General features: G+C 40.0%; 1 protein-coding gene across 1 annotated transcript; it reads left to right on the top strand.

Annotated features, from left to right (window-relative positions):
- Positions 1–15,497: 15,497 nt before the first annotated feature.
- Positions 15,498–47,372, top strand: lrrc38b (leucine rich repeat containing 38b). Its single transcript, XM_074677523.1, has 2 exons — positions 15,498–17,034; positions 42,473–47,372. The coding sequence occupies exons 1-2, from the start codon at positions 16,407–16,409 to the stop codon at positions 42,718–42,720; spliced, it is 876 nt and encodes a 291-aa protein (XP_074533624.1). The 5' UTR covers positions 15,498–16,406; the 3' UTR covers positions 42,721–47,372.
- The last annotated feature ends 24,717 nt before the right edge of the window (positions 47,373–72,089 follow it).

The raw sequence follows: 72,089 nt of genomic DNA, 5'->3' as shown, positions 1-72,089 counted from the left end.
TGCTGTGTCATAACATCCCTGTGGACCATGGAAAATTGCTGGTTCTCAGTGTATGGGCAGGAGAGCCACAAAGGTCACTGAAAGGCATTTGAGCCTCAAAATAAAGGACTTGGATTTATAAGAAAGTTTTTAGTCCATTTAAAACACCTTGAATGTGCCCTTATAAGTTTTAAGATGAATTTTTTTTATTTCTATGTGGAGCCATTTTATATGCTTCATTATATAACCTATTGAGTGCTGTTAACTATTAGCAAGCTGCCTTTAATGCTGTCCAAATAGCTAGCTAAAACTGATTGAATAGGTGAGCTAAAACTGATTCTTGATTCCAACAAGGTGATGTGATTCCTTTTGTCTCAAATAGCATTTAAAGATGACTTGAAAGATGAATATGTACCAACTTTTAAATACCTGGGTTTTCTCCTGGATGATTCTTTTAGCTATCATGTCAAGAATCTAACAGAAAAAATAAATAAATAAATAAATAAAAAAAGATTGGTTTTAACTTTCCTTTACACAAACAAAGGCTGTTTTTCATTTTTTGCTTGAAAAAAAATAAAAATAAAATAAAATAAAAAAAAGATTTAATAAATCAATAAATACATCTTTTAACCTGTGCTTGTTTATGGTGATTTTCTTTATGTGCATGCTACCCCAGATGGACTCAGTATCCCATGCAGCATTTTGTTTCTGGTTTAGGGTCCTGCACATGTCACTGTGTCATATATGAAAAAGTAGGTTTGCCTTTATTACCCAGGAGAAGAATGGAGCAGTGGTATACACTCACAGGCCACTTTATGAGGAACACCTGTCCAACTGCTTGGTAATGCAAATTTCCAATCAGCCAATCACACGGCAGCAACTCAATGCATTTAGGCATGTAGACATGGTAAGGACAATCTGCTGCAGTTCAAACCGTGCATCAGAATGGGGAAGAAAGGTGATTTAAAGGACTTTGAACGTGGCATGGTTGTTGGTGCCAGACAAGCTGGTATGAGTAATTCAGAAACTGATGATGTACTGGGATGTTCACGCACAACCATTCCTAGGGTTTACAGAGAATGGTCCCAAAAAGAGAAAATATCCATTGAGCGGCAGTTTTGTGGACCAAAATGCCTTGTTGATGCCAGAGGTCAGAGGTGAATGGCTAGACTGGTCAAGCTGGTAGAAAGGCAACAGTAACTCAAATAACCACTGGTTATAACTGAGGTCTGCAGAAGAGCATCTCTGAACGCACAACACGTCCAACCTGAGGCAGATGGGCTTCAGCAGCAGAAGACCACACCGGTTGACCCTCCTGTCAGCTAAGAACAGGAAACTGAGGCTACAATTCACACAGCAACACCAAAACTGGACAATAGAAGATTGGAAAAACGTTGCCTGGTCTGATGAGTCTGGATTTCTGCTCCACATTCAGATGGTAGGGTCAGAATTTGGTGTCAACAACATGAAAGCATGGATCCAGCCTGCCTTGCAACAATGTTTCAGGCTGCTGCTGGTGGTGTAATGGTGTGGGGGATATTTTCTTGGCTCACTTGGGCCCCTTAGTACCAATTGAGCATGATTTTAAGTCCACAGCCTACCTGAGTATTGTTGCTGACCATGTCCATCCCTTTATGAACACAGTGTACCCATCTTCTGATGGCTACTTCCAGCAGGATAACGCTCCATGTCATAAAGCTGGAATCATCTCAGACAAATTTCTTCAACATGACAATGAGTTCCCTGTACTCAAATGGCCTCCACAGTCCCCAGATCTCAATCCAACAGAGCACCTTTGGGATGTGGTGGAACGGGAGATTCTCATCATGGATGTTCAGCAAATCTGCAGCAACTGCGTGATGCTATCATGTCAATATGGACCAAACTCTCTGAGGAACGTTTACAGTACCTTGTTGAATCTATGCCACGAAGGATTAAAGCAGTTCTGAAGGCAGAAGGGGGTCCAACCCGGCACTAGCAAGGTCTACCTAATAAAGTGGGTGTATCTCTCTACTTAACATGCCACAAAAAAAAAAAATCGCAACAGTGAAATCACAAATTACAACACAAGCAAAATAGAGGCAAATGAGAAAACAACATATAGTCAGTTAGAAAAATTATTTTAATATCCAAGAGAAAAGACAGGCAGTGCTTTCCTCCATTTGTGTTTTCTTCTTTGTTGTGTTTTGCACTTCAGGTCCGTCACCTGGCAACATTATACAGTCTGTGACAGTCAGTCCGGGAAATAGCTCGAAAACAACACTGAAATTACACAAAGCATTGCACACATGAGACACATGATGTTCCACCACAGTAATTGTTACCAGAATCTCATAAAATAAGTTTGTAATTCAGCAGAAAATCAAATTATAAACTGAAGAACTGGCACAAAAATTAATACAAACACAAGCTTGTGTTTAGAATTTGAATATTTACTACTCCAATAAATTCTTGCAAATAGAATAGTTACCCAAGGAACAAGCCATTCAGGCAAACAGCACAACATGAAATATAGATTTGTTTTAGTCTAATATGAATATTTCATATTAAAACCGCTTTGTGCTGCCAAGTCCTAATGATGAATGTTGTGTTTTATGTATGACCACCAGCTCTATTTTTGATGCTTTGATGGTCAAAGATGGCAATGTTTAGATGTTTTGGCTCTATTGCACTGCAGACGTTGATGTTTTTTACTTCAGAGGTTGGGCCAAACAGAGTGACTTTAGACATGATTTAAAGTGAAGGGTACATTGTCTCTGAACCTGACCTGTGTTTGTAGCTCCGTTAAAGCTGTTCAAGAGTGACTGCTGAGAGATTTAGTCTCCTATTAGGTGCAAGGTTTTATTTAACAGGTTGTAAAACTGCTTGGACTGATAATTATGAGATTGAAAATGGATTAGAAACACCAGAGGGAAAGTTTTACTGAGTCATTTTTTTTTGTCAGAGGGGTGTCTGCTGCTTCATCGTGCTGAGATGGATAATAGCTTCTATCTGGACGGGGGAATCAGTTGACTCTGATGGATGTCACTCATATCATGTGCAGTGGGCCATTATGAACTGAAGCCTAATTCCTTTCCTGAAGGGAAATAAGATCATGTCAGTCATAAGTTTAAAATATTATGAGACATCAGGAAGCAATAAAGTAGAAGTTTAGCCTTCGGTCATTTGAAGTCTCTGTGGTGCTTCAACTTTGGAGGGGGTGCATGAAAGTGAAGAAGATAAGAGTGTCTGTGCATATACTATATGCACTATATACATCTAAAAACAGAGAAACAACTGATACAATTTCCTAACACTCTGTTTGCAGTTCAACTTACTTCATACAAGCAACAGTTTACAGAAATCAGTGATTGAAAATGCAAGAACAGCAGCCTGTTGCACATACAACATGTCAGCTCCAGTTTGCCTCCAAAACCATATCCACAGAAGTTTAAGGATTCAGTTCTGTAGAGTAACAAGTAAAACTGGACCTCTTTGGGCCACTGCAACAGTGGTGTTCCTGAAAAAAGAAGGATGAAGTGCATGTTGAAAATGTTACCGGGCCTACAGTGAAGCATGGCGGTGCCCTGGTGATGCTCTGGGGCTGCTTTGCTTCTTCCAACACTAGAAACCTGCAATATGTTGAGTTCAAGATGGATTTAATCAAGTAACATGAAATTCAAGGAGAAAAAGCCATGTAATCTAGAGCTTCCAACTGGATGAGGATCCAAATCAAACCTTAAAGTTTTCCGAGGTTCAGTTAAAGAAGAAATAGTGGAATATTCTAGAGTGGCCTTCAGACACTTGACTTGAACCCATAGAAATCTCTAATTGGTTCAAAATCAAGCGTAGCGTTAGTTCAGGCAGGCCACAACGTCAAGCTCTAACAGCATAGCTGTCATCATTGGTGCAGATCAGTGAATTGCTGGGGTGACTCTCTTGTCCACGTCCTTGTCATTGTATTCATGTCAATTGCTCTGCTCTGGCTGGTTTTTATTTTGCTGCTGCGCTCCCTGCTTATACCATTCATGATAGCTCGTGATGGGTAGGAAGATGTGCTCTTCCTGCCTCAGGCTTTCCATGCAAGCGCGTGGAAGGGCAGGGAGTCCCAGAACCGAACCATACTGCCAAAAGATGTGCAAGTTAATAAAGATTAACGAAAGACTGACAAAGTGGTCCTGACTGAATTAGTTCTTTTTTAAAGAAGGTGGTAACAGCATACCACCCCAAGAGTATTTGTCAACTGGAGTCCATTGGCCATAAGGAATGGCCGAAGATTTCTAAGGAACTTTGTCAGAAGTTTTTCATGAAGGGGCTGACTAACATCGAAACCAAAATAGTTGGTCAAAGACTCATTTTTTTTCTTGAAATTTGAGGAAGCACTTGCAAACAAGCCGCTAAATTGTTCTTGTTTTGTTTACCGTAAACAGCTGAAATGCCTTACATTTAGCAAACAAACCTTCATGTTGTGGATAATGTTGATCTAATTTAAACTTTAGCAGTGTAGTGTAGTGTGGTTAATTTTTTGGAAAAATCTTGAAGACTACACCAAAAGCACCTTGGAATCACCAGACTACACCTAAAGCAACAGCTTTTTTCTTTAACCACCAATCCAGCCAGGGTGAAGTTGCATTATTCAACATCTTAACTTCATATATGACAATTAAGCAATAATGATGGTTTAATTGATTGGTTAAAAATAAATAATTAATGAATTGACTATAGACCTGAAAGGATGACTCTTGGCAAACTCTTGATGCACATGCCAGCCCATTCCACCTCCTGGTGAACCATGCGAGATAGGTGAGGCGTTCAGACCTAATAACTGGTGATCAAACAATACCTGCTCCATTATTGGTGCCCCATGTGGAGCTATTAAGAAATCACAGCAAATTACTGACCAATTTCCAATTTATGCTACATATTTGCTTCCATGTGTGAAGGGTTCAAGCAGTGCTTATAAATTTAAAATCTATTCAAACTACGGCAGAAACACTGGTAATCTGTGGGATTTTATTAAGTTTTCAAAATGCTAACATGATATGAAAATACAAAATTTTGCCACAGTTAAAGGAACGTTTTGCAAAACAGTAGCAATCTTGGTTTGAATTTATTTCAAACACTGAAAAAAAAATCATATTTGTTTATGCATTCTGTCTTTCAGGTTAAGTATGTGCCTTAAAATACCAACTCTTTAGGAAATGGAAGAGGCAAGGGCTCTTTGGCGTCTTTGCTCTGATTTTAACAGGATTTAATTTGACACCAAAGTCAGGACATTTTAAAGTCTTTTGCAGAGAAGCAAAAAACAAAATGTTCATACAGTTTCACTTGAGGTCAAAAGACAGCAGAAAATGTTTCTATAATGATCTCCTACACCCCCACTTCCTCTTCTTGTGGCTGGAGGCTCAGAAAGTTTAGAAATCTGATATGAAAGACTGCATGTCAGCAGTGTTTTGCTCAGAGACTGTGTGATCTAAGTGGACAGAATGTTTTTATTGTCGATCTGAGCAGGAAGTAATGCTACCCAGTGAGTGAGGGCCATCGTGGGCTTTGACTACACTCTGAGAGCTCCTAAAACAATAATAACTGTGACTCACGCTCACTCTCCTCCAGCTGGTAAAATTGGCAAAACAAGAAACCCTTCCCACAATTTTTAGAAGGCCTGTTAGTCATGCAATAGTGAGACCAGTATTGCAGATTTTGGCAGATAGTAAACAGAGCTCAGACACAGTTATGGGGCCACATGCCATCTGTGGACATGAAATATAAGATGCTGCTAAGTGGCAACCTCCTGTGCTGAGAAATTAGGCCAGAGCTGAGGTGAGGCTGGCTCAGAAACGGACCAGTTCCTTGCAAAATAAAATGTCTTTGATACAAATAAACCCTTTAACTGTCTGTTTCTGTTACCTGCTCATTCTTTTATCCATAAACACATGAGGAGTTAGATTTTATGCTTCATCTTATTCCACACTATTCAAAAGTCTTTGAACGTTCCTACACTCAGACGTTAATTTGGGGGAGACTATCACACTGCTACGTTAGCTGAAGACTGACAACTGTAAGTACTTCAACCTAGAAACTGTACATATATAACACTAAAAATGCAACAGTAACTTTACAAAACGTTTTATAATACTATCAATATAGTATCTACTTTGTAATAAGATGTACAGGAGCTAATCTAAACGAACAAAAGATGCCATGATAGCTGGTGCCATCTTGGCTCGCACGCGGTAACCTTACTATGGAATTTACTCATTCACGAACACATAAAGCTGATCTACTTTTACCAGTGGGATATTTAACGTTTCTTTTGCGTTAATCAAAATTTGTACACACTTAAACGTGTGCTCTGACAATACCAACCTGTATTAACAGAAGAAAATAATGAGGCCAGCAACTGAGCTTCTAAACAGTTCAGCTTCATTCAGCAGAATGAAAGAGAAAGGCTAGTTCTGCTTCCAAACAGAGTCAATATGGGGGGAGCCCAGCACCGCACTGCCTCCTGCTGGTGACACTGAAATGTCCAAGTATTTGGCTATTACATCCAAATTAAAACATAAACATATTATATAAATTGTGACGACACATTTTGTGGACGTCACAAACGCAACACAGTAAACAAAGAGCAACTATGGGTAACATCCAGCGATTCTCCGTCTTTGTGGTTGGCATGTGACTCTTTGTTACTAAGCGCCATCAAGTTTTGTTTCAGAGAAGAATGCGTGTCACAAGGAGAAAAACAGCTTCTGTTGCACGGAAAGTGACCATTAGACCAAGGGACTGCAGTGTTGCAGTTCCACCTTCCGGGATGGAATTGGTTAAGTCTGGCACAGGTCCCAAAAAGTGGGATGGCTCATCTCGATTATTTGAGGATCTGTCCTGAGATTAGTCCGTGGAAGCGCCATAAAATGCGTGCCATGCTGAGATGAACTAAATTGAACCGGTAGAAACGGGGCTAAACCTATGTGTGTTACTGGTGCTTTTTGGCAACATATTCAAGTAACACTTGGTTATTTAGCAAGGGGAAAAGACACATTTATAGGCATCTGAGAGATTTATCAGACATTACCCAAGTTGAGAAACAAGGAAGCAGTGTAGCCAACTCCTCATTAAGGAGAGTAGCTCTTGACTGTCCTCGAAGATGCTAAACTACGTTACCATCTAATTTGCATGTAATCATCATGGACGTTGTACAAGTCCTTGGACATGATAACACATAATTAATGAACAGCTACTGCTCTCCACTTACAATGAGTGCATTTCCTGACCAACTCACTGTCTACCATCTCAATTAGAATGGCATGCAGTAAACTTGGGGTATGTCGTACATTAAGCTTCTTGGATATGTGGAGTGTATTCTTCATGAACGTTGGAAAAGTAGGATGTATTTGTTGGCAGAATTTGAAAAAGCCTTTAGATTGCTTCTGTGACCCAAGTGCTCTTTAGATCCACCCTTGGAAGGATGCGCCCCATGAACTGGGACACGAATTATGAGGCTTCGTGCTTACAAACCTCTTGCCCATCTTTAGCTCTACCCTGCAGTCAACCAAAATGCCAAAATTAGGGCTTCAAAATGGCAGCCAACAAACTGTAAAGTCACACGTCAATTATTCATACACTTCATGGGTGCTAGTCCGTCAAATCATTCTCAGGTGCTTTGCCCTTTCCTTTAGTATTTGTAACCTGAAGTCATGGGAGGGTAGTGTGAGTTCAAGTCCCACTTAAAGTGGAAAACACTGTGTTAAGTTACAGTAATACTGTCTGGTGCTACTGTTGCCAGAACAATCTTCCTGAGCCGTCACTTCCATTGCGCCCTTGGCTGACAGAGAACACCCCTGTCCCACGTCCCACTTCCTGTGCCGGCACAGGGCAAGCCGCCCAGAATCCCAAATGTCAGCGGACGGCTTAAGAGACGACAGCTGCTGTTGCATCTTGAATGTCCGCTGCCACATTCTGAGAAGTGTTGAAAAGGATGAACTGACATTTGCAGCAGGTTCCTCTTCACATCCTCTTGTCTCTCCTCTCTCCCTGTTTCCACCACGACACCCCTTGTTTCCAGCCCCGCTGTGGCCATGAATCTACGTGGGGTACTAGTCTTCTTACCAGGCCAAACATCATGCTGGGTTTGACATTCATTATTTATTGATGGGTTGTTCTTTAATTGCAGCAGGATAGTGCTTAGCTGCTCCGCTCTCACACTGGCTGATCCATGGGGAAGGGCCTCCGACTGAGGGCCGTATTTACTCAGCATGCTGGGAGCACCACTGTTGACTTCTAAACGTTGTGACACACAAAAAATAACCTGCAGGGTTGTTTTTTCTTCACTTTCCAATTTGTTAGCATTTCACTCTCTGCGAACACTTCCACTTACTTCCAGACTTACTCTATGGACCATAGGGCAGAAAAACATAATAAACGGCTGAATGGAAGTGGAGCCGGAGAGGATTTCAACTAGCATGAGAAAGTCATCACAAGCCTCTTGGCATGAACACACAGATGCCTGTGACAAACATACTATTGAGATGTGTAATGGTGTAGAACTATTTGTTGTATTCAATATAAAGGAAATGGCAAAATTCTCTTTCAGCCTTAAATACTTTAGAAATGAGACATTGAATTAAGTGTTTCAATCAACAAATGGGTTTGACAATGTTAAACCAGCACTATGGAAACAAACCAATCCTCTCATGTGTTTCCCCTTGCAAGTGTCTTTTTTCTCATAATCCCCATGAAACTATCCCTTTACCCGTTTAATCTACATCTGGCATGGGATTCATTTGCCTCCATATGCAGCTGGACATTAGGTAATTTCACTTGTAAGAGGTCAGGGGTTAAACTGTGGTTGAGAACAAACATGGGAATTAAAAGCTTTCTTAGTTTCATACATGCACTTAAGCATTGAGGTATGACTGGTAATGGGGGTTGCTGGATAAATAAAAGCATGTTGTGCCTGAGTGCAGTTCAGACTTGAATAAATCATAATGTACTCATACATGCTTTACAACTTGGGAAAGCAGAAACACATCAGATCTGTGAAGAGAAATACTGATGCTTTCCCAAAATAGAATATCACTGAAAGATAAAACTGCCATATTAATGATTTATTTAAACACTGGTTTTAAAGTCTAAGTGGTGCTCTTTGGATTACATCGTTTTACATCATCACCAGAAAGATAACACATTAGGATGTGCGTGCCTACTTATTGATAAAACATTGTAAAACTTGATTATTGTTGGTATTTATGCTGTAGTACAGTCACCAACCACTAGCTGTGACTGTAGCTCCAGTTAATGGCTATTGCTGTAATGAATGCCCTACAACCCAGATGAAAACAAGCACAGATGAAAGATGGAATCTCTTAGTATGGTGCAATTTGGCAGCTTTTTGATCTGGAAAACAGAGAAAAAGTTGTTAAAAGCTGCTAGTGTTGCTAGCTCTGATAACGTTTACTACACTTTGCAAACCAGTTTGACATTGTCCTCCTACAGACCCTGATCCCATGTTTAGCTGTGTTGAATGACTTGAGCTCAATTTTTAACTGTATTCTTGCCTTTGTACCAACTAGCTGGATAATACATTTCTGTTTTAACAACTTGGAAGTTAGTCATTTCCAACAACTCTACTGAGTATCACCATATTCAAATTTTCTGATACAAGTTCAGAGCCTTTGTTACTCAAAACAAAATAATTTCCCTGGTGGAAAAAAATAATTGTACTCTAAATTCAGTGTTTGCAATGTTTTTGAAATGTTGGTCCCCTGATTTCATTGAAACGTGGATAAACATCAGAAGTGAGGTAAAATCCTCTATTGACGCTGTGTCTTCACTGACAAGGTCATCGAACCCTCGAGCACCGGCCTGTTCCCCCCTCATGTTTCATTTACACTCCTTTTAACACTTGAGTTACGTGTCACTGCTGCAAAGACTAGAAAATCAATTTGTGCAAGCTGCTCTTGAGAAAGCAATGCCCTGACCGTTCCTCTTGTAGACTCTCAATTCGAAATAGTTTTTCCTGAGGCTTTCAAGGTTAGAAAGGAACAAACTGGAGAAAGCCGAGGAACATTCAGCTCTTCCTGAAAGGCTTGAAAAACTGGGGCGGAAATGTAACATGCTCTTCTGTCTCTGTCCTTTAGTCCTGCATCAAAATTGACTGATAGTGTTTTTTGTCTATTTTTATGGAACCTTGTTTAATTTTTTGTATGGTGTTTTCCATTCACTCTATTTGCTATATGAATGCTTGGCACATAGTGACACTGCAACACAGAGGGCCTGCTAGTAAAACTCTGCTGTAAATAAATGTAAGCCATATGGTTTAACAGATTCATGAGCTTTACTTCAGCTTAATGACACAGTTTTCTTATTGTCAGCTCAGTCCCAAGTGAAAGCCGGTGCAAATCAACATTAATGAGGCGTATATAGTTTTAAAACTCAAATTGATCAAGCATGCACAGAGGCACACCCGGCTGTCACTCCGAGAAAGACAAAAAGCCGAGCAAAGTCAAAGTCATTTGGAGACCAGGAAAAACAAATAGCCCTAGAGATGAATATTCAGAGGCATAATGACTTTTTCTTTTGGATAAAGTTTTTAATGAGCCGGTACCATAGAAGACACTTAAAAATGACTTTTTTGTTCGGAGTCAAGACTTAATGGGCTCAAGGGGAGAAACTGTCAGTAATGGACCTAATTTTGAGTAAAAGTAAACTGTATATAATCAAATAAGTAAAGAAATACAATTTTGCTGTCACATTTAGTGCTAACTAGAAGAAAATAGGAAGGGATGAAACACAGAATATGCATGAGTTTTGACTTTTGGTTTGTATCAGGCCCTCTGAGAGATGAATACAGACTGACAACAGTATTTGTTGTGATTGGCTTTAGGTGAAGACAAAAAACGGAGAACAGAGGACCAGCTGGGCCAACTAGCTCCTGATCAATGAAGAAATACAAACAGAATCAGGAAGGACAATAGGTAAGTTTACTTAAACCGTGCTTGTTTTGTTTGTGAATGTGGTGCACAGATCTGCACTGAAAACAAGAAGCAATCAGCTGCTTAGCTAGTAGGAGTACAAATGCTAACCTCAAGGCTATAAGCTGCTTTTTAGCAAGATTTGTAGCCTCAACTTATCCCCATTGGTTATTGTAGCATTAAGTAGCAGTAGTCAGAAAAAGTAATAGTGCTCATGGCGTAGCTTTGGGCTGCAACTTCGGAGTGTTAGTTGCATCAAATGGCATTTGTTAGCTGGGGTAATACTGCAAAACATCGAGCAACAGGCTGTATAGATAGTGTTAGCTAATACTCAGCAGGATTAATGTTGCTGGTAATGTAAAGTCAAGGGTTTATTTGATGAAATGGTTAGCAAAGGTTAGCAGGGTTTTAATGCTTAATACACAGCCATAGGCTGCTAATTGGGAGTTTTGGTAGTGTAAGCAGAGTTAATATGTCAATTTGTTGAGCTTTAGGCCGACTTTTAAGCATACTGAAAGCATTTGATAGCAAAAGTCAGCAGGAGTAGGAATGCTTATGACTGCTAAAGCAGGAATCTTGGTAGAGTTAGCTAGCAATTGCTTTTGTAATACACCCGAGTCGGTAAAAATTATTCTTGGCCAGAAATCGAAAGTTATGACCAGTTAAATTTACGATTGCCCCTGACATCTATTCTTTTTAAACTCATGCCCTTTGATTTGAATGAGCCCAAAACTGTGAGTTTAACCTTTTTTTGAAGAGGTTAAACTCACACACCTCTTTATATATATATATATATATATATAATATCCAGGTCTACAAAGATATCAAAAGATTTTTTGTGCACCTATTTTCTGATACAGGGAGATATTTTGAGCATAACTAAAATTGTTCTGTGGGTTGATTTTTTTTAACTTGAATTTCAAATGTAAAGAGGCTGCAATGGTATTTCAGAATAAAATTTTAACATGATTTTTCAGCTACTCATGTGTCTTCTAAATCACTATCATCAGCTAGATAAGCTGACAAGATCGCATTTGAGTAGCTAACAGATTGTAGCCTTGCATTTGCATTTTTTGTGGGGGATTAATGAAACTTGTTTCAAACAGACAGAACCAGAAAAAAGTAAATAAATTGATTTTAAAAATCTGTAGCTATTAGCCTCCATCAACAAATACTGGTTGACACCCCTACACAGGGTTTTGTGCTGATGTCGTTGGCCCAGTCTCCTCTCAAAAGTTAGGTTATAAGGGAGTTACGGAAGTAGAATATATCATAGCTATCATTTAGTAATTGTAATGCAGCTCAGTTCTGGATGAATGATAGACAAGCTTGCAGACAAAAGTGTATCCTACCTTCATACAAAAAACTTATCCAGGGCTTTTTTACACCATTAAAATGCTGTCAAAAGACTTTTGGGATCGCGTTTGGGGATTGGACATCTGCATGACTACCCTCAGCAACAGAGAGGCCATTATATCCGCCAGTGTTAGTGCTCTACTTGCATTTCAATGTGAGTCATCTCCATTTTAAGTATCTCTAAGTCCAATTCATCTGAGCTGCTTAGCAATTAATCAACTGACAGAGCCGGGGCAGGGGAAATGTGTGGTCTAGATTATTTTCCAAGAAAAGCTTTTCCTGTAGTTTCATCCTTGCAGCTGTGAGTGGTTAAAAATACAACAATGAAAAAAGTCTACTACAACTGGATGACTAATATTAGCTCAAGCATTAGTCACTTAGCAAGATCCACAATGGCAACAGTTGTGATTCTCAGGCAGCTCGTCCACATTCAGGTTTCTTATTTCTTTTTTGATAATAGAAGAAAAACTAGTTGTTCGGTCATGGATGGTTTGCTTTCATGTGCTTCACCTGCTGTTAGATTCAGATTGTATGTTTTATTCTGCAGCTTATCAAGGATGAATCTTAAATCATTTTCCTAATTTTACTTTCACACTAAACATGTTTTCAAACCAGTTTAAAGCCTTCAAGGGAAACAGTGAGCAACAAGCCACCTCATAAATTAGAAGGCCACAGTATGGTCAAGTACATTTTCCTTTACGTCAGGCATTTATCTATGGGTGGTAATTGTTTAAAGGCGCCTCATATTCCATCTTCATTAACATCCTGACATTGACAAAGTAATGCAGCAGACCTTTCACAGATGGGGCATGCCCAGTGGCAAGCTGCCGGTTCACCTCGAGACACACTGCCCTCCTCTGCTAATTTATTTGCTTTATTTGCTTTGTCTTAAACCAGCTTCCAACAAGGTTTATTAAGTCCTAAATGCATGACAATTTTCTTTAAAACCTTTAGAATAATGAGGGAGACTAGTTGTTGAGGAGCTCAAGCATATTTTGCAATGAGGGGGTAACAATCAGACTCAGATTACTCTTTTGCTAAAACAGTGTACTCCTGCATGTACAGTTTTAGTTCCCCTCCTACATCATGGCAGGTAGCTGCTACCAGCAATGGGTAAACCAACAATTTCCACAGTGTACACACATAGCTTGCAAATTCAACCAGTGCTTGAGTCTTAGAGTTGTTTAAATTTTGGGTATGTACAAGAACAACATCACGTTGTAATGTAAGCTCTGCAGAGTGAGCAATAGCTTGTCTGCAGCGAAAACCTGTACTTCCCAAATGATAACGGCTCTACAACAAGTGATGAGGTCCATTGGGGAAGAGAAAGATGATAGTAGTGCCACAGCTCCAAAACAACAAGTGATAGCTTTTAGTTCAGCTCAAGCAGGAGAGGAAAGAAGATAACTAATTATGCTGCTTGCTGCTGAGTGCTGTACTCCCCCTGCTGGAGAACCGCAAGCACACCCGATACCAGTACCAGGTACTTGAAGACACTTTTTAATTTTTTGTTTTCTTTCTAGGAGACTGGAGCATTACCTTGGTATCTTTGCTCATTAATAGAAAGACCAAAAGCCATAATTTGTGTTTAAACTTTTAATTTTTTTCTTATCTCATTAACATGTTAGCTGGTTGCACCTTGACGGTATAGCCACTAGGGGGATAATGAGTGTGGGATTTAAGGGGTTTCATTTTTGGTAACAAGCTTACATGGATGCATTACTTTTGCTTTTATGTACCGTAAAATCTAGAATATAAGTTTCTAAATCTGCATTTTTTTTTTAAATAAAATGACAAAACATGCAATTTATGACAATTCCTACTACATTCAGCAAGATCCACAATGTGCAATTTCTGTGTTGCTATGTAACTTCCTAGTTTTAACAACATTAGTTTTCAAAAAAACAATTGACTTTGTAGAGCGTTAGCTAGGCATAGTGGCGTAACTATGAGGCTAGCGGCAACAGTGATTACAATGGCAGCTTATCCAAAGCTTCCACTAGATTAGAGCGCCATCTCCTGGATGAAATACTGCATCACAACTGAATAACTCGCACAGCTATTTTGTCGTAATTTTGACATTCAAAAGAAGAAATAGAGCCCTTCCACCTCAGGTACTGTGGACCACCTACTTACTCACCCAAGTTTGTGCAGTGCAGGTAAGTTAACACAATATTAATGTAGCTAGCAAAAACCAGTCCGTAGTGGAAAAATAACTTCTGGCAAACTAGAAATGAGATGTTTCTGAATTTTGTGATAAGTTTTAGCTTTTACTAAAAATATAGCTGGATTTGTTAGAACAACAACAGCACTGTAATCAAATAAGTAATCACACCAAAGTGTTGTTAATAATTATTAAACCTTTAATTATAATAATAATAATAATAATAATAATAATAATAATAATAATAATAATTATAATATTCCTATTGTTCAGGGTAACATTTAATTTTTTAATTTTTATTTATCAGTGATGGTAAAATAGTTTGAGAGACACCAGAAATAGTTTTGCATTTCGTGTATACTGATGATGAACTGATTCTATCGTGAAATGTTATGTTTAATTATATTTTGCATGATGTAGTTTCAGTCAGTGCGACATTATTCTATTTTTATTTGAGTGATGGACACTGACTCTGAGAAAACTCTTCTCCTTCCAGGTGGCACATTGTCAACAAAACTGCAAACGGTGAAACTGCAAATTCGTCTGACTTGAGTGAAAGCCTCGAGCATGGACTGCACAATTACCATCCATGACAACATTATTTCTTTATAAATTTCACGCCACCCTTGTCTCTTGAAGGTGCAGTTTGCCATCACTCTGCAACAACCTTGGTCTAATTGCATTTACCTGTTGGAGCAAATCCCATTTGGGAAATTCAATATACATTCTGAATGAATGGTTTGAGGCTTATAATACCTTTGTTGTCATTTTTGAAAGGATGTTAAGGTCATAGAGGCAATTAAATGTAGTTAGAAGCTGCTAATACCCTAAAGAGACAATTCAGCCTTTTATTTTCTGCAACCTTTAATGAAACTTCTAATGCTTATAATTTGTCAGTGTAAAAATCCTAGGGAAGAAAAGGGCAGCAGCGTTAAAAAACTGCTTCCTCATTTCTTTTTTTCAGACACATCTGCTAATTATTTCTCCCCACTATAGGAAGTGACATCACATGTTGACAGCGTGGTTCAGGCACGCCTCCCTGGAAACAAGGAGAGGGGAGAGGGCATGAGATAAACGGTGGTAGATTCAGAGGCAGACGTTGGATTGGCATGGCTGTGTGCAGCTCAGCTCTACAATCTGCATCCATGAGGCTGCTGCCTGGATATCTGGATCCTCTCTGCAGAGCAACACAGCCTTGATACGGAGCTGTATGGAGCAGGAGTGAGCCGTGCTGTGTTTTCACAGCATGTTTCAGAGCAGTGGGAGATAGAGAGGCAATAATTAGGGGGGACAACCTTACCACACACTTGAGCGATGTTCCGTGAGCTGCTCTTTCTCTCGTTTCAGAGCGACACAGAAGCCTCGGACTAATGGAGGGATGCAATGATGTTACTCTTTGCTTGTCATGCTTGAATCACAGCTTCATATTTCCTTTTGTGTCAGAGACCTTATTGTCTGCGTCTGTCACTGCCGCCGGATCAACTGTGGGGTAGCGTGGTGGACAGAGCCCCCTCCTCAACCCCCCTCTCCCTTGTCTGTGTCCCCGGCTTCTCATCACTCCCGGCACGCTCGTGTCTATTTACCTCTTTTAAGCTACCCTCCCCTCTCTGTAACGCTCCGTCTTTCTTGCTCTCCTGCTCCTTACGGCTTACTATCTCCTTCTCTTTGCTCCTCCAAAGCGGGCGGTCTGCTGTATGATCTCCTGGAAACCAGTTTTCGCTGCTGCTCTGCAGTTTCAAAATTCCTGAACCCTTTCAGATTTCTGTCTCTACGGCTGCAGGATGCTCCTTCACGAGGATTGATCCCTGTCCTCCCCCTGTCACTTCCCCCTTTCCCTCCCTCGTCCTGATCTCCTGCCCTCTGACCCTCACCCTCTTGTTGTCTCCCCTCACCCATCCCTTCCTACTCACCCTTATCCCAAGCCTCTTTCCCCCATAATTCATTCCACCCCCTTGACCATGTTGCCATGTGCCTGCTGGCTCCAACTTATCCTCATCTTGCTGTCCTCTGTGTTATGGACCCTGGGGGAAAACTGCCCAGCAACCTGCCTGTGCCCAGATCCTCACACTGTGGACTGCAGCGGCCGTGGGCTGACCCGTTTACCCGATGAGATCCCCTTGGATGTGCGCAGGCTTTTGCTGGCTGACAACTGGATACCCCGCATCCCATCGGACTTCCTGGTTCTGTACAGTGACTTGGTCTACCTTGACCTCCGGAACAACTCCCTCTCACACATAGAACCAGGGACTCTCAGCACCTCTTCCAGACTCGTGTTCCTTGACTTGGGGAGCAACAATCTGACTGAAATCCCCAAGGGGACATTTGGGGAGTCCCGGAGTCTGATCAAACTCCGGTTGGGTAACAACCCCTACCTGAGCATGGTGAGTGATGAGGCTTTCCTCGGCCTCACCTCTCTCCGAGAACTGGAACTGGAGCGTAATGCACTGTCTACCCTGAAGGTGGGGGCACTCAGTCAGTTGCCCTCCTTGCGGGTCGTGAGGCTGGAAGGCAACCCCTGGGTATGCAACTGCAACTTTGCCAACCTATTCTCATGGCTGATGGAGAACAGTCACAAGCTTCCAAACGGTAAGACGCTGCATCAGAGGCTTTTTCTTTCAATGTGCTTAACCCAAATAAAGCATATCTGTGCACAGCATACAATAGCATTACGGCAAACCCATTACCATAACACTGCTTTGGTCTATTTATATTCCCCTGTAGGAGGGGAAACCCCCCTCTCCCTCAGTTGTTCTAATTTGGTCTCTTTCTTCCTCTACACCAGTTGCACATAAGGTTTTCAGAATATGTTTATGTATAAAGGGACAGTAGCATTTGTTTGGATGTGAAAAACAAAAATTCTTCCATTTTTTTCTCCCAAAACAAAACTCAAAATGAGATCAAATGTGGGAAATGAAACTTGGATTAAGAACTTTAGCTAGCAGTTTCTATGGTTCCACGTTTCACTGTGCATATAAACTGAGCATTGACCTCTATCCTGCGTGGTAGTCAAACCGATCAATTTTCACTTTCTATTTATATCGTAGCATTTCTTTATTTTTTACTTGCCATTTTCTGCTCACTGTAAATCAGATTAAGTCAACAGTTTCCAAAAGAGACTGAAACCCCTGCTCCTTCTCCCTTTGTTTGTACCACTATGTAAATATTAAGCCCCGTACTATAGACTCAGTCTACCTCTGTGATTCAGCCTGGAGGCTTGAGTTAGATAACAACTGGGCCAAAGTTTTAGTGTGCTTGAGTGTGCAAGCAATGTGTGCACACATATCCGAGGAACAACACAAGACAAAGGGGAGCATCAAGTCTCTTTAGAAGTATTTCGCTGTGGGTAAGCTCGCTGCACATGGAGGTGATTTATTTCAGCATCTCTGGATGCTGGATTCTTTGGGTGTTGCAAGATTTGGCCTAGATAAAAACAAAAACCGTCCAGTGTGATAAAATCTCTGTTCCACATTGAATATCCTTCCACATTTGCAGTGCTGAGTCTTCATTGACAAATCATCTTGATTATGTTTCATTTGTATGTGGTAGGAATGTTTGTGCTGAAGGTCAGCCTGATGTGCATTACTGCTGATGTCCTTACGAAGGACACAGACAGCAGTTATCTCATAAGTGAGCCAGCACGTGGGAGCTGCAGAGGCAAAAATAAACAGATCTGACAGTTCAGCCACACATGTGCTGATATGATATTCAGATCAGAGGCAGATTTGACGCATTACATGATTTTAACTGAATTTGATTCAAGATTGTGAACGCCTCTTACAGTGTTTTGACTCCTGGTTTCATGAGGCACATTTTGAAAACATTTTAAACACAGTACATGTTCTTGCACAGGGTGTTATGTATAACGGAGCACAGTTAAGGAGTGGGAGCGTTTATTTCTGTCACCGTTCCAAGGTTGTTTGAGGTGTGAAATGTCAACCTGTATATACAGAGAACAGTTTTTTTCTTTTTATACAGCGATGGCACAAATCTTCTGACTCAACATGGGATTTTTCATGAAGTGTGAGAGGCTTATAAGCATCTCATACAACATGCAGATCACGGTATATTACTGTCCGACCCATTTATAAATCAATGTTTTTTTGGCTTTAAAACTGGCCGGAGAAAAGTCTGTGGCTCAGCTCCCTGAAGAAACCAGCCGGCTGTTGCAAACTGCTGACAACTCACAAAAGCAAACTCCTGATGTACATTTAGGCCGTGGTGTTCTGGGCTATTGATAAATCTTTTACTGTCATCTCCAGGCTTTTTTGCATGTGCCCTAAAAACAGACATTGCATCCTGTGAGGATGCAATGTTGACAAACTGGCAACAATACCTTAGTCCCGCTGGTAAGACTGCAAATGCATTAATCACTGGGTCTAAGTGTTGTCAAATGCAAGCCATAATGAATTGCATTAAGGGTGCTGGCCAAGCAGACATCAACAACAAAGAAGATGCCCAAGGCCCCGGCCAAGCTGCTGGCATGACTGCCAACTGGCCCCGGTGTATATACCACTCAAATTGAGTTAGCAAAGCGTATCTCACCTCATATGCAGCTCTTACATCTCCATCAGTGAGTGTTTGCTGTGCGACCCCGGAGAAAAGTCTAGCACTCACATGTTTATCTGTGTGAGATTTCTACTACTGCTTATTTTTCCTGCTCTCATGAGGTGTCAGAAATGTACTTTGTAATGCTAACCATGCTGCAGGATTGGATGACAAAAAGCATTAAGGCACAAGGACTAATAATTGTTTTGGCTCGTCTTCTTAGGCGATGCAAATTAGTTCCGTGACGGGTCAGAGAGGACAAAAAGATGTTACACTGAACTGAAAATAGTCTCTAAATGAGTCCTTCTCTTTCTCTGGGTGTAATTTATTGAGCAGTGACTTTACTTTTCTTAAAGGAAGTGCTTTCTTAGAGTCCAGTGCTACAGAAGCAGCAAATCCTATCGACAAAGGGGTATTGAATTCCTGAAATCTCACCAGCCTGTTAAGACAAAACCGTTCCTACTACTAGTCTGTGGAGTGAAAACAGAAAACAAGAATTAGAGTAGCTGAAAAATCACAACCCCTACACTCAGATTTTGACAGATATTGTCAGGCAGCTTCTTCTGCTATTAGCGTGTATTGAGTGGTGTACACGCTATCGAACAAAAGCAGCAGGGAGGATTATAGTGAGTTGGATTTACAAGCACAGACGGTTTACACATGCAGGCATCATACTGCCAGACCTAATTAACATAATGACTGAGCTCTCGATCGGGAAAAATGCTCTGACCTATTCCCCGGGACGCTGTTTTGAAAGTGGTTACACAATAACAGATGGACGCTCATTAGTCAATGAAGTTGACTTGATAAGCTTTTCAGGATGTATCATCTTGAACTACCATCATCAGTGTGGGTGTTCCAACTTAACATCTCGTTTGTCAAAGAGGAAATCCATTACTAAGGGACAGATCACTTAAACTCATTTATCTGTCTACTTGTTGTGGTGGCTGCATCTTCGTGTCTTTTTCATCACTGATAAAAATCCATGAAAAGCCAAGAAAGCGCTCCTCTGCATGGCCCCTAGTTAAACCAGAATTGCCCTGTACCTTTCAGCATCCATGAATTATTCTGTATGCAAAGCAGAAACTGTCATAACAAACTTTAGTATGCTCGTAGCCTTGAGTAAAGGATCAGAGGGAGTTTTGATTTTGAGTTTCAGCCTTGGATGCTGTAACCTGGGCATTCAAAAAGTAAGAAAAGATTTTAGATACATTCAGGATAATACAGGTGTCTTGTACTCTGACAACTAATATTGCTGGTCATACATCAATCCACAGCTGCTTTGTAAATATTGAAAAACCACACAACAGTTATAGGTTGTAATCTCTGATAGGCAAGCTAATTTTAAAGCACTGTTTATAAAAGGTGCAACTGAAGGGCTCAGAAGAGTAAAATGCTATAATAACACTAACAAAGGAAGTATTAATGACATTTAAAGGGCTGTGAGGGGCATCTAAGTGATCTTGAAAAATTGTCCATTCTAGATATACGTCTGATTATAATCCACACTTTAAATTGAGATTATCAGTACCAACATTACAGGTTACAGCTTATTTTAAATTGCTACTTCTTAGCTTCCTGATCTGGTTGATCAGGAGCGGATTGATTTACGGCACGTCTAGCTCTCTATGACAACACCACGCTGGCTGACAAAGTGTATTAGTGAGAAGAGAGATCTGTGTTTTTCTCTGCCATAAACGATTTCTGTGATTAATTGTGTAGTGGTGGTGAACACAGGAGCCTAACTGTCAGACAGAAAAAGGACAGAGGAGCATAAGAAAGATAAACGGGAGAGTGATACAGCCAGGGCTAAAGGCTAACACAGGGGCTAAACTGTTTGTGGTAATGTTCACTTTAACCCACATGCAGCAGTTTTCTGCAGTGGTCTGTTTAAACTTGAGAGTCTATCAATAAAATGAAGAGTGAGGTAATGTTAGCTCTGCTTGGTAGATGACTGGCAGGACACAGCTAACCTGAATTTACACATTACAGACATGTCTTAGAGCACCAGACTGTCAGCTGCGCTAAATATATACTGCTATTAAACTACTTACAAACTGACAGAGTTTACATATTGTCACGCTAGCCTACAGATACGTTGGAGCACCGGGCTGCCGATAGCGCTACATATAGGTGGCTACTACAACGTTTGCTTAATGTCATGTTTGAAACCGTATCACTATGTAACCTTACTAATAAATACCTTACCTCAGTGTGTTGCATCCAGTAAAAAAGTTGTCTTGAACAAAGAACATTTGTTTCAATCCAATCTCCATTTTATTCCAAAACAAACACACTCACACATCCAATCTCCAAAATTCTTTTATGACATTGTGCATGAGACTTCAGGCCAGAAAGTGGTGAGGCAGTCCATTAAAACAAATCCTCCTTAAAGCATCTTTAAGGAGATGAATATTAATATAAAAGATTCTGAATTATAAGACTGAAGCTGAAGGAAAATATTTCAACATTGTGCCAAAAAAATTGAATCAAAACATAGTAAAAATACTTTTTACATTGTATTTGTAAACTTCATTGTTGTGCAATTACTGATATATTTAACACTGCGTGTCTCCAAGTGATAGTGCTTTGGAGGACACAGATTCACCTGCAGGAATTCAAAAGTAATTGGCTGTACATTATATATTTGTATCCTTCAGACGAATTACAGCAAGCATCCACAATCAATAGAGTGATCTTGTACATTTCAAAGCGAGGGTCTACACATGTCATACTATGAAACACACACACACTAAAACACAAGCATACACACATAAAGAGATGTTTCACAGCCAAATTCTTCATTCATAAACTGAGCTACAACCTTCCGTTGTTAAATCAGTATAAATCCATTCCTGTCACTGTTATAAATTTGTAAAAGAGAGCCAGTGTCATTCAGAACTGTGTTTGGTTTGTTTTGATCCTTTTTTGAGTCATGAAACATTCTGCTCAGGAAAAGGGAGGGAGACAAAGAGACACACAGGGGCAAGGAGAGCAGCTGTGTGCAGACTGCTCTGCATGCCAGTGTCAAAGGGCAAGGTGATCGCTTTGAATTAGGCTAGTTTGAAAATTATCACTTTGTCAGAGTGCACTGAAAAAGTGAAGGTTGGTAATTACCATCTACAGATGGGGCTATAAAACTGGTCTTGCATAACAAATGTAAATGTAATTTTGGCAAAAAATTAGCTCAATTAGAATGTTGAAAAGGTATTTATTTTATTTTCAGATGAATGTCCCATTGAGGTGGATACACTAAGATTCAGATGAACCACATCACTTATCATATTCTGTCTTCATTATGTAACAGAAATGTTAATTGCAGATAACTGGTTTGCATTATAAATAAACAGTACACATGTGTCGAACCAAAGTCCAGGAATAACCTCGAGGCATCATTTAGTGGTTAAGTTTGTGCATCTAGAGCTGTTAGTTTAATTTTAACAAAATTGTGCTTTGAGTCGATTGACTATTGCAAGGCCATCGTTTTTAGTGGTAGAGTAAACTACTGGTTAGACTACTTTTGGCATCCTATGAAACAAGGCATAGCTCAGCCTTCAGTAATGTCCCAAAATAGAAATAGAAATAGAAATAGAAATAGAAAATACTTTATTTATCCCCGAGGGGAAATTCAGGAGTCACCGCAGCATTTAAGAAAACTAAAGTAAGAAAGAGTATAGAAAGTGCAAAAATGTCCATAAGAAATTAGATGACGACATCCCGTCCACCGCTCGTCCACCGCTCGTCCACCGCTCGTCCACCGCTTGTCCACCACTCTCCAGCCCAGCCAGTCTCCACCTCCACAGGGTCCAGGACTGAGCCTCCCCAGCAGTCAGTTCAGTCTCTGTCTCCTGGATCCTGTCTGCTCACAGCAGGCGAAGCTCCTCCGATGTGTTGCGGTGTCTGATGTCAGCCACGTCCGTGAACAGCATGATGCCGCTGGATTAGCACAACTAGCTCATCCATCCCCCGGAGCGAGATCCCACGTTCCCAACAACGATGGATGGAAGGACAGGTCCACGTCGTCACCTCCCAGCTCACATCCGAGAACCAGCACGTCGTCCTCACCTCCTCCTCCTCAGCTCGAGGGAAATCATCAAGCCCTACACTAGTTAGCATTGACATGCTACAGACAGCTAACAGCTAATTTCGCATGTAAACAATGCAGCCATGGTTACATGTAGGATCTCCAGACAAACACAGGAGAAAAGTAGTAAAAAATACCGCCGAAGCCACAAAAAGTTTGGTGTCCGTGACCGACAATGAACCATACAAAGTGATGATCCACTCCAAATACAAAGATTACGAAAAAGAGACGAAAAAATTACAAGAAACGGACAAAGACGAGAGAGCTGCAGCAACAGGCAGCTACTTGGGTAGCGCCTAGCAACCAAGATGAAAAGATGAAAGAAGTCATAAGCTATATCCACAATTAAGAGGTTAATGCTGCATAACTTTAAGATGACAGTACAGTAAAATGAGATTTTGCACATTTGTTATTCCAGAATATTATTCCATGTCAGTATGACAAAAGATTACTAAAGTTGTTGTGATAACTCTTAAAGATAAGTTGGCATCATCTCAACTACAAGATATATTTCAACTTAAAAATGTCAATGTCCGAATAAATCAGTAATGCAAGTCTACTTGACAATGAAGGAATACAGGTGGGTTTGGGATTAAAAAAGTATTACCCCTAATGCTTTTGTAAATTGTTATCTAAAATTTATTTTCACCATGAGTGAAGTGGGAGAGCATTGGATATAAAAGCGTCAAGCATTTTTGTGAAGCTACAGCCTTCAAGTTAATACCCTGGATGAAATAGAATAGAATAGAATAGAATAGAATAGAATAGAATAGAATAGAAAATACTTCATTAATCCCTGAGGGGAAAGTGTATAGAAAGTGCAAAAAGGTCCATTAGAAAATAGATGATGACAGCTTGTCCATCATTCTCCAGTCAGCCAGCCTCCACCTCTACAGGGTCCAAGACTGAACTTCTTCAGCAGTCTGTTCAGTCTCTGTCTCCTGGATCCTGTCTGTTCACAGCAGGTGAAGTGGGGTTGGTGTCAAGTGTTAGCTCCATTAGCCATGTCTATGAACAGCATGATACTACTTTCCCTGCTGGTATTCCCTCTGTTACTGGGTTAGCATGGCTAGCTCGTCCATCTTATTGGAGATGGATCTTATGTTGCCAATAATGATGGATGGAAGGACAGGTTGATGTCATCACTTCTTAGCTCACACCTGAGAACCAGCACGTCATCCTCACCTCCTTCTCCTCACCTCGTGAGGACACATCAGGCCCTGCACCAGTTAGCATTGACATGCTTCAGGCTGCTAACTGCTGATTTCACATGTAAACAATGCAGCCATGGTTACATGTCGGATCTCCAGACAGAAACAGAAGCCCTTTTCCACTAGTATGGCTTGGCCCTACTCTACTGGGCCTGACTCTACTTTACTCATTTTGTGATTGTTTTCCACTAGCCTGGTTCTTTGACCACTGGGCGGGGACACCATGTCCATGTCATTTTGAGCGCAACACAACAATCGCAAACAATGGAGGACTTGAAGGCAATAGTATACTTGCTGTATAGTCAGTGGCTTTTTGTCAAAAACCCCAAAAGACCTGGACCTCATTGTTGGGCCGGGGAGAAACTTGATGGGACACCATCTTGCAAATGTTTTTAAAAAATGGCGGGTGGGTCTCTTCCTCTTATGTCCCATTTTGTTATGGGCGTCGGGCTCATGACTCATCATTGACGACATTGTCTGACCAATGAGTAGCCAGCAGTCAGTGACGTCATCTTGTAGTATTGACGCAGCTTGCTTGGAACCATAGCGGAAGAGGGTCCCAAAACTATCTTGTTTTAGGAGGTACCAGGCCAGCGGAAAGACGTTGCAAACCAGGTAGGGCCAAGGGGTGCTAATGGAGAAGGGCCAGTAGTTGAGTTGAAATAGGCTAATCATTTTAAACAACTTCCTGAAGAAAATGAGCTAACTAACAAGTCTAAATCAACAAGGAGTGGCACAAGACATCTTATTCAATCAAGATAACTTATCTTGGTGTCAGAACAACAAAATGTATTTTTTGACCCAACATAAAATTTTGAGGCAGCGCTTTACATCATATTTTTAAGTTGAAACAACAAGTTACATTTAACAGTGAGTGTTTGAAAACTTATCGACATGGATTTGGGTCACAGTTTGACATGCTCCCTTTTTTATTCACAAAATCATCCTTTGATCAAAGTGCAGCTGGTGGTAATGAGCTTGAAGATTCTTCAGTTTGAAGCTGAAGTGATCACAAGTCTTGAGTGAGATTTATTGATTCAATGAAGGAACTTATCAGCACGGGTGGTCACAAGTAAAAAACTTCACCTGCAAAAAAAATCTTTAACAAATTTCAGAAGTTTCAATAAAATATGAGGAATCCGAAGTCATCCTGAGATATCTATGCTTCCTGGCGAGATGGCCTGCATAATGTAGCAGCTGCAGAGCCCATGCTGTAAACCCAATTCCCATTCCATTTTGCACATCTTGATTTCCCCTGTGATTTCAAGTTCACAAAGCAGCACACTTTTCTGTTTGCATAACTTTGATTACTGCAGGTCAGCATGAGGAGTGGGTGGAAGATGCTTCAAAGTCTGGGGGTTGAGGGGTTTGTCTCCTATCGGTGAAATAAATCAAGTGTAAAAATGTGAACATCCATCAGATGAACTTCAGAGTCCTGCAGCCTCTGCCTTTTTTGGGGCCCTTTGCTCACTTTTTAGCCACTAATTCAATTCATTAAAGTTTTAATAGAAGGATGAGTGTAAACATGATCCACGGCTGTCTCCAGTGCTCTTGGGTTAAGGATGAACAAAGGCCATGTATAATTCAGAGTGACACAGTTCTGCGGCACATTGGCCAGGGTAATTGGAGCCAGAGCTGCCTACAGGGCAGAGCAGGCCAACTCTCATGAGGATTGAAGTTGAAGCCCATCCAGGCATTGCTATCAACACTAGTCATGACCTGAGCAGTTTCACTACAAAGTAGCAGTTCAGGTGACAGGGTCAGAGTCTGAATTTTCCTTTGCAGTGGATTGAGTTTCTTCCCAGAGACCTGTTACCTCACTGCACACCCAGGGCTGAAAAATTTGATGCCACTGAACAGCAACTCAAAGCAAACAAACAACAACATGTTCTCACTTCCTATTCATAAGATGAGAGTGTTTGTTTGGTGTCTCTGAGCTTTGGAACACAATGATCTGAGTACTGCACTCATTTGACCCTCTTGCATGCATATGCAGTTATGTTAGCTTTAATGAATGTGAACTATTCTGTTAGACATTCAAAATAAACCAGTCATACTGCCATTTGTAAATATGTATGCACCAAAGACACAAATTGGTTAAAGTGGAAGTTAGAATATGAAGAAACTTGTTGTGAAATCCTGCAAATTCAAACCTCCCAAAGAACTTGGTTTGGTTGACTTTCCAAAGCTCTTTTTACAAGTGCTCTTTAAATAACTGTAACTCATCAATCATTTGGGGTACTGAGACAATTCAAAGGGCCTAATGAAGAAGACAAAACAGGCTTTACAGTGATATGCAGGGTATTATGGTATTGCATACGAATCTGAATTCAACAACAGTCCAATCACAGGCAATCATTGATGTAAACTGTTCTTATTACCGTAACTCTTCAACCATTTGGGCAAGCAAAAAAATTCAAAAGCTTCCTGAAAGAAGTGAAGATGAGCTTTCTTGACATAGTTTTGAGTTTTTATCGACCAAAAGAAGGTTTAAGTAGCCTGAATGATACTTGCTATAAGAGAATGATTGTTTTAATGTATTGCCAGTAATGTAAGCGTAAGTCGGGCACACACTAGGGGATAATCGTGGTGATTTTTGTCCCAGTCTCCTCCGTAAGATCAAAGCCAGCAAAGGCCTGATTGTCTGATGTCTGCAGATGATGTTGTCATTTTCCTGTTTTGTCCGGTTGGAGCCGCTCGGAAAGCCTCCGATTAAGAGATTGTAGATAATGAACAGCAGAGCAGGTACAATGTGTTATGTCACGTGTACCAGAGCAAAACCAACAGGAAGACCGAACAGGAAGTAAGAAATCTATCTTTGATAACTGTGGTGACTTTACTCACCTCCAACTCGTGCTGTTATTCATACAGCCCATATCTTTGCCGTCTCAACAACTTTTTTCATAATCATCTTTTTTTTTGTTTTTTCAGATCTTTAAGGTCAAAAACACTCAGCATTGCTTTTGCCTGTTTGTCCGTCATGTTTGTTTACACTGAAGTCACATTTTTCTACGCAAGATTTTGAATATTGAGCGTGGAGAAGTGGATACGCTGCTGAAGAATAGGCTAGTGTGTGGTGTCTTCCCCCACACACTTTAGGATAAGAAGAGCTAGATCTTGTGTGATCTGTCTTTTGTTATCATCAAGTGTGTGCTCTCTAAATGCGTGACTGTTTGAAGAATCCTGTGATGTGTGCCAGTCTGAACTTAGTATAAAACACAGGAAATCTGTGTTCCTTATTTTTTAAATAGAGCCACAATTATGAGGAACAGACATTTGTTGGATAAGCTGCAGAGCTGAGTATGTGGGTTAGGTCAGTGAAAAATTTATGCAATCTCCCCTGCCAATGCCGAATATTATATTCTACTGTTGATATTGACTCTTCAACTCATTTGCTAGAAAAAAAAACTAAAATCTTTTCAAGTGTTTTTTTGTCTTATTTTTTTAGAAAGATTGTCTTATTATGCTTGATATGAGCCACATTCACCTGACCAGTCCAGGAAAATGTCTTATTTCAAGATATTTAAAGAAAAAAATCAGCTCTGAACTGTTTGTAACTCATAAAAAGATCTGCCAATGGAACTAGAAAAATTTGCTTAAAACTTGAATCATGTCTTAATACAAGTAATTTTTATCTTTTTTTCTGGACTGGTCTGGCACATATGGCTCATATTAAGTCCAAAAAAACATTTTCCACTTAAAATAAGACAAAAAAAAAAAAAAACTTGACAAGATTTCAGGGTTTTTTTGCAGTGATGCAGTCATGCTACAACTGAAAAAAAAACATGCTTTGTTGACCTATCGATTGCTGCCGACCTCAATCACAAGTACATATTCGTGCCCTTTATATTTTATCACCTGACTCCAATGTGGAATTAGAACAATATCTTCGAGGACGTGCATCCAGACATGAGGCTTATGGAGGACATACTGTGTCAAATTTAATGTCTGGGCCACTGGCCAAGCAGCCGTATTTTACCTCTTTGAGTGAGCTGCCACACTGCCCCATATGACTCTCACTTCTCGCTGCTATCTTTTACTACTCAACGGGTTTGTGATGAGAAAATATCCATTCCATTAACTCCGGCTGACGGCTTCTTTTATCTTGGCCTAATTTAATGTTTATTTAAAGTACGGATGTGAGAGAAAGTGAGTGCTGGCAGGGGAGCGCAGAGTGTGAAAAGGTGGACTGAATTACACCGTGCGATGGCATCAGCTGCTGCATGTACAGGAGCAGAGAAGGATAATCTGCCAGTGTTAGAAATAAAAGGTGAAAAGCCAAAAGCTTTCTTTTGCTGATGGTGTGCAGCACTATGCATGATGGGTACTTTCCTCTCTGCCTGTGCGTGGTTGAGTGTGAGCATGAATTGCTAAGACCAGCATATTTAGCTGTTTTATCATAATAGAGTTGGACAGTAGACAAACACTCTTGAACAATCCTGGAGAGGAAAAAGACATCTACTCTTCGTCCTCTTGTATTTGGGGATCAGCACATTTCCATGTGTGAATATGTGCTTCGGTAATGAGATTTGAATATGCCCATGGTACAGTGATGTCAGCGAGTTTCCACGCAGAAGGAATCCCCTGCTGAATGATTCACTCTCGCCCCCTTGTCACATGAATGCTTGTCATTTTGTGCATTCATACGCATTCTCCACTCTGTTCCTCTTCAACTCCTACTCCCGCTCTCGTCTTGTATGAGTCTCATACCATTTTTCTTTCTGACCTCTTTTTTTCTGCAACCTTAACGGTAATAAAAAAAAATCTCCCATCTCTTGCGATCATGTCTGCTCAGTTTCACTCAGAATCCACAGAGTTTTGGACTTCAGTGGCACATGCCTTGCGTTAAATAATGTAGGACAGTGAGACAGTCTGTGAGTCATTATCACAGTGGGATTACCTCTGAGGGTCTAGACAAAAGGGAAAGTTAAGCATGAATATCTCCTTCAGGAGTCTGCACTTGCATGATTGTGATGATTCTCCCTTCACTACTGGTGCAGAGATCAATCTGTACAGACAGTGTTGAGGGAGGGCGGAGAAACAAGTCTGTAATATCAGTCTATCACAGCTAGGTAGATCAATCACAGCTGGGACAGCAGATAGCACATCCCTTCAGCTGGCTGTAATCCTGAGTGTAATCCATCAACTATCCATGCCAGGAGTGTAACACAGTAGTGTGACCTGGCGCACTTGATAGTGTGGTGCCATGATTTGTGCTCCAGTGTCACTTTTTGATACCACAGAGGCTTTAAGAGCCATTTATGAGCTCTTGAAATGTGTTATCAGCCCGACCACTGACAGAGCAGATATTGACCCACTGAGAGTGTTGGTCTTTTGAAAATTGTCTCTCAATAAATCCATAAGGAAACTTGCTGAGCACCACATATCGTCCTTTTTGTCTAACTCTCCCCCTTTTCTTCATTAATTTGTTTAACGATGTTTTTTAATGAGTGTTTAGGCGATTTCTAAAGGGTTTGTGACTGTAATTAGGTTTGGTGGTGAGGCTTAAAGAAAATGCTTAACCTTTATTTGACCCATGAAAATAATCCATGCACGTCTCCTCACAGTCTGCAGTGTGCTAATGTACTTTAAATCATATCTAGCAAAAACAGAAGGCATTAATAACACGGTAACAAAACAAAGATAATAATATTAATACACTCACAATTCATTTTCTGTCAAATAATCCATTACACTGCAGACTATTTATTATGCTCATTTTATTGTTCCTCTTTCTATAATTTTACAGAAGTTTTCAAGCTATTACTCATGTTTTGTCCCCAGTTCTTAGCCTGTTTTTAAAGTAAAGCTCCAAATGCAGGTTAGGGTACATAGACTTCTAACTGGCCTCTCCTGCACAATCCGTCTTTTCAACCGATACATCTTAAGTTTGAAAAAGTCTTTAGTTTCACCCAAGCAGCAACCTCCATTCTAATGCAGGTCAATGCACAAGTGTTAAAATCTGCTGTTTCTTGAGTGTCCGCTTGAGACTGGCTGTGGATGTACCAGAAGTCACGTACACACCAAGCCCCCCCAAAAACAGCCGTCTTCACAGCAGAATTTAACCTATTTACAGCCTGGTTCTAAAACATTTCCCGTCTGAATCGCTAATTTCACGATCGGTACACAGTACGGGGGTGAATTTTTTCTAACTCAGCAGTTTAGAGGATAGTCATGATTTTGAGCTTGCACAATCAGAGGCACAGCTCAGGTCACATGACTGACGGGTGCCCTATAGCTGTACTCAAAGCCCTCGCCACTTCCAATATGGCCACTATAGCCGATATGCTTCAAATATTTGTTTCAGAAACAGACGGGTGATGTCGGGAGACTAGGTCCTTAATTATACAGTGTATGGTTTCACCATAAATCCACAAATGACTTTTTGGGTGGTTTACTCACTAAACCGGTATAAAAAACATTGGTCCCTGCAGTTCTATAGTTTCATTTAGCAGACAATTTTGTCCAAAGTGACGTACAACACAAGCAAAAATTTAGACTGAAAGGAAAATCAAGCGTTAGTTCAGGCAGGCCATGATGTCAAGCTCTAACAGCTTAGCAGCCATCATCGGTGCAGATCAGCTGATTGCTCAGCTGACTCCCGTGCCCGCTTCCTATTGGAAAATTGCATTCAGTGCGGGCTATCTTAACAGCTCTAGCTCAGTCTCTGTCCTGCTTCCTCTGCTGGCATTTTGCAACCTACGCAAGCACATGGAAGCGCAGAGTCCCAGAACAGAACCATACTGCCAAATGAAACTGTGCAAGTTAATAGAGATTATTTTGACAAAGTGGTCCTGACTGAAACCTAGTTAGTGCAACAAAGTGCAACAAGTTATTTGGCTACAGGTGTTGCCATTAAGTACAGAATTTTTTGTATAAAATGTAGAATAATCTAGCCAATTAACCACAATTAATTGCTGCAATATACTTTAACCTTCAACAACATTCAGTAATTAGTGCTGAAACTTCACTGAGAGCTCGGTCCTAGACCTTCTGACTCATTTTATCCCTGAGGGCAAAGAGAAGGGCATGCATCCTTCCTTATCCCTTATCCCTGCCTTCCATACATTTTATATCCATCCGTTCCCATATCATCCCCATATCCATCCATCCAAATACATCTGTTTTCGTCCATCCATTTTCAGCTGCTTATCTGAGATCAGGCTGCAAGGGCATTTCCCAGTTTCTCCTGGGGGGTCCCATGGTGTTCCCAGGCTGGAAGGGATATTTAATCCCTATACATATCTCAGGGTCTGCCTCAGGGTCTTCTCTCAGTTCATGGCACCTAGGAACCATCCTTATCAAACACCTGAACCACCTTAACTTACTCCTTTGACGCAAAGAAGCAGCAGCTGTATCCTGGTCTACCTTCTAAAGTCCAAGCTGACCCAATCCGTAAGGTCGAGCCCAGACACCCTACAGAGGAAACTGATTTCAGCAGCTGGTATCTGTGACCTCATTCTTTTGGTCAGAACTCAAAGCTTGTGACCATAGATGAGGGTTTAAACGTAGATCAACTAATAGGAAGAGAGATTTCAAAACAGAAAAAAACAATGAGTTGTATGCATCTACTTCATAGGACAGGTGAAGGTCTGAAAGTGAAGTTTGTTCATTATATTTAACTGCTAGTTGGACATTGTGTGTGATTTTCTGTATAAAAGAGATCTTTGCCCTCATCAACATCATAGCCCTTCATTCAAGCCTTGGAAATCATTGCAGTTTCCCTCATCATCCAATTAAAAATGAAACAAAAAACAAGAATAGCTCAGAACTGAGCCAGTTTAAAGATGAGAAACATGACTTTCTCCAAGCTAACGAGACGATCATTCAGCTTATTTTTTTTCTCGTAAAAATGGTGAGTGGATGAGTCTGGTAAATTCATTAAGACAGCATCAACACTTCCGTTGTGAAAGAAGAGTTTCAAACATCCCCACCCCTGTATTTACTGAAGATACGAGGAAAGTGCGCCTTAAACAGCTCCTCTAACTTTACCTCAGTCACTTTGCTGCCAGTTTGTTGACATCCTGATAGTTTCTTCTCCTAAGTAGGACTAGACGTGTCAAAGCTCCATGTGTACTTGGCATAAGCTTTCTCCCAGCTGTCGGAGTTCTCTTAAGCTGTAGTAGGTTAGAAGTGACAGAAAGCAGCTCACAGGGATCAAAAAAGAAAGCACTTCCCCCAAGACCTGAGTCTGAGATTGTTACATCTTTATACCAAAGTCAAAATGTCTCCTCTTTCAGATGGCACACTTTGTCACAGAAAGCCTGACATGTTCAAACACTATTATTATGTTGTTTGTTTCAAAAGATTCCACTTTTAGCAAAACACCACAGTTGCTCTGTGATTCCTCCTGTTTTCACAGACTTTTGCAAAGCTGAACCCCTCTGTGTGGTTCTACTTCTTTATAGGATCAGTCGAAGATCCAAATCCTGTGTAACTTGGATGTATACACACACACAATTCTCAAAAAGTGTGGGTTTTGTAACCCAGTCTGGCACACTCTTCTTGTTCGGCCTGCCTTTGATCAAAGTTAATCTTGTAATCCTGTGACTCTTGTTCCAACTTTGTGTTCACCAGGGTAATTTCATTCAAGTTTTAAGTGAAGTATCCAGGACAGAAAGCAGAGTCTTAGAGGCCAGGTCTCTGAGGAGCTGAGCTGCAGAATATACAGAATACAATATATGTAGACTATGACTAAAACCATTAATCTTCATCACAAACACATCAAAACCTCATCTGTTGTCACAAGCAGGAACTTCATTAAATTGGTTTGTTAAATGAGTTCAGATCTCACAGGCTGTTAGACATTCAACAGTCAGATTAATAAGAAAAAGTTATTTGGTACAAATTCAAAAGCCAAATCTCTTTTGATTCTCATTTGCCGACTGTATAACAATGTTAGTCTAATTAAACTTCCAGACAGCAACCTCTGCACTGGGGGCTGACATCGGCCACATAGGACAGTAAATTAAAGGTAAATGAATAAAAGAAAGACATGTTGAAAGTGAAGTGAGGATCTTAAGTTCATTAAAAAGATAGTCAAAACAGTGATAGAGTCTGTTTTCCAAACCATCTACTATATACTATATAACTTTACATAAATGTAATTGGTATTAGTGTTGTGGTGGTGTAGTTGTAACGCTGACTCGACTGAGTAGGTATCATGAGGGGCAGAGTAGGGATGGATACCGTTCACATTTGAAACGGTACCAGTTTTCGGTACGTTTTTGTGTTTATGTGGTGAAAAATATCAATTTGTTCCACAATAAAAGCTTCTTTTTTTTTTTTAATTTAACATATGTATTATTCAACATTTAACCTTGCAATGCTGCTTTCATGTCCAACTTGGATAATTCCCTACTTTTCCATTCCTTCACTGTCACAAGGATGTATTTAGGTACTTATACATGGTACATACAAAAAACTGAAATCTTATCAAGTGTTTTTGTCTTATTTCCAGTGTAAAATGCCTTTTTAGACTTAATATGTGCCACATTCACCTGACCAGTCCAGAAAAAAATCTTGTTTCCAGTTATTTTAAGACCAAAATGAGGTCTGACTTGTTTAGAACAAGTAGAGAAAATCTTCCAATGGAACAAGAGAAAAGTAACTTGTATGAAGACATAATTCTAGTTTTGAGCAAATTTTCTAGTGGACTTTTCTTGTTCCATTGGCAGATTTTTTTTGACTTGTTACAAGCAATTCAGACCTCATTGTAGTCTTTAAATAACTTGAAACAAGACTATTTTCTAGACTAATAAGTTAAATGCAGCTCATGTCAAATGTAATAAGACAGTTTTCCCTAAAATTAGAATAAAAACACTTGATAAGAACCAGTTTTTTGCAGTGTACTGATTCTACGTGAATCGGTACCCGGTACTTTTGGCAGAATTTGGTCGAACCTATTAAAGTACCTAATTCGTTACCCATCTCTAGGGCAGAGCTTTCAGTTGCTCTGTCCCCCAACTCTGGAACTCACTCCCTCCTCACATCAGAAATATTGACTCTCTTGCTTCGTTCAAATCAAAACTCAAAACCCATCTGTTCCAATCTGCATTTTCCAACCTCTCTGATTCCTTTTAGCTTTTTGTCACACCCATTTGTCTCTTAGTGTTATTTATTTCGTGATTGTCCTTTTTATTGTGTTTTTAATGAACTGTAAAGTGTCCTTGAGTGTTGAGAAAGGCGCTTTTGAAGAAAAAGTATCATTATTATTAATATTATTAGGTAACAGTAATGCATCTAAAACCAAGTACCCCAAATAAATTAAGAGGCCAATTAACATTGGCTTTTTTTTGTTGTTGCAGTTGTTGTATAAGCATTGCATAGAAACTTCTGGGAATTATCAGCATATTGCACAGTTTGCTATTTTTCATGTCCTACATATGAGATTTTAGCCATATCAGTAGGCACTAGATGCTAGTATGGCAGTTAGGATGACAGCTATGGTGTTTTCCTTCCTGTCAATAATAAAGTTGTGTCACTTAATGCCCCCCACAGTCCTGGAGCACTGCTGTCAATAAGTCTGGGTTGTCAGTGTTTTACTTTTGTAGATGTTTTTTACATTTTCATTTTCACTGTGCATCATTTTTGTATTTGCAGTGCATTTTCTTCAAATGCATTTGTTTAGACTTTTTGCAGAATGGTATCCCCTAGCTGCGTAGATCCTCCCCCTTGATGACTTTCACCTGTTTAAATTTGCATCCCGGCAGAATTTGCCTCGTTTTTTGTCTTTCATTCATAAAGATCATGCAGGACATTGTAGAGCTTTTAGCTTTGTAGGCCTCCTGACATGACCCTACAAATAATGTTTCAGCACTTCAGTGCTTTAAGATCACTAAAATAGTAAACGAAACTCCCATTTAAAAGCTGAGATGATACATTGGATTTCTTTCATTGCATTTTGAGTGCTATTGTTGAACAAACCCCTGAATATTACCACCTCACCGGGCTTCCAAGTCTGTTAATCTGAGTAGTTGTCATCTGAAGCAGGTTGTGAATATATTTTGATCATTTGATTCTTTGGACATATGTTAGACATGGATCGTATCATGCCAGGATTCAGTGTGCTGGTCCTTGGCTGCACCAGGAGTGTTTGCTTTGGCTCCTAATCAGCTGGGAGCTTCATTCTTGGTGCTCGGTTTGCTTCTGACTCACTTAATGTGATCCTGATCCAAGTCTGTTTGATTTATCTACACGGCTTGTTTAGCATACGCTGGTGCGGTGGATCTCTGAGCCTGGTTTCATCCTGTGTATTAGAATAGCTCTGTTTGGATTAGTTTGATCAGGAGATGCACCATGTACACATTGAGAGTATTGGCACGACATCTTCTCAGATGGATAACAAGGTAAAAAAAGGGTTACACCAGGGATATAATTTATTCTGTATACCTCCAAAAAAGGAGAACAGTGTTTTTGTTCTCTGTTGGGCCAAAGCTTCAACAGCTGATTTCTCTAACATTCACCTCCACTCTCTTTGTGAAACTATTAAAAACACATTAATGTGTCCAATTGTTGCAGTGGCTGACATTTCATTTTAATCTGAAAATAGATGCCAGCAAAAAAAAAAACACAATTAACTCCTGTTGAGTCAGGCTCTCTAAAAATGACAGAGCCAAGATATTTCTGGAAATGATTTGGAGATAATGATGAATATTTATATTTTGTAAATTAAAGAATAAATCATGCCAAAAGTGTTTATAAGACTTTGGATATGAGCACAGATTGAGTCTACAGTGGTCTCTAATGATCAGCACCATCTGTGGCTGTGCGTAATCATACTTCCCTCATGTTTGCTTGTAATAAACTTGGTTAATTTAACCTTAACTACTCATTAGTATAATCTCAATGAGAGGAAGTCATTTGGTTATCAGATAATCTGCCTTCTGTTATTTGCTGGAGGTCAACTGTGGGGAAAATACAAGTCTTACAAAGTTTTGCAGAGTGTTAAACATGCATTTAATCCCTACAAAAAGAAACTGTGAAGTGTTTACTGACCTGAAACTGGGGCGTTGTAATGCATCTACTTCTAAATGAATGTCAGGAGAAAAGTGAGAATGTCGTACGAAGGGATTAGTGTCACTGAGTTTTATTGCGCTCAAAGAGTTCAATTACTAGGCTGATTAATAATATAGGGGCTGAGTTGTTGCTGTTCACAATTTTGATGCTGTTTCAGCCACTTTCAAGGCCCTGTGAGGACATAACAAGTGAACCTAAAATGCTCTCACTTTTTTAATACTTAGAACGATTTTTGTAATACTTTAAAATATACTTTTACATATTGTTTGCAGTCTAAATTCTTGCTTGTGTTGTACATCGCTTTGGACAAAATCATCTGCTACATGAAAATGAAAAATTGTAGAGCTGTGTATGTTTTCCTGTTTTCTAATCCACGATTTAAAATAAGATTATAAGCAACAGTGGTGGTTATTCTTTAATGCTATTTCTCAGTATCTGTGGTCAGGACGGATTATCCTGAGATAACATAAGAACAGAACAGAGAGACACAACTTCTGTCCTTTTTCTTGAAGAAAAAGGATTTCTTGGATTAATTTTGTACTACAGGTGGTCACTGGAGCTGGACTTTCAAAAAAGAAAAAGGATGTCAGAGCAGAAGAAAGCTAAACAGGAGAGTGACAGAGCATGGGCTAAAGGCTACAACAGGGGTTTAACTGTTTGTGATAATGTCCATTCCAACCCACAGTCAGCAGTTATTCTGCAGTGGTCTGTGCAAACTTGAGAGTCTATCAATAAAATGAAGAGTGAAGTTACATTAGCTCTGCTTGGTGAGGTTGGAGTTGGTAGATGAGCATAAGTTTTACACGTTACAGACGCGTCTCAGAGCACCGGGCTTTCAGGAACACTGAATAGTAGAGATGCACCGATCCAACTTTTCTGGTCCTGATACAGATACAGATACCTGGGCATTGGGTATCGACTGATACTAATACTGATCTGATACAGGTGTTAATAATAAGCTGCATGCCCTACTGTGGGGTAAGATTGGTAATGTTTTGAGCAAAAGACATATAATGGGCACATATGGAATTACTGAGGTTGATGTTTATTTAATAGTGATGTGTTGGTCGTGAACAATCCAGCTCTTCAAAGTGAACGCCGGGAGCCGGCTCCTGATTGGGAGCAAATTTGTTTTTATTTGGCTCCCGGACTTTTTTTGTGTTTCTTTTTAAAGATGCACGTGATTGGAGCCATTTCATTTCTGAGCAGATGGGTGAGGGGTGGGAGTTACACACAAACAGGGGAACAGGAGGGAGGAGGTAAGGGAAAGAAGAGAGAAGGGGAAAACAAAAATGCACTGTAAAGGTAAAGTTAAGAAAACTGTGACAGCAGTAAAAGGAGTAAAGTCTGCAAGATTATAATCTCTTATCTAGCCACTGATTCTGTGTTGTTTTACTTAAATTGTTTAGTAGAAAAAAAGCTTAAAGTTAATTTGTGAATAGTTCTAGGTTTGTTTTTGTATTTTATAATTAATTTTTTAGCACCCTGTAGAGTGAGTAAAGAAAGACAACTTATATACATCTAAAAAACGAAGCAAAATGCCTTATTTTCTAACGTGAAAAATTAATTTTGCTTACAATTTTACATTTTTGTTTGTAATAAATTCATTTAAGCAATAAAAAAATTGAAGAGCCGCTTGGGAGCCAAAAGAGCCGGCTCTCTAAAATGAGCCATAATTTCCATCACTATTATTTAAACCAGCAGTGTTTCAATGTTTGACAGCAGTTTGGTTAAAACAAAGCTTTTGAACTTACAGAAATGACAGTTCAATTGCAAATGTTATACACTGTAAACTGAATCATAGTTTAGCCTTAGTCTCAAGTTTTGGACCAATCCTTTCCCACTAATACCCGATCCAGCTTGCAGGGGCTGTATCGGGGCCGATACCTGATACCAGGACCAGATTGGTGCATCCCTAATAGGTAGTCTGCTCACCTACTGGACAAAGTTGGATTGTTGTCGCCAACCAATAGGGCTACATAACAAATACATTACCATGTGGCTTTGGAACCCTGGTAAAAGTTGTCTTGAACAAAGAAACGTGTTAAAAAGATTTGCTCTCAAAAACAAATGCACACTTTGGCAAGAGTCACATCCTTATGACAGTGGGTGATAGATGTGTCTTTATCACAGAAGAACACAGGCCAAAGGTGTCACTGTAACTCTAAAAATGGATAGTCCTCACAGCGCCTTTAATCCCAGTAACTCAAGACGGTTTACATTTCATCTTCCCTTGGCTGCAATAACTTATGACACAGTTCCAAGTAAACTGCCAATAGAAAATGCAGACTCATGGCTGCAACTAAAAGCTACTTGAAACCAGAGCCAACAGAAGCCTTCTAACTCAGCAAAATCAACTCATATGAGCAAATCTATCTGCATATGAAAGTTTTATTAATGTAGTTCATTATGAATGGGAATATATGCAGATTTCTGCAAGAAATTACAACAATGGCAGCTTCAGCAGTACTGGGTCTGTGAGTGATGGGTAACGCCTGCAGCTGATTATTGACAGCCACTGGTTGTAAGAATTGACTGCAGATGCTTGTATTCTGGGCTGCAGAGGCTCTGAATGATCTATTTTTGGTGGTGGATGCTGCTAGAGTAAGTTTTGTTTCTCAAAAACCGCACCAGCAAAGACTCCACTGCCACTATTTAAGTAATAAATTGGGGCAACTCAGCTAATGCTGCATGTGTTTGTAATTGACCATGCTGAAACCTATGAAAAAAAAACACATTTTCTGGTAGCAGTGCACATACATTTTTACTATTCATGCTAAATTCCAGAGGCTGTATGACTGGACATGAAGACTCTGAATGATGTGAGAAGCTTTCGCACCTGTATGATAAAGAAGCATGCTGAAAATAGTGCTGACTGTGAAGCCGAGAGTGTTGGATTTGCATGTGCAGTATCTGTGGAAAGTAGCCACCCACATTGCAAGGCTCCATCTCAACCCACCTATAAGCTAACACTCACACCAATATGTCTAGTTTCTCATCCAGTGCATGGGAAATATGCATTTTTTTGCTCCTTTTATTCTCTAGGGCATGTCAGAAATTAGATATGTATTATTCATTGGCTTGTCACTGCATCACAAGATTCTTGGAAGCATTTGATTCAAATTAAAGTCAAAGGTTATCAAAATAAGGCAGTAAAATGTTCAGGGAACACACTCTGACTGAGACTGCCATCGGACCGCCTTTAAATACTGACGTCAGACTGATATCAGGGCTTACTGGAATACATGTACCCTTGAAAGACACAGTCACTGTCCTATTTCTCTGAAATGATGTCCAAACAATAAAGTATGGGAAAGTGACCGAGACACAGGAAGCAGCACAAGCTGATTTATGAAACCTTCATCTTGAGATGAGTTTGGTCAAGGTGCCCCCGTCTCACAGATACATCTGTAAATTTTTAGATGTAACCTGAAGTCATTTGATGGAAGAGAGTAATCACAGAGGTATACAATATCCTTATGGCAGCTGATATCAAAGTGATCCAGGCAGATGTGTATTTAGTCACAAAATCGAAAACGAAACAAGCTTTCAGATTTATCTTATTATCTTGTTAGAGACACAGAGAGGTATCCATCCAGAGCAGCTTGCTCTTCCAATCTGGAGCCACTTACACTCATTGCAGACACACTGGGACAAGAATAGCTGTTCTCTAAAAGGACAAAATAATAATTCTACAATGTTCTGTTCAAGAGATAGCCAGTATAACAGACTATAGTATCACTGTGCCTCACAGCTTCTCAGTATTTGGACTTTCTTCCCACAGTGAAGATGTAGTCATGCTGTGGGTGGGTGGACTGTATACACAGTGCAACTTTAGCTCATAAGTAAAGACTTCTGATTGACCTTACGGTTATTAAATCAGCTCCCACTTTGCAGTGCTTTGGTAAATTCAGCTCTTTTACAACACAACACTCTCTGAGTTATAAACTTGCTTCCAAACAACTCAGCTTTTTGTTGTGTAATGGGAACAGAAACCCACCTCCAGGAATTTGCTCTTTAGTCAAAGGGAACAGAGTCTTCACATTGAAATCTATGGCAGACATTGTCCACTTAGCCTGGTTTATACTTCTCTATTGACCCTACTGCATACTGCATACTGTCCAACCTGGTAGTAAGAAATATTTACTTGTGTGTATTTGTATCATCATCCCTCTGCAATTCTTTGCCAAAGCACTAGTAGGCAGTGTGAAATCCAGTTTGGTTTCCTCTCTCTGCTTGTTTGTCCACATGGAACTCTGGCAAATATGGGCAGATTATGTCAAGACTGAGTTGAAAAATGTGTCTATTGATCATTATTGCAAAAGTATTTGGAGAGAGGTCGTTTAAAGAAATGTATGTTGATTCTGGGAATTTTTTAAGTGCAGGAACTATGATGCTGCCCAGTGAACCAATCGTGAGGTCTGTGGTCTGAGACATTTTGTAGGGTATTTACATCCCATTGTGGAGGATCTGTAATTTACACCCAGAATAAAATAGAATAGAAAAGAATAGAATAGAATACACTTTATTTATCCCCAAGGGGAAATTCAGAAGTCACAGCAGCAATCAAGGAAACAAAAGTAAGAAAGTGTATAGAAAATGCAAAAAGGTCCATAAGAAAATAGATGATGACAGCTTGTCCATCATTCTCCAGTTCAGCCAGCCTCCACCTCCACAGGGTCCAGGACTGAGCTTCTTCAGCAGTCTGTTCAGTCTCTGTCACCTGTATCCTGTCTGCTCACAGCAGTTGAAGTTCATCCAATGTGGTATTCCCCCATGTCGCTGGGTTAGCATGGCTAGCTTGTCCATCTTATTGGAGACAGATCTTACGTTCCCAATAACGATGGATGGAAGGACAGGTCGATGTTGTTACTTCTTAGCTCACACCTGAAAACCAGCACGTCGTCCTTACCTCCTTCTCCTTCCTTTATGGGAAGACATCCGGCCTTGCACCAGTTAGCATTGACATGCTACAGGCTGTTAACAGCTGATTTCACATTTTAACAATGCAGCCATGGTTACATGTAGGATCTCCAGACAAACACAGGAGCAAAAATAGTAAAAATATCACTGAAGAGAAAACCAGTTTGGTGTCCATGACCAACAAACAAACCATAGAAAGGAATGAACCACTCTAAATGCAAAGATGAGCAAAAAGAGATGAAAAAGATCAAATGGACAAGGACGAGAGAGCTGCCGTGACAGGCAGGTGCAGCAGGGCGCCAGATCCGTGTCTATTCTGACTCTGCTATGTTGCGTGCTCTTCCATATATTAACTTAAACCGGCTGTGTGGTCAGTCCGACACGTTGCAGGCAGCTGGTGTTGATAGACCAAGGAGTTTCCTCAATTCCCGCCCTAATGGCGGGCCTCTCTTGGCTCAGCTAGGGTTGTAAAGTCTTTAACTCTTTGTCTCCTGGTCTGACTCCACTCATTGCATGAGTTTGTTGTTATCATCAAGCTAAATATGATCTGGTTTTAAAACAGAACAATTGGGTATATGACTCGAAGTGCCCCGTCCTACTTGAGCTAGGATATAGCTGGAACATACTAGAGAAGTGCTGGTATGAGTTGACAAATTGACTTGAATAGAAACCTATCAGATCAGAACCGTGAGGCGCATCTGGTGTATTTTGGCCAACAGGCTTCTCAGTAGAACAGGATAAAGGGAGTACAACAATACAATGACGGCAACAAGATGCTAAGAGCTGAAATAGATGAGATAACAGAAATACCCTCAAAAGGCCATGAGCATCTTATTTGTGGTGACAGGGGTTGCAGTGTTTCTCTTGCATGTCTTTTCCAGGCTTGTGTTTTTTTCATTATTAATGTATTTGCAGGACTTTTGCAGCTATAAAATCTCATGTTGTCCCTGTAAAACTGTTTCCAAAAGTCCTGCTTAAACAGCACACTTTCTCTGATATTATCTGACTTCTGCAAATTGAACTGAAGCTTACAAATGTTGATGAATCAGTGAAGAACTGAGGTCCAGCATTTGAAAAGATGTATGTGGCTCTGCAGATAAAGTAGTCTGTATGAACTCTATGATGTTTTTCAGTTGCTCCTATGTGAATGCATTTGTCTGGGAGCCCATAAAAATAACATTATTCACTCACTGCGACCCTGGCCTAGTAAATCCGTCTAATCTTGTTTCCTGTTTCCATGCAGGGGTGGAAGGCATGGAGTGTTCCCTCCCCATGGACGGCAGGCGCGTATCCCTGGCCCAGCTCTCCAAGGACAGCTTCCGCGAGTGTCAGGCCACTCTGACTTTAACGGACCTGCTCATCATCATTTTCTCTGGCATCTCAGTGTCCGTGGTGGCCATCATGACCAGCTTCTTCCTGGCTTCAACTGTTCATTGCTTCCAGCGCTGGAGTAAAGGCACCAAGGGGGATGAGGAGGAGAGTGAGGAGTGAGAAAGGGGATCGATCTAAAAGGGCCAGCGTGGCCCTGATACTTCAAACAATGAGAGGACTTGGCAGACAGTGTGTAATACATGCTGCTTCCTCCCTGGTGAATACCCAGGACTGTTCAGTGGAAGGGTCTTGCCATGGTACAGTTGAAGTTGTTGTCTTGGCACACTGATATGCGAAAATGGGACATTTCTGAGAATCGAGCCAAAGCCTGTTTGGGTGCCCTGCTCCACATGCAAATTATATTATAGAGATCATATTATTGGCTGTGAGAGTGAAAGTCATGCTTTATGACTTCTGGCTCTAGCTCAATTATAGGCTAATACTTAATGCCTTCAGATTAAAAAAGAAGAAAGTTAGAAAAGTCTATTGTAGACATTCTCTGTTTAGCTCGTTCTTAAATCTGACTCTACAGTCCTGTAAAATGACAAATAATGAAAAGATCTGCTATGATCTGATTGAAATATGGATGACCAATGACCTCAGTATTTAACTGCCTGTAATACGATATGCTGGCCTTTCCTGCCATTCCCAGTATCTTCTCTGGACAGCATCTCCTGAAAATCAAATGTGGTTCACAAGCACCAGAGAAGGCCAACACTGTTGCTGCTTCTGCATGTAAAATTAGAAAGTTGCAGAGGTTTCAGTCGAACAAAAAGGAGTTGGACAATGGCGAGATGGTAGGTAGCTAACGTACTGTAGGCAGGAAGTTCCCAGCGGGTCCACACATTCTGTCAGCAGTGTATTCATTATATAATCACAAATTTATGTACAAAGAAAACAATGTACAGTCAAACAAAGATCACAAATCATGAGGATTTGTTCTTTAGATTGAGAGCTGTGAAGTGTATAGAAAGATATCCAGAAATAGTATAATCCTTGATATTATGATAAATACGGTATTAAAATAGAGTCTCTTAGAACTATTGTGTCAAATAATGCACTTTATATGGTGAACCTGATTCTGGCAAGCCCCTAATTACACTATGTAGACTGGTTTTGTCTTCATCTGCCAAAGATTAGGGTAAGAGCGATTGCATATAAAAGGGTATTGTGGATTAAATCTATTTAGTGATGTAGGAATAGCTCCTGATTGGGAGGCAGCACTATAGCCATATCATACGTAATATAAACACTGTAAAAGAGTTATGGTCTTCAAAGATTTGCATCATTTTCAGATCTGTCCTCATTTGAATTGGTGGTCTCACCTTGTTAGAAAATGGCACTTGTGTTTTAGCTGGCAGGTCTCTTCACATCAAATAGTTATTCATCACGGCCAGCATGAGGTTTGTCTCTAGAGAGAGAAAATAGAAAGGTGATGATTCACATTTTATAAAAGAGCTTCCAGTATCTTGTTGTAGCGCTGCTGATATTTAAAGTCATCAACATACACAAGAGTGTCATCGCCGTACAGTGCGATTCACACAGAGTAAACCTCAACCTGAATAATATCAAAGCAGTCTCTTGGTTATTTGCTTTATTCTGTGTTCAAACCCCTCAACTGGGATTTGGAACGCTCAAATCTGGACCCTCTTCATGTTCTTACCTCCCAGCGAAGGTATGTTGTGACGCTTTTCACATTCTTGTAAGGCATAAATAATTCAGCAAAACTGAGATACTAAACAGAAAGAATGTCAGGCCTCTCAATGCAAACATGCAGCGGGATAGACGGAGAGCCATGAGCGTACAGAGTCATCGTTTCTGTATCCTCCACAAAAGATCAAAGGGAATTCCTAATGCCCGGATCCCTTTGGAAAGAGTCATTACTCTGAATGCTCAGCATTGTGGAGCACATTGTGCAAAAAATGATATGAAGCGAACGTGGCCTTAGTTATTTTTGTTATTTTCCATCACTTCCCCAAAGCACAAAGATTTCACAGGAAGATAATGAGACTTTAGTTTGTTCGTATTTTGTGTTGATGCAAGGCTGTGTTGATGCATTGTTTCTTCACTCTTGTTACACGCTTGGTTGACAACATCATGTCCTCATAAACAATATATGATTGGTGCTGTATGGAAGTCGTGTTCATGAGAATTCAAATTAATATTGACACATGCTCGTGAAAAATGAATTTTCCCTTTGAAGTCACTGATTCTTTGCTAGGCCCTCCTCTGGATATTATCTAAGAATTGTAGAGTAGCACTTGGCATATCATACTGTTGTAGATAAATGTAAAACAAAAAAGGATATTGTTTAAGAATGGACCAAACTTTGTATTTGCAGGTCATAAACTAGATCAAACTAGTGGCATCCCAAAAACTGTTGCGCTACCTATCCGCCAAAATACACCAGATCCATCTTAGTACCTGTTTTCATGACGTTGTATTCAAAAATGCTGAAACACAGTGAAAAAAATCAGCATTTGCAGGGATTGAAAATGCTGTAGTAAGCATGCCAGGTCTGTAGTTGGCGCTATAACTGTCTTGTCCAGGAGCCGCTTTTGGGAGATCTCCACCGAAGCAGAGATGGGTCGATCAACTGGTGTATTGAGGAATACTTAGTACAGTAGTGGTGCAACAGATCCACATTATGTTGAAAGACAGACAGCAGATTGAGCAGCACAAGCACAACATGGTAGTCCGCTGCTATAGTAACAGGCAGGCTTACCGTTTATACGGCAACGGTGGTGGCAGTGTTTTAGAAAAATTCCACTCTGGAGGCCGCTTTCAAAAGTTTGCGTTCTGGACCAGCTAAAATGCTGTTTCCTTGTTAACGCAAGGCCTAAACACAACTATACTTTTACATTTTACCCCAAAACAGTTGTCGCGTAAACGGCCCCTCAGATCTGTCTCCACTCTGCCAAAGCATCAGATCTGATAGATTCAGAAAGTTGGATCCCTCTGGATCAGATTGGCAAGACTTCTATTCTGAAACAAAGATGCACCAATTTGCAAAGAACGGCTTGATCAGGACAGGAAGTCATGCATAGAAACCACATTAAAACATCCAGTGACTTTCAAAATAAAATTAACTGTGTTGACAACAGATATTGTAAAACAGGAGTCAACAGGTTTGAGGTTTAACAGCCCAACATGAATGAGAAGAACTCCTTGGTCTCCCATCTCCAGCTGTCTGGCAGTCCTGCTCTGTGCCGACCTGAACACACAGCTGGTGTGAGCATGGAGTCAACACAACATCTGGTGTATACTGGCATAAAACATGCACATCCTCCTTTATGTTATTACAAAACATTTCAGACCACAAACCGCCATGACTGATCTGACCAGAATCCTATACATTTTTCATACATTTCCTCAACTCTCTATTTCCAGAGCAAAGACAGCTCTGGTTTGTATTTGTTGTAATCAAGCATTCAACTTCAACTTTAGATATATTATAAGTCAACTGCATCATCCAAAACTTCTGGTCCTGTTAGCCAAGATGCTAAATTAACTTTTTTTTTAATTAACGGTGGTGGCTCAGTTCTGCAAGACAATTAGCTTTGCTAATTCCTCAGCATTACACAAAGCATAATGCTTCTAATCATCCATAACACGGCACAGACAAATTGCATTCCCAAAGGAGAGGCCTGATGCACCTGTATTTTGTAATTGGAAACCTTTACTCTAATCACTCTGCAGATCAATTGTTAATTAGCAGCTTTTTTCCTGTTAGTTATGCACTGATGAAAAAGAGTGGGGATAAAAGCATTCAGACAACCCAAGAAGAGGGCGGGGCTTAGCAAATGATCATTTTCTCTCATAGGATTAAAGGTGGTGTATGCATTTCTAATCCGCTGAATGTGTTTTTGTCAACAAATATGTTCATGTGGTCGGCTTGTTTCCCATTCTGTCAGTCTGTGGTGCTCAAACATCTTCTTGTAGAGTGTACACCACCTTAGAGAAAACACTGATTTCAAACTAAAAGTTGGAGGTTTTTGCTTCTTGAGACAGAACGAAGATGCCTAATATGAAGTTTCATAAAGTGAATCAGAGCTTGAGGGGGCATAAAGGAAAAAATGTGGTTTCACCATGACAAAGACAACAATCATTGAGTTTTAAATGCTTGATAGTGCAAAAATAGCTGAAGTGTAAGAGGCTAATTAGGTCTGAGAACAGAGGTACGTGACGTCGTAGACCGCAGCCGAGCAATCTGAGAGAGTTTTTATACATATCATTATGATTTCCAACTACTGTGTAGTTACTGTACATTAACAAATTGTTATGTTAGCTTAGCTGTTAGCTTGAAGCATATGTTAGCATGACTCGTTTCCTTTCTCTTTCTCATTTTATTAAGCAACAACTATCAGCACATTAGAGCATGCAATGTTAAGTTACCTACCTACCTACTGACCTACCTACCTACCTACCTTTTAAAGTTCAGATTCATGTCTATTTTTCTATTCAACCTTTCAGAATGAAGCATTTATTTACTCTGTCGGTCCCCAAAATGATTTTCTAGCATTGCACACCCTAAAAAGCAGAGACACTGGTGGCTGCTTCTGCAAAGTTTGTCTTGACATTGCTTAAAAAAACCAAATTCAGTGTTGTTTTGTCAGATAAATGTCAGAATAACTCAAATCTAGATGAAGAGACAGGGAGGGGTACGGTGTCGCTGCAGCTGAATGCATTTCAATATGTCAAACAGACACGGTCAAACTGACTGTATGTGTAGCTGTAAATTGATGTTTGGTTAAAAAAAATAAAACCCTTTTTTTCTGTCATGTGATCTGTTATTTTTTTTGTACCGTACCTATAATACACACCAACCTGCACGGGGGAGATTGGGAGTTCCCTGCCTCCCATGCTGAGATTGTAACAACACTTTAAATGTGTTTCAAAGTGGTGTTACCTCCTGTAGCGTGATAATATTAAAACTAAGAATAGTTAATTTCCTTTTTTCCTGAAGTTGGCAGATTTGTCTCATCACAGCAGCAAAGAAAAAAAAAAAAAGACAGAGCCTCATCTGTAAACACGACTCAGCGTGTTATTTCACACTGCGCTGTTATCACTCTGCAGGTATGCAAATGGATGCACTATTTTTGGGAAATGGTGTTGGAGAAATTAAAACTTGAAAAAAATTAAAAACCATCCGCTTGCATAACAAGTATCTTGCCGTTCATGCACAATTTCTCTCATTAAGAGAGTTGGACAATCTGCAAATGGTGTAATGGAATAGCATGCAATCCTACCCTTTGAATCCTTTTCTCCTGGCCGCCTCCAGTGCCTTTCTTTTTTCTTTCTTTTCCTTTTTTTGTTTGCAGTGTCAAGTTCTGTAGCACATGAAGGCGCTGCACAGAGGTGTTACTTCTTTTATCTGCTTACTTTTTTTTCTCTCACATCGATAATTTATTTTATTAAACATTTGTCTACATCATGAGGAGATGCTTTTCTTGGGAAAAAAAAAAAAAAACATGATGTCATTTGATCAAAGATTCAAAAAACCAAACATCCCCTCAGGCTTCGCTCTGTCAGCTAGAGTCACGACACACATGAGAGAGAAATGAGCAAAGACTCACTTATGGAAATATCGGCCATGCTGAGCAGTGATTTCTGCATTAGACAGGGAGGGAAAAAAAGCATGCAACAAACACAGTCTACATTACTGCAGCACTGCAAAAGAGGCCTGTGAGGGTGGTGGTCGTGATGAGGATTCTCTTGCAACCATTTACCTCATTTGGTTGTCATGGCTACACAGCCGGAGGCCCGAGCTCTTGGACGCCGAGGCGGGAAGAGGGAGAGGGAGGGATGCTGGGAAGCATGGCCCTCAGTGTGGCTGCATCGCCTCTCTTTCCATGCATCAGCTAACTGGACCTGGCATTTTAAGAGACGGAGAAAAAAAAAAAAAAAGAAAACATCCACAGCACCAAGGCCCCCTGTGAACTGATGTGTGACTTTCACATCTCGGATTTGTCTGTAAACGTTGGTGTGATGGGTCTGTGTTAGAATATCTGCCGTCAGAATTAGATTTCATTAAAGATCTAATACTACTCAAGAGGAAAAGATCATTAAATGGACATCTTTTCTGTTTTTTAACATGCATAGTATTTTTATTGCTTTAGGACTGGAGCTAAAATACACCACAATGGCAGACGATACAAAAAAATACTGCAAGGTCAATCAAGGATCAACAGCATGAGACTTCACACCTCAAAACAAGCTATTTATTGATTTATTCGTTTATTTTTCTTGTTGCACACAGTAGGCAAATTGTTTTTTGCAAAACAACCCTTCATTTCTGCATTCGCCTACCTGCTGTCTCCTGTTACCGTCCGTGTCTGACCTACAAAGACAGGAAGTGAGCAGGACAGCGAGGACAGAAAGCCAACGCTCAAAGAGGAAGCTCCGAATGAGTAATGACTCGGTGGCTTACAGCGGGGGGATTAGGGTTTAGGGAGGAGTGGGGAAACAGAGGGGTTAGGTTGCACAGTTCAAAGGAAGACACACCTGATGCTTTACTCCACCTGATCAGCACAAGTTTCCAGAAATTGGGGATTTTATGACTTCAACAAACGGAGAATGGAGGAGTTAAATCTGTACATGTGAAGTGATCTCTTCTCCACACCCTCTTTTAATGAGTGTGTGTTTCAGTAACACGCTTGTTGTCATAAAATAATGAGCTTTGTTAACACTGGCTTGTGAGCTGATATCAAATAGAGCTCTGTAGTCATTTGTTTTACGCTAATTGGGAGACTTAAAAGAAGGAGATTACAAAAAGAATATTTGATATAAACCTTTCTTTGAAGTTATAAATCAAAGTGTAGAACAAGAGAAGACATTAAACACAAGTTGAGTTTCACTTTAGCAAAATGAGCCAGACTCTGTCTCAATTAAAGCCAGTCATTACAGGTGTGAATACCTCTTAAGTATCATTTTTGGTTTGATTTGATTTGATTTTTATTTATCTCAGATATTTACAAATGACAAGTAGAAAAATAAATATGTACACAATTGAAGAGCAACGATGTTATAATAATCCAGTTTCTTATATAAATGAAAACAATCAAGAAAAAGAAGACATACCTGCAGTGTTTGAGAAGGGACAGAAGGAAGCTAAAAGCTTGTAAAAACATGCCCTTACCTACAAAACCACATCATTGTTTGGACAAGAAATATCCTGTACTCAGAGTAAACACAAAACTGCCAAGCAAATCAAAGAGGACTACAAAAGCACTCCGAGAGCGCAGAACTCTTCCAAGCATATTGTGATTGTCACGAACACTGAAGTCCGACTTTAATGTTATACTCCCTTTCAGCAGACTGTCTGCTACAGTTTAGTGTTAGTTCCAGGTTTGTACAATTATTTGTTACCTGACAGTGTTGAAAGTTATGATGACCCAGTACATATTTCATATTCTGGATCTTAGTATCCAGAATATTAGCAGGATCTGGATCATACTTTTACATCTGTCAGAAATTATGGTGTCCTCGTCTTGTATTGTTTTGCAAAGCAATCCGACCGTTTATTGTGGAGTTATATATACATATGGTGAAAACGGCCCTATCTCACGATGATAAAGAATCCTTTTAAAAAAACCTGGATCCAGACAGTGATCACTTCTTTTTTTCATCCCATTTTGAACATTTCCCGAAAATGTCATCAAGATCTGTTTCTGTAACTTTTTAAGTTATTTTGTTCACCGACAAACACACTGATAAGGCAAGGTAAGTGAGGCAAGGCAAGTTAATTTATAATGCACATTTCAGCAAGGCAATTCAAAGTGCTTTACAGAGAGAACAAATTAAAAGAAAACAATTAAGATTAAATTAAAAAGCAGATTAAAATTAATAAGATACAATAAAACAAAATATGATTTAAAAACAAAAAAGGTCAAACAGATTATAGGATAAGTGGCAGTGCAGAGTTGCAAAATCGTGCATTTTCTTTTTTATTTAAGAAAAGTTATTAAAATGATTTGTTAAAATGCTCCAATAAAGGGGGCACCAGTTAAAAGGTGAGTCTTTAACCTGTAGTTAAAGGAGCTCAGAGTTTCAGCAGAACTGACATTTTCTGGCAGAAAAACGCTCCCCAAAGCATAACCTCCTTGGTGGAGGTAAATATTTCAACTCTCACATCTTCACAAGAAGCCTTAGAAACCTTGTGATATGTATAACACATGCCCTCCAACAAATTGTTTTACAGCTAGCAACAATAAGCTCTTGTTGTCAACAAGAAATGTGCAAAATAGGTGCAAAATATAGCTTTCAGATGTTGCAGAATTAAGACTTTGACAGTAAAGACTGCTTGAATTTGAGTTTCGCGTATGAAACAAAAGGTGTCAGCGGCACTACATGTCTCTCAAAGCAGGAAGTTTGTTCTCTTGTTCTATTTATGATAATTGAACAAAAGCCTGATTTCTAATCCACATATCGGAGCCTTTTTCTAGAGCCCACAGTGCTGAGGTGACGTGCAGCATTACATTCTGAAGCAATGGCCGTCTGATCAGGCAGCTGTGTTTGACAAGTCCTCAGTAGAAGGCTGCAACCAATCCTATCACAGCTATATTTAGCCCTCTCAAGAACATTTGTCATCTGACTTCATATGCCAATATTTATAGCAGCCTCACTGAACAAAATAAATCTATAAATAACTTTCAGTTTGACCAACCAGACCCTAATATTCTCTGTATGAACACGCTTTGGGCTCTTCATCTGAGGCTTTATCTGTAGCTCTGTACTCCTGATACCCTGCCAGAAAACTACACAGAGGAATGATGTGCATTTGCCACCGCCTGGTCACAGTTTTTGGCAGCAGCATTGAAATATCCTTCAGAATAGAGAGGGTGAGAGGTGAGCTGAGGACACAGCAGCCGTGGGCAGCCATGAGCATCAATGCATGCTTCTAGCAAACTGCTCAGCCACTGCACCAAAACACAGGCTGGCAGGCTGGCAGATTCAGTTACCCACAAACGGTTTATCTTATATAATGTACAGAGACATGCAAAGATGGCTGTTTGGACAAGATTTAGAAAATGAATGATGGAGGGAACAAACTGTTTTGTACTTACAGAGCAGTTCTTACTTTTAGCTCTGATAGTCCGCAGTATCTAGATCCTTATCTGATTTGTCTTTTACTGAGAATAATTCTGTTTTACTGTGGGATAAAATGCATTACTTTCCACTTAATGCTGAGGGCAGGGAGCGATGTCAAAACAATCGCTCATTATATAAGAAAACTTCCCTTATATGCACATAGCGTTTAACTTTAGCACTGAACTTACTCATCCTAATGTCCCCTAACCTTGTTTACCCTTCCCTGACAGAGAAAGGGACATTTTCAATAAAAGCTTCACTTTTTAAAAATACTTTATGCAATCATCTGTCTGAGACCCGTTTCACACTGTGACTGAAATGCGTCATTCTTAGAGAGTTAATCTAGCAGAGAGTGCTACTTAAAGTTTGACAAAAAAGTTCTGTGTATAAGTGTTTACTGTAATCACCCTGAGAGGAATCACATCACCCAGTGACTGATGGGTGTTACAGTGTAGAAATTAATCCAGCAAACATATTAAAAAATGAATGAGGGATGAGGAAAGCTGCTAGCACCCAGTGTCAGGACAGGATGAATCTCAGCATCCCTCAAACTGATTCACTCGAGGTCTGATGAGGTCAGTGTACACTGCATTCATCAAATCCTGAGGAGAGCTCTACATTTTTATGAAGTACTGCTGCTGGAGGAAGTGAGAGCAGATGCAGAGATGACTTGCAGTTAAATAATGGCATCAGGAAACAGAGGAGGAAGCAGCTGAATGAGATATTTGTTTAACAACATCTGGATGCTTCTCTTTGCTGTTTGTCAAAGTCTTGTTACATTAATAATCAGGCAGAGAAAACAAGAAGGCACACATTCAAGAAGACTAAATATCAGACAAAGACCAGCTGGGTTACAGTTAGCGTGTTTGGAAGGTTGACGTGATGATATATCTATTCCTCTCATGAAGGCTGTGGGTTGAGCTCATGTCAAAACAGGCTTTTTGCCCAGTCTCTACTTTTCCTGTTCATTTTCTAACTTTTTTCTGAAGTCTTATCTCCGTTACTATTTTTCCTTTTGCTTCTATAGCAGGTTAAAGATGCTATGAGGACGATCTGTTTTGGCTGGACTGCCTTGCCACCTTCAGGCCTGGAGTCTCACATAAACTGTTGTAAAAATATGACTTTTAACCAGGCATGTGTTTGTTTTGGAACTACTTTTCTCTATACAAGACAACCTTTTAGAGGTAAGTAAATACTTTTCATTAGTACAGTTACACTAGCACTACAGTTTGAAGCCGTACGTCAATAGCCGGTTATACGTAGCGCTAATAGCAGCCCTGTGCTACGACGTATCCGTAGGCTAACATGTCAAAAAGCAAGCTGTCAGTTTGTACAAGAGCTTAGCAGCGTCTGTACGTAGCGCTACTGACAGCCTGATACTGTGAGACGTGTCTGTAATGTGTAACGTTAGTAAATCCTAGTTGTGCCCTGCCAGTCATCTACTAAGCAGAGCTAACGTAACCTCACTTTTCATTTTATTGTTGGGCTCTCCAGTTTGAACAGACTACTGCAAAATAACTGCTGCATGTGGGATGGAATGAATATTAGCACAAACAGCTTAGTCCCTGTGTTAGCCGTTAGCTCAGGCTGCACCACTCTCCCATTTAGCTTATTCTGCTCCTCTGTCCTTTTTCTGTCTGTCCACCATCACTACAAAATTAATCTAAGAGATGGTTCTCAAACAGAAAAAAACACAGATCTCTCTTCTCACTCCTAAACCTCATCAGCTGACATAGTGTTGTCATAGAGACTTAGACGTGCTGTAAATCAAACCAGTCTTCTTCAACCCGGTTGGGAAGCTACAAAGTAGCATTTTCAAAATAACCTACATTGGCGCTGATAATCTCATTTGAAAGTGTGGATTATGATCAGGTGTATTTCTTGAAGGGAGACTTTTTCCAGATTACTTTCAAACTCCTCACAGCCCCTTTGAAGCTAAGGCATGGGGGTGCTGGTTCTGGGATGCTTGAGCCTGAGAGCCTCCCTGAGGTGTTGTAGCCTGACTCAGAACCCAGGTGGGATTCTGGACTTGGTTGGGAGTCCCTGGTTGAACACACTCAATCAAGTCACAGCCGTCAGAGCATAGGGCCCCTTAAGGTTTTCTGCTTTCTGTTGTTGCAAAATTTGCACATTTTGGGCCACTGCTGTAATCTTGTTTGTCAGTTGTTGGGTGCCTCCCTCTGGACTTTGGCCACAAGCAGTTGTAAAGTAGCATCTTTAGGCCATAGGAGATGCCCGAATGAAACCCTGCAGGCTCCTGCTGCCCATCCAGCCCATTTTATCTTCGTGCTTAAGATTGGGGAACATTTGGGGCCACATAGTAGGTTATGTAATTTGAAGGTAAAGCTTACATGTTAATATCACAGACTGTATAAAACATAGACGTAGTCTCCCCGACGTCACTCGTCTGTTTCTGAAACAGTAAATGAAGCACATCAGCTATAGCGGCCATATTGATAGTGGCAAGGGCTTTGCGTACATCTGTAGGGTGCCTGTCGACCATGTGACCCTCAGCTGTGCCTCTGATTGGGGGAGCTCAGGATCTCAATATCCTCTGAACGGCCAAGTTAGAAACAAATTTTCACCCCCTGTACAGTGTGTGCCAATAGTAAAATTAGCGGCTCAGACAGGAAACGTTTTTTGAACCAGGCTGTAAAAAGTAAATTTCTGCTTTGAAAACAGCTTTTTTTGGCTTGGTATGTATGTGACTTTTGGTACTTCTGGAGTCAACCTCCAGTGGACACTCGAGAAACAGTAGATTTTAACACTTTTTGCGTTGTCTGATATTCTTAGACCGGAGGTTGCCTCTTGGTTAGAATAACCATTGGTAGCCTGTGAAAGCTTTCCATCTAGCCCCCAGAATATTACTGCAAAATGCCCTAATGAGAGGAACAAACTATACCACTTTATTTATTTATTTATTTGCTTATTTGTTTTTAATCAAATAAAAAGCTTGACAGCCTTGCATATATGGAACCCAAAATGTTGCACTCTCCCCCTAGTGGCTTGCTGCAGTACAGGTCTTATCAGGTCCAGAATCTGTGCAAAACTAAGAATTTAATTTTGAGTAAGAAAGTGTGAGTTTGTCAACATAAACAAAAACTAAAAACATACCAAATGGGTCCTCTTTGCTTTACCATGCCATCCCCAAAACACCAAACCTCAACAGTTCAGAAAGAAATACTAAATTTGCTCTTGTGCACCACTTTCATCAACTCTTGATTTTTACGGTTTTATAAACACTGTGTTGATTTAATTTATCAAGGTTTGACTGACAAGGGCATTGAGAGAGAATTCAGAGAAAAAAGAAAGAAACTTTACACCGACCAAAGAGAGGATACTTTTTTAGTGATATTCTATAAATAAATACAGACATCCACACGGCCTACTTCAGGTTAAAGCTGCGACAAACTGCTGAAAAGTAAATGGAACAAAAGCCGACAGGAGACAGGCCTCATTTGTTCTCCACTGTGCTTCACTCAGTGAAATATCCTCCCTGTTTACACTTCCCTTTCACAGCCTCGTCACGGCAAAGACTCAGGTGTGACAGTGTCCAAACATGCAATCAAAAGCAGTTGCTGTTCGTCCACAACAAGACTTTCCACCGTCACCTAACAGGGGATGAGCTGCTGCTGATGGATGAAAAGATAAAACTCCCTCTCGTCCAAGTTTCCTGCCACCCTGGGGCTCGGGCACAATGCATCAAAAGGATGCAGCAGTTAGACGTAGTCACCTGGAAAAGGTCAGCCTTGTTTGTTCTCCTTCACTACGTCCTCCTCGTGTCTGGAACAATTAACACGAGGAAGAAGCGGGGAGAGGGCATGTGGGAGGCAGATGGACACAGCGATAAACCCAAGGACTTCCATTAAGATGTCTAAATGTCTCTGTAGTGTGTTTCTAAGCATTGGTGATAAAATCAAGGTGATGATGCAGATGAATGGTTTAATCAATAAGAGTCTCAGCAGCATCCGGTAATATATTCCAGTCAGTGTCAGAACAGTCGGCTGTTTATTTACAAATGAATCACTCAAGTTAGACAGTCGATGTCCTGGCCGTACACTCACTCAGGAAGCTAAATTAAAAGGCTGTTGAGCTGAAATGTATGGATAATTACACACTTACCTTTTAATGGTTAATTAAAATTAAATCACAAGAGCCTCTCGTGTAAATGGATCAATTGAGAAGAGAGGCTCTCAGTTTGTTACTCAGAGTAGAAAACCAGTGGTTGGTTATTCAGAGTTTTCTAACTGCTCTCTCTTTTTCTTTAGCATTCAATGTTCATTCACCTAGATACAGGTGAATTCTGCTTCTCAGGCAAATTTATAGCCTGCTTTTACTCCCAAAGTGTCAGCTTGATCAGCCACCTAGTTTTCGGAAAGTACAGAGAAACCCTCACAGTATAACTCTTTGACTCTGCCCTTTGGTGGATTGTTTTGGTGCTGAATTCAAATCAGTTAACAGTTGGGAAGAACATGCTGCTAGCCAGGGCAAACCAAGCAGTTTCATTGTCTTAACCTCGTCACACTGGGGCCACTTACCTCTCAACCCAATGCCTATTTTCTGAAGATGACATATGCTCTGGGAACGAGGAGTCCTCCCATTTATTTGGTAACTTTTGATGTAGCCAGCAGTTAGTGAAAGAAGACATTCATTGAGACTTTCTTTTCATTTATTGCCTTAGCTGGCCTGCATCTGTCCATCTAAAGTACAATAATCAATGCTAACTTGTCATTTAACTCTTTGCTCTGCACAGTTTTTCCTGCACATGGGTGTTAGGCAAGTTAGCCGGCTAAAAACAGAAACTAGAGAACTTCCAATTATATCTTATATAGAATCTTGAGAAAGATTTTGTATTGACGTAATCTGTGCATGGATTTACCAATCTTCTGCTGGCATGGAAGTTTCATGTTTTCTGGAGCCAACTTGACTCTAGAGTAGCACTCACTGGCTTGATACCCGTCGTAGCGGTGATGTCACCCAATGTTTACTGAATTGGGGTTTTGAGCACAATGATGAAGACCACAATACCAGAAGTATTTACCAGGTTTGGCCTTCAGTCAACCTAGCATGAGGGAAAAGACGTGGGGTTTGAAGTGAGATTGTGCTTTCCTGTTAGGGGTAAAACGCAAAAGTTTTGTTGCGTTTCAGCCTCACATTCACACGGAAACGGCGTTTCAGCCAACCTAAGAGGCAAACTATTGAAAACGGCCTCGAGAGTGAGATTTTTCTGAAACGCTGCCGACACTGTTGCCGTGTAAACAGTAAGCCGGCGTTTTTGCGAGTGCATATAACAGGTTTCCATGTAAACGCAGACTTTTTTCATTGCATATTCACTGCGCTTCAGCGTTTTCAGATAAAATGTTGTTGTGTAAACAGGGCCTCAGTAAAATCAGCAGTTCCCTTGGGGTCGTGCCTATGTTCCCACAGCCCTATGTTCCCCCATTCCTAAGATTATTTTCCTTTTTTTTTTCAAAATCTGGTTTTATTTGTCTGACTTAAGGAAATGAAACCAAGGTCAGCATCTATAAGCTTGGCTTCTTGATCAGCCTATTCTATTTTTCTTGTAATGATGGTGATAGTGGTGATTTCTGGGCAGTGGGAACATTCGGCCTTATCGTCCATGGAAGAAAAGTAAAGTCTTAGAAATGTGGGAACATTGGGCTGTGGAAACATAGAGCTGACACCATTCAATTCACTTGAGTATACCTAATTTTAGAAAAACTTGTTATTTTACCATCATTACAACAAATGAAACGTAAAGACATTCACCCTCTGTAGACGGTGAATACATAAAATGATGAAATACTCAGCTAAACATATGTCCACAAACGGGCTGTTAAGATATTTATTTCTAAGCATGGACATTTTAAGATGGGAGTTAATTGGACTTCCTGGACTTTTGGGGCGAGCCCCTATTGGACACTTGGTGTATTGCAGTTTTTGCATCTTGACAGCTTTATCTTTTAAAGGCTGAGGCTGTTGCTTTGCATCCAAAAGACCCAAACAAGTTGTGTTCTGAAAGTTAGGGAAGCATGCTGGCACACCTGGAAGCTTAGAGAGTGTGTTACCCAGGGAGGCATTTTGCAATTAAAGCCAAAACTTCTAAAGGTCAAAAATCAAACCTTCTATTTCTATTGTCATCAGATATTCACAATTTGAAATGCAGCAAAGAAACCTGAAACTTCCTTTAATTAGTGTTTAAAAAACACATTTGTTTAGACCTGGGTGTCTCAAGACAACATCAACATACAGCATGCTCAGATTCACAATTTTTGTTTAACCCAAAGTTTTTCTGTTCATTTTTTATTTATTTTTTGTAGTAATGAAATCAACATCAACACTGAAAGTATTTTCCTAACATCACTGTTCACGTTCATGATTTTCATGACCTTTCGAGCATTTTCGAGCTCGACAGGAAGTGTAAACACCTCAGCAGGGGAGGGGAAACATTTCAGCTGACAACCGTTTGTCACCTGCTGCTAAGGTCAGGAATAAACGGTCAAACTCAACTTCAGAGGCGGCATTGATGAAAAGTTCTAGAAGCGTTTTGGAGGCTTGAAAGACCCACAGAAGTGGGCAAACTAAAAGTGCTGATGACCACTGTTTGGTGTGCTCAAAAGTTGTTGGACAAACTTTGGAGACCTTCATTCAAGGATAGATGATGTCAAATAATCTGATTTCAACTGTTCGATAATTTTCTTAATAACAATAAAATATGGTACAATAAGAACTGTTTCTAGAATTTTACCATTCATTTTAATGCTGATAATGCTTTCAAAACACTTCATTAAATAAGTCAGATATGATTAACCCCAGAAACACTTCACAATAAATGACTTCTAGGAACAAATTGTATTTAATATCTTGTCAAAAGAAGTTAATTATATATCTCATGGATACTTCTTGAGGATTTCTCAAGGGTTTTACACAAGAAACACTTGACCTGGCTTCATTTGACCCCAGTATAACCCTGATTGCAACATGGATTTATAAATACGATGAAGCGTGATGAGCAGTTAAACCCTCGCCCCTCTGTGTCAGTGATAGACCAAATATAGAGAAGATAAAAGGGAGGAGAAGGAGGAGGGGTTAGGCAGGAGTCCAGATGTGAAGGTCTGCCCATCTCACAGAGGAGTGGAGCAGATGGTACTCACAGCTATCACCGACAGGGCTTAGATAAGTTGATGTGAGAGAGGGCACAGGGCCGATGGGGGGACGATGAGGGAAGTCCACATCTGGTTGGATTATCAGAGCCAGGGGGAGTGCAGGGGAGACCGTGCATTTCTCACAGGGGAGGGCTGACAAGGATAATATAACATCATGATACAATCATTTATGAAAACAAATGCACAAGTTTAACAGAAGGTCAAATGAAATTTGGCTTAAAATAGTCCATATGAGTATATACAGTCAAAGATGGATGTCTCATTATGTTTACACGAATTCTCCGAGAATCTAAAACCAGATTTAGCAAAAACAGGCCCAATGAGTGGTGAAAGGTCTCAGGAGGTGTCACAGTTACAGGCTGTGACTGAGATGTTCAGGGTGTGCAGCAGCTGAGACTTTGCACCAGCAGTTCAGGCTATCACTTTGACCCAGATTAACCCAGATCTGTTCAGGCCAAGACGCTCAGCAAATATTTATTTATTCATACTTATCTATTTGGATCCCCATCGCTCAAGGTAGTAACTGTTCCTCCTGAGCTAGACTCATACAAACAAGAAATTACAGACCTAAAAGATAAATGAAATTAAAAGTCTGGCAAGATTGGAAATGATAACGAAAACTGTTACACACAACAGGCAAAATGTGAGACCAGGAAGACGAAACGACGTGGCCCGTTGTTATGGGCTGAGCTGAGTTAAAGTCCAGGGCTGTTTTTCAGTCTCAGTCCACCACTGAATACTGGACACTCTGGACAAAAGAATGCTGGGAAGTAGCATTTAGAAATAGCACATTTCGGTTTGAATTATCTCTTTTAAAATTGTGCATTATAATCCAGAAAGTGATGCTTTTTTAAGATCACTTTGACAGTCCCCACAGGGGTTGCTAACCTTGCAGAGCAGATGGACCTGCCTGATTCAGTTTCTGAAATCCTGCAGATCTATCTTGCCAGGCTCCATTGACCAACGAATTCACTTGGCTGAATTCTAACCGGCCCAATCAGAGAAAGAGAGGCGGGAGCAGTGGAAGTGACGAGAAGATGTGACGTCAGTAGACTTTCGGACTTGTCAGCGTTCCTTTGATTGTTGAGTTAATGTTACAAAAACAGCAGCAGTCGCCAAACGCCATTATCACAGCTGTTTCTTATGTTCCTGTAGTTGTTTGTCTATTGTATCTCAGCAGGGGTGCACATGAGCTTCGTCATACCGTGGCTTGATGTGGATTGGTCTGTGGTGAGTGTGCAAGCGGCTTCCTCTGGTCTGGGAATATGAGACAATGCTGAAGTGCTAAAATCTGCTCTTTCTCGAGTGTTCGCTTGAGGCTGGCTCTGGAAGTACCAGAAGTCACATACACACCAAGCCAAAAAAGAAATTTTCAAAGCAGAAATTAACCTATTTACAGCCTGGTTCAAAAAACGTCTCCTGTCTGAGTCACTATTTTAACTACCAGCACACACTGTACGGGGGGTGGATTTTTTTCTAACTCGGCTGTTTGGAGGATATTAACATCGTGAGCTCACATCAGACTGGATTACATAGGTGGATGTGAATGTTAGTTTTCATGGCATTGGAGAAATTGTGTCTGATGTAATGGATGGTTCTTCTCAGCTCGCCACTTCAGCCTCCCTGTTGTATTCAAAGCTTTCACACTTGTTAAAAAAAACAAACAAACCTGTGAGTCCTGGGAATAAAGCTGCAAAAACCAAGCCAAAGATAGAAAAACCTTCTCTGACTCATGCTGACTCATTTGCCCAAAACAAAGAAAAATGCTGTGTCAAAAGTCAACTTCCTGGTTAATAAACTGTTTTATTTGAGGAATGAATTCAGCCTCCGGCGGTCGTTCAGCTAACGTGACCAGTAAATGTGCTTACTCAGGGGTCAGTGCCAGTTATCCTAAAACAGAGGAGACGAGATGTCCTCCATCAGCAGACAGGTTGTCACCACGCACAAAGGCGTCCGTTTATGAACAGTAATGAGAGTGGAATTGATGATGTGAACGTTTCTGCTGCTGTAATCACGACATATTTTAAACACTTTCACAGTAAAGACCTGGACATCAGGAGTGTTGATAATAATTCTTTTTTTATGTGAACGTGTAAATAACATGCAGTAAATTTAAATGACTACTCAGAATGGATTGAACAGAGAGTAAATCTTCATAACAACCATGTTATTTCCGACTCCCTAAGCTCTCACGCTGCCCCCAAGTCTCTTGAACAATCCTTCACAATTTGTTCCTCCAACATGTCATTACCCGCTGCTCTGATGATGATGTAGTACATGCTTATTCCATCATTTATTCATGTGTTGTGTGGTGTGCGAGCACAAGTGTGCAGCGAAGCCTCAGCCCCTCAGCCTTGTTTGCCTTTAATCCCTAATCATCCCTGCTAATTAGAGAATAAATCTGCAACATTCCTTGTAAGCACATGGGGTTTTTATTAGAATACATGACAGGCAGAGACTTCGCAAACAAGTTACTGCACTGAGCAGGAAGAGGAGAGAACTGACAAAGTTAGCTCACAGATGCTGCTGAGGGACAGTGTTGTAGTTAAAGGGGATGTGAGGAGTTTGATAGTGATCATGAAAAAGTTTCCATTCTAGATATATACCTAATTGTAATCTACACTTTAAAATGAGATTATCAGCACCAATATTACAGGTTAAGGCTTATCTAAATTTAGCTTCCTGATCGAGGTCTCTATGACAACACCATGCCAGCTGATGAAGTTAAGTAGTGAGATATCTGTATTTTTCTCTGCTGGAAACAATTTCTGTGATTAATTTTGTAGTGATGGTGGACACAGGAGCCTTACTGTCAGACAGAAAAAGGACAGAAGAGCAAGGCAAGGCAAGGCAAGGCAAGTTTATTTCTATAGCACATTTCAGCAAGGCAATTCAAAGCGCTTTACAGGCAGAACAAATTATAGAAAACAATTAAATTCAATTAAGAGCAAAAGAAAGATAAACGGGAACCGGAGAATGAGCACGAGCTAAAGGCTAACACAGTGGCTAAACTGTTTGTGCTAATGTTTATTCCAACCCACAGTCAGCAGTTATTCTGCAGTGGTCTGTTCACACTTGAGAGTCTATCAAATGAAGAGTGAGGTTACATTAGCTCTGCTTGGTGGATGACTGGCAGGACATAACCAGAATTTACTAATGGTACACATTACGGACATGTCTTACAGCACAGGACTGCCAGCTTCGCTAAAAGCCAGCTGTTTACTTGTTGTCACGCTAGCCTACAGATACGTTGGAGCACTGGCTACTACAGTGCGTGTGAGACTCTGGGCCAGAAGGTGGCGAGGCAGTCTAATTAAAACAGATCCTCCTCATAGCATCTGTAAGTTATAGAAAGCAGAAGAACAAAACAGTCTTTATACTAAAGGATGGATTGTTTGTACAAAGTTATCAGCACAGAATGTACTTAAAAAAGCTAAAGCTCTGTTCATTCTGTAGAAACTCAAAAACTCTTACAGCTGTCGTCTTCAAAACATACATTATAGGAAACATGAAAAATGACGATTAAAAATGTTGTTATCAGGTAAATAAGTCATAATAAAATCCTGATCTAATCCTGCCATAAAAACATCCTGACATATCTCCCTATATCGCCCCCTAATGGAGAGCGTTTTCCTTGGTCAGTAGCACGGTTTGCTGATGTTTATGCAGCGACACTGCAGAAAACTGACTGCTTGTCATCTGATATCAAGAGACATTTGAGAGACAGGTGAGGTTTGATTTCATATGTCTATAATAATGGCATAAGTATGTTTGAGGCCACCTAGTGGCGAGAAGACCCCAAAAGAAATAGTTAACAAATAGAGGATTCTCATTTTACTTTCAGGGTCAATAATATGTCATCTAATGCCTTTCCACACTGAATCCACTTTTTTCGTCTGAAATTAAAGCATGTTACCAAAGAAATTCAATCCCATGTTATGTCAATCACTTTTCTGTCCTCATGCTGAAACTTTCACCTGTCAGTATTTTCTTTGGAAGAGGTTTGATTTTTTGCTTTTATCCGCATCTGCCCAGCTGATTTCCTAGGTGGTTTGACTTTTCATTGATTTTGTTTTTCTCGAACTGCAAATTTTCACAATTGATACAAAAACAAAAACATCAGATTCAGTGTGCGTGACGTTTTTATTACAGATCAAAAAAATGCATCCAAAAAAAAAAACAGACTCAGTGTGCCTTACAACGTTAAGAGCTGCTGGCCCTCTTTGAAAATGTTTGGACACCTCTGATATAGATCTCGACATCCAGTTTAGATGGTTTCACAAACCTGGCTCAAAAGAGTGAAGACCACACAAAGTCTGCAATGATTCACAATATTCTTTAATAAGGTAGATAAAATGACAATGAGATGAGGATCTTTGAAAACCTCCTGAGCCCAGCCTGCTCAGGTGTGCTGCATCAGTAACAAGCTCTCTCAGGTTAAACTCCACCCCCAGCTACCTACAACAAGAGAACAGAACCAGCAGCAGAAGAGGAAGACAGATCACATAATGAAGGCCTTCGCTGTCTCAATAGAGCGATGTGTTCTGTCTAGGCTGAATTTCTCCTAAACACCGTTAGATAATCTATAAATTTGCCTTCCTTTGTTTTGACAGTCAGACGTATCACTCACTGTGAAAATTTGCAGTGTAGCATGTAAAGAAAGTCTTCTATAGCAGCTACCTACTGTGTCAGATGCTGATCATGCAGCAGCATTTTACAGGTCTTGTTTGCTTTCATAGCTCATAAAAAGGCATTACTATAAATTTTAATTTGTTTCATGACCAGCCAAAAACTTCCTACAGTAGCTTTAATGTGTGTTTTTACTGTTTCAAATCAAATGCCCAGAGGCTTTAACATCCTTTTATGTAAAAGCTTTTAGTACATTAAAATAAAAGCCCTTTAAAAATGAATCAGTGCTGAAAAAAGCAGGAAACTGAGAGGATGCTCTATGATTTCATCTGGCACAGAAACTGATACACAAGCTGTGACAGAAAACCCTGCCAATGTGATGCTACGTAATCGCGAAGTTACTCAGATTCACTTTGCGGATGAAATGCATATGCTTGACCCTGTCACAGTGAACAAAACAAACAATGGATCCCGGTCTAAGCGCCCCACAATGACTGTCTGTCACGTCTGGGAGTTCAGGCAGGAGATATTCAGAGCGGCTACTTTTGTTTAGCTCAGACAAACGGGAGTACCCTTTGTCAGAAGTTACTAAACGTTAAGCCTGAGTGCTGCTCTGTTTGCACATCGAGGCCAGACTCTGACTCCAGTGAAGTCAAAACAAATCACAGTAATGATCCAACCCAGTAGACTCAGTAACCAGCACAGAGAGGGGCACTTTTTGTGGCTGTGGTTTGTTTTTATCTGAGTTATTCTGATTGATTTTATTCCCTCATTTACATGTGAACACTTTTTACCACCTCAAAGTGAAATAGCAACACAACCTGCTCCACAGTCTGTGATAAAAACTGTGCTTGGAGGTGAGTCATCCCAAACACGAAGGGTGTGATGACAAAGAGAAACACTCGACACACACACAGCAGAGTACTCCAGCCTCTGTTGGATAATTGTCTCGCTGAAAGGTTACAGGTTTGCTTGTTTATTACATTTTCAATAACAGATCATCTTCAAAGGTTAAACTCACTCTTCCAAGCTTCAAACTGGCCTCCAAAGATACATCAGGCACAGAGAAACAGTGACTCAGACTTCATATGAGGCTGCCAACACATGTTCACAACAGCAGGATGATGACATGTCTGAATTAAACATCACCTGTAACTCCGTCATTATGGATTCATGGGGCATAATTGCTTTGCATGTTTCATAGGAGAGAAGCTGTGTGAGTCATGTTAAATTGTAATGAATTTGTCCTCGCCGTAGTGACAGGGTCATAAACGTGTCATTGCACGATCAATCTTTCATCAGAAATGTGTCTCATTAAAAGTTAAACACGTCATTATATGACGTCGCCTGCGGATGTTATACAGCTACACACAATACATGATCAGAAAGGATAGAGCAATATAAGGAAAGTGCTTGATCAGATGCATTTTGAGTCTTTCTTTCAAACAACTCCTGTATCTAACTCTTTAGTGAATGCATTTGTATCAGGAAGCAACAGGTATGTGTGACCATGAAAAGAAACACACTAATGTAGTTTTAAATTAAGAAGTTGAAGTAACTGTACAGGAAACCAGAGAAGCAGCTTTGACCTGTAATTTGACTCAGAAACACTTGAAAATTAAAGTATTACGAAGAAGTTCACTTCCATACAGTTTGTGCCGGTAGAGAAATTAGATATTAAAACATGATTAAAGATCTGCTGTTTGTTCTCTGTGTGTATGTGGCTTCTGGTGTTTCTGCAGCCAGCCTCAAGTGGACACTCAAGGAACTGCAGTTTTTAAGTCTCCTCATAACCAGATGTTGCCGCTAAGAACTGATATGAAGTGTTGGACCCAATGCACAGAACCCATAAAATGCATTTATTTTTGTTTTACTGATATGAACATAGAAATTAGGGTTGGGACAATATGCTATTCTTGTGATTTGTTTCTTTTATGATTTTGGTGTGCTGACTCAATTCAAATTGCGATTCTTTGATATTTAGGATTTTTAGTTTGCTTTTTTACACCAGACCATGTGTTAAATGATGATGAGATGTCTACAGATGATATCAGGAGAGAAACATTTCACCCTTTTCTGGAAAAAAGTGGAAACTTTTTCTTTTTTTGAAAAAAATTCTGTTTATAAACAAAGACTGAAATGATTTAAATTGGGGGGGGGGAAGAAAACAATGATATTGTCAAACAAAAAATCCTGATATCTTGACCCCAATGCAGATATAAAGATTAATCATTCTTCCAAGAAATCAACTTTGTAGAAATAATAGCACAATTTGACAGTGCTCATTCAAATATGTAACGTTATACCATTTCAACTAACTAATTCTGTCTACATAACACTTCACACATCTGTGAGGTTAGTAAGGAGAGTTGATTCCCATTTATAAAGCACATTTTATTTACAAGGCTACACAATGTGCTTCGCAGTAACACACAGAAAATACAAACAGGAGGATCAATTTTTTAATAAGCAAACAAGTTTAAAGCTAGAGAATAAAAGAAAAGGATAAATGAGAGAGTGTGTTGTATAACAACAAGAAGAGACTGCCATTTTTAACAACCACTAAAATGCAAAAACGAGATGAGGATCTTTGATTATCTTACATCACTTGAAATTATTTTAGTGTGATTCCACTCCTGTGTTTTACCCAGTCATGATCATAATCATCATTATTTCCAGAGTGTTTTTTTTTTTTTTTTTAATTGTTTTGTCTATCTTTTTGTTCAGGCACAGAAATATGAGTGCCACATAATGCATCATTCCATAATGATAGCAGATGGTCGGTGGAAGGTTGCCATCTTGTGAAAATGTTGTGTCATTGCATCAGGCCTTCATTGAAAGCACTCTATGAAATTTATCAAATCATTAAAACACTTGACATATTTAGAGGTTTCAGTTGTTGCTGTTAAAACACCAACAAAATAAATTAACTATCTATAAACTCAAGATGCTCTGTAAACCTCAGAAAAGGGAACTGCTGCAAAAGAAGGACAAACCAAATATGAAAGTTCGAGTAGATAAAATCAGATGGACTCACTTCATCTGAAATTTGTTGTGTTCAGAGCAATCATTTACTAAGGTCCAAGGTGGTTGACTTACACAAAACTGTGCAGTTTACGATGTCTGTCCAGGCTTCGCGAGAATAAGTTTCACCTGTAACATTAGAGAAAGTTCACCGTCTAGAATATCCAAAAGTTTAACATTTTCTCTAATAATTGTTAAAAGATGACTCCTCCCAAAACATGTTTTCCTATACTTACAAATATACTCAAATGTTTTTTTTATTGTTTTTTTTGAAGTCTTAAGTCTGACTCATCATCCTTAATATGCTTGTTTCAGCCGTAAGATTCTATAAGTGTTTATGTGAGAGGTCACTGTGGGTCATGTTGGTGATGTTGGAGGGAGGCTCTTGAACCAGAGCAATGAAGGTTGTGTGACATAAGATGTAACTTAGGTTTAAAAGTGTTGTTGCAGTTAAGTCAAATCACCAGCAGAGTGCAGCAGAGGCTACAGAAAGCGAAAGAGAATCAGACAGATCAGGTGTCTTTAGCTCATATGAAGGGCCTTCTATTTTATTTTTCTTGAGCAGAATTTATTTTTTTAAAAGTTCATATGAGACATTTCAGAAATCAGCTATCCAACTTTTTTTTTTTTTTTTTTTTAATGTATTTTTTTTTTAACCTAGTTTGGGTCTAAAAAGAGGTTGTCTTGATTTTTTTTTTTATTATTATTTTTCTTTTTTCTTCACAAAAATGGTCTCATGGTGTTAGAAGTATTGGTTTTACTTCTGAGCAGAGCTGCTTTCTTTGAGTAGAGCTGAGCCCAATTGTTGCATAGAACAACACCACTTCAAAGCTAAAAGTTGCCTATACTTGTACTTCAGCGATTCTGTTTTGTTTAGCAATACCTGGAAAAGAAGACAAGAGGCTGTAGAAAAAAAATCCATACTCTATGAACCATGAGGCTAAATAATCCCTAATCTGAATTTTTCTATCTGCTCTAGTTTGTGCAGGTCTTCCTCTCTCGTCAGTATCTCTCATCAGAACATCAACAAAGTCAGCTGTCAAGGAAAAAAAAAAGGTAATCCCTTCCTTTCTTCAATGTGCCCTTAAACTTTACTGAGATCCAGCGGAGATTAAAGTATTATCCTTTTCCATCAACTCACTTTAGATCTGTGATTTACCCTTCCTCATGCAAGGACGGCGTTCAGATAAGCAGGTTTGGAAAGGTTACTCTCAAAGTTACTTTTGGTCCAGCAGGACATTTTGCTCTTTTCTTACTCTGCGGGAGGAAACATTTTTAGAAAATGTGTGCAGTTATTTCCACGAAAAAAAAAAAACCCACCATCATCATCTGGAGAACATTTAATAAACATTCATTTTTATGATGTTAGCTTAACATGAGTTACAACATCTGTCACATTAGTGAAAAATAATAATTCAAAGCTGTAATGTTTGAACTCCTCTGAGTTAAAACTACTGAATTACATCCTTCTTTCAATTTTCACTCTAATGCTCAAACCCGTACTTAAAGACAGGCCCCTGGGGAATAAGCCTGAGCTCTTTTATGAAGAACAAATTGGAAAGAAGATTATAAAAGTATCTGTGAGAGCTCCAAACTTTAGTGAAAGGATTTTAAAGACAGGCTATAAGGACACATTTTCCTGTTCACTGGTGCGAACAATTGTTGAGCAAAATTCATTTCGATATAAAAGCTGAAATACGCTGTGAGTCTATAAAGTCTGATTCCCAGTTCTGGTTAATGGAGCAGAGATATATTTTACATCTCGGTGACAGCTCAATCACAGGCCCGTGTCTTTTGGTTCTGTGGTTTCTGTCTTTGAATAAGAGTCACTTTTCTTTACAAATGGATGGTGTTTGATCCAGAATGTGATGTTTGATGGACTTTTAAAATGATTTATGTTTCTCTTTCATAACTACTGGAGATCTTTGACACCCTGTGGGGCCTTTGAAATTGTATGAAAGGGACTAAAATGACTGTGGTGCCCTTTTAGAGCCAGCTAAAGAAAATCAGACCTCCAGTGAAAAGCTGAACAGTTTCTGTACTTTCACTTTTTATGTCTAATTACCTCCACATGCAAGGTAGAGACTATAAACATCAAAAACAAAGCTTTTATTTTTCCTTTTTCAAACAAATTTCACAGTGGGTACCCATATGAATTAAACTGTTTCAAGTAAGTACGATGAGCTTTTCTGGAAGTATGTGTAACAATATTGACTCTGGAGTGGTTGGACCCAGGCCTTGACCTCTGACTCAAGACTGATTTAAGTCGAGACCCAACTTTTGATTCCAAGCACTGATGACTTGAACTTGGACTTGAGCACTGACTCCATCTAGACCCTGAGGATGGATCTCAGTGGATTATTATTGGTTCATTCATCCATCCATCCTTTATCGTTTTCTGATTTTCACGTGCAGGGTTGTAAGGGTCTTGGAAGCCTATGAACAATGGTTCAGCACTCACACCAACAGTTTAGAGTGACGCATGCTAACTATACGCAGAAAGGCACATTGTTCATAGATGTCCAAGTTATGTTTTCAGGTTTGCAATGCCTTTAAACAGAGAGGACAGGGCAGAGGAGAGAGCAGGAAACAGAATGAGAGTGTGGTGTTGATGAAAAGAGACTGAGGATGAGCGTTTTGAGCCTCCCCATCTCTTGTCAGTCATCTGAGCTGTGCCTCTGATTGGGTAAACTCATGATCTCTGTTTCTCCTTAACTGGTGAGTTATAAAATAAAAAAAATAAAAAATAAAAGTCAGTTCCTAAACAGTGTATGCACGCAAGTCATTTTTGTACCAGGCTTCAAGCATGTTTATTTCCTCTGCACAAAAAAATATTCTGCACTTGCCAAGGTTTCAATTCTTAGAATTAGACAGGTTAATTATTTAACCAAATTCTATCAGTTTTTTTTTTATTTATTTATTTATTTTTAGTATATATATTTTTTATTTATTTTACTTTTGTTTATCCCTAAGTTAACATTTTAATCCATTTAGTTAAGTGATCTTTTCAGTGTAAAAGTAGTTTAGATAGGCTAAAGTGGTTCCGTCACCAAAAGTCTTGTCAATATAAAACTTATTTCAAGAGTCAGTAACACCCTCAAGTTGCTCGACTTGGAAAAAATGTCATGTACCATCATGCTATTTACAGACATAGCTAACGGAGCTAACGCTAGACATGTATGCCACATTGGAAGAACTTCACCTGTTGTGAGCAGACAGGATCCAGGAGACAGAGACTGAACAGACTGCTGAAGAAGCTCAGTCCTGGACCCTGTGGAGGTGGAGGCTGGCTGACTAGAGAATGATGGACAAGCTGTCGTCTCTGTTAGGGATTTTTTTTTTTCTAGTGGGCACCTATTATATTACTCTATTTTTTCATCATTAAGTCTGGGTGGAGATGAAGTCCACGGGCTTACACATGCACACACATGAAGACATATGGCACACACACAACCTCAGACTCAACGTCTTCTTTGGCTTCGTTAGTTTAGTTGATGCGACAGCACCCAAGTGAGGCTGTGCAGTGACATATGTGCAAGTCCTCAAGTTTTATGTTTGTTGTTCATGTGCCTATATCCTGAGGTGTTTTTTTTCTAATCGCAAACTATGCCCTCCTTGAGAGCATAGTCTAGAATCGTCTTTTTTTTCTCCTCTGTACCCTTTTCTCAACTGAGTGGGGCGCTGTGCACACTGCTGCTCCCCAGTTCCCCCCACTCTTGTCCTCCCCCGTCTGTCATTGTATGTTCTTAGACAGGATGAAACTGCAACATAATTTTGTTGCTCTGAAACATGTGCAATGACAAATAAAACCCATGAAACATTTTTCACTGTATACTTAAATTGCTCATTACATTACATTCTCATTACATTCTACTCTATTCTATTTTACAAGGATGTCCAAAACTGAACCACAAGTCATGGATTTATCTTTCATAGATCTGATCTTAGAGCAAGTAGAAGCCAGAGCAGTGTAGCATGTGCAGATATTTTTGAGTTTATTCAACACCCGCAGGGATCCAAATCAACGAGTGTCTCCACAGACACAGTGTGTGTTTTCACACAGCTCTGTTACCTCATCCATAATTCAGATTTATATAAAGCAGTTTGGAGTCCTCAGGTAAAGGGGACTAGACTTGTGCTGCACTCAGATTCTTCTCTGAAGACTTAGAATCAACCCAGACTCCAACATGACTTCAGGCTCAAACTAGATATAGATTCAAATTATTTGGCTAATGATTTGCTGGTGAAAGGTAAAAGTCCACATGGGGCGCTAGAATCTACACATACCAAACAAGAGTATGTTTAATGATTTTTTTTAACCACATGTAGACACCGGAAAGATTTTGTACACTACATTTTAAAAATAAAGTGACAGTCTTATTTTGGTCAAAGCATCAAACAAGCCCATGTCACAATCCATCATTTGTTACCAGAAGAGAGAAGTGCTCATCAAAGCAGCGTCTCCAGGAGGTGTGTAATGACATTATTGCACCACATGGGGGCGCAGATTCATCATTTTGTTTCAGAATGGAAGCACAGAGTATTTATAGTGCAGCTGTTCTCGTTCAGATGCTTTTCTCCACTTCTCTGTCATCTGATCCTGACTGTTAAGCGACGACTGTTGTAAAAATTAATCTCACAAAACACTGAATCCAATATACCAGTTCTGTTTCACGCTGATGCTTTTCTACATTTCAACTGGAAAAAAAAACAACAACTAAAGTCTCTGCCAACAAATTAGCTTCTCTGTTAAAACTCCTTGCCATAGCATTTAATAGAAATCCAATTTTCTTGGGGGACATTTTAATACCTATAAATCCATTGGGGCCCCTTGCTGCTATCATAAATGGTGGACAACTAAGGTGAGGACATAAAGTGTTATGGACTTTATTATGCTAAATTCATGGTCGAGGGCTTGCCAAAGCCTCTGGAGCCCTGTCCGTCTTTAAGGCTTTATAGTAGCAGTGCTGATGTCTGGTTCTGTGCCAGCAGCTCTGCTCAGTGCTGGGTGCTCTCACAGGCTCAGGCTCTCAGGCTGAGGGGAACAGGGCTCTGAGTTTACTGCCCGAGCAGCAGTGAGGAGTTCACAGTCAGAGTTCAGTATTTACATAAAATAATGGTAGAAAGAAGTTGATCTGAGTGACTTTGACTGAGACTGAGCGACTCGTTGACTTTCAGTGTTTCTCTGAGTTCCTGGAAATGATAAAAAGGAGAAAAAACAGCACACATCTTATCCTCTCGGGCCTCTCTTATCTAAAATTGGAGTCTTATCTGAACAAGTCAAACATGTAATAAGAAGTAATAGCTGTTGGTTCTTAGTGGTGGTCATAAACTGATGGCGGATGCGGATCATATGGAACACATTTACAGTGTCAGACATCTTTTTTAGTAGAAAATAAAGGTCACAGAATGCCTTATCTACTGTGTATGTCATAAGCTAAACTACAGGCTGCAACAATATGCTGATGATGTAACATGTGATTATTGATCTCTTACATAATGTGCTATCAGGATTTCAAATATGCACACAGTCTGAACATGCACTTGAGTGAAATGTTCTCCTCTACAAGTTTTGCTTCC

This window comes from Halichoeres trimaculatus, unplaced genomic scaffold (assembly GCF_033239565.1).
Source record: "Halichoeres trimaculatus isolate MK-OKI-2021-1 unplaced genomic scaffold, fHalTri1.1 fHalTri1_scaffold_1, whole genome shotgun sequence".
Classification (NCBI taxonomy): domain Eukaryota; kingdom Metazoa; phylum Chordata; class Actinopteri; order Labriformes; family Labridae; genus Halichoeres; species Halichoeres trimaculatus.
This window is presented reverse-complemented; position numbering and strand designations above follow the sequence as displayed.

Coding starts and splice junctions, on each gene's coding strand:
- lrrc38b (XM_074677523.1), top strand. CDS start 16,407: ATGTTGCCATGTGCCTGCTGGCTCCAACTTATCCTCATCTTGCTGTCC. Junction 17,035..42,472: donor CAGTCACAAGCTTCCAAACG/GTAAGACGCTGC, acceptor GTTTCCATGCAG/GGGTGGAAGGCATGGAGTGT.